Genomic DNA, 72089 nt, shown 5'->3' on the forward strand with positions numbered 1-72089 from the left:
AATCTTTAGAATCTATATATAGTTTATACCAAGTGTAGCAATGTCTACTGAGTTGTTTAGTGAAAGTGATGGAAAATCTAGTGTTAGTCAAGCTCTACAGTGTTAACCATGTTATTTAGTATTAACCATGTTGATCAGTGTCTACCAAGCTCACAATATTAGCGATGTGATCTAGTGTTGACCAAGCCATGGAGTGTCAATTGACTGATTCAGTATATTTCAAGTTTCATAGTGTTCACCGAGTCACACAATGCTGACCGAGTTCAAGCTACTTGGAAGTGGTTAATATGAATTGGGCCTCTTTCTCAACTAAGTGCTAGATGATGCCAAGTGTTGACAGTGGTTTCTAAGTATCAAAGCATCACCAAGTTTTTCTTCAAAACCTAAGTGATAGTAGTTGGGCTAACTTTGTGAGATTTGGTGAAACTTGTATTGTAGCCAACTCTAGTAAGTTGTGATTTGAATTGGTATATATGTAATTCATTGTATCACATCCAAATAAGATATATGAGAAGTATATGACAAGAAGAATGGGAATTAAGAAAGATACAAATATGATAATGGATAGTAAAGATTTATCTATCATAGATCATTTCAATTCAAGGAATCTCAACTAGAAAATCAAAAGTTGCAGATCACATATCAGCCATTGGTTCATCCTAATAGGTGTACTAGTTAAATCCTTTAACAAGGCAGACTTAATAGTCTTATGTATAATATCTTTGTTGAGTGCATACTTCATTGTATGTTTTGTAAATCCTTTCAAAATGTCAACCTCATAGTCCTTATTGCTCCTAATAGGGAAGATCATTAGAAGTGATCAATTGTAAGCCTTAAAAAGTTAACTTTATACTGTAGTACTAAATCTTGTGGGTATCATCCCCACCCAAATTTTAATTTAGATTTGGAAGGTTTCTATGTTGACATATCTTGTGTCAAATTTCTATGAATGTTTAATTTCTTTTATTCTTTGATGTATGCAATCAGATCAAAATATTATATGGATGATTAATTGGTAGTAGAGCATTGTGGTTCTTATAGTATAAGTTTAATAGCTTGAGCAAAGAACAAATGCAATGGTGGTATCTATGTTAGATAAGGTTACTGACCATGATAAGTTGGATCTTGAATTAGATATTGGGCAACTAGAGAAATAAAAGGAGAAACTCTCTCAATCATTAAAAATAAGGAAAGATCTCGTAGTAAAAATGAATGATAATCTCTACAATAAAGAAAGAATTGAAGAAATATATATCCTAAAAGAAATTTAGATGAACTTGATGAAGCAATAAAAGATCTATTAGAAAAGAATTCCAATCTTTAAGAAGAAGTTAGAAAGCTAAAAAGAGAAGTGGAAATTCAATTAGTCAAATTATGTGAAGTCGTGGAGGATAAAGACAAAGCGAAAGAAGAGATAGAAGAAAAGAACAATGAAATTCAACATCTATCCCTTCAACAAGCATTTTTTATTGATCGGCTCACTAGTGTAAATGAAGAACTCATGAATCTAAGATTAGAAAATGAAACACTACAAAATCATCTAAGCATTTAAAAGAAAACCAATGAAAGGATGACAAATTCTAAAGAAAGCATAAATCTGTTGAATGAGAAAAATCAATATAGGCACAAAGGAAAAGTTGGAATAGGATATAGAGAAGAAGGTGAATCATCCAAGTAAAGATCTCAAAAGAATCAGATCCTACTTGTAATCATTGTGATAAGATAGGTCATACATCAAACAAATGTTGGAGTAATGGTAAAGTAAAATTCAATGGGAAATGCTACAACTACAATAATCATGGTCATAGAACTAGTGAATGCAAGGAGAGATCAAAGTTTAAAGGAAAATGCTATAATTTCAAAAAACAAGGACACAAATCTTCTAAATGCAAAACCAAGAAATTTAATATAGTAGAATAAATTGTAAAAGAAATATTCGGATGGGACTACAACACATGGTTTAGATGCCACTACTGTGGTGAATTTGGGCATATTGGAGCAAACTATGTAAAACATCACATGAGGAAAAAAGATACCACTAAAAGATGTTTCATTTGTACAAAACTTGAACATAATGCCAAGAACTATATGAATATAGGAAGAATTGAAGATGAAAAGAAAGCCAAGGATGAAAACATTAGAAAGCAAGTGAAGAAACAATGGATACCAAAATCTCCTAAGAATACAAGCCTAAGTCATGAAGTAGATGTCACTCAAGAGTTTGGTGACTCAAGCATTTCAACTTGAATATCTATAGGAGTAACTAGAACTAAGATTCTAAAGTAGACATCCCTCATTAGTTCTAGCCAACAAGAAGAAGACATCCATATTAGGATTCAAGATGCCCTAGGATAATTGAGTGGTTATGGAAATTCAACACCTTACCAAGCTAGGTCATGTCACAAGACCCTACCAAGGAAGGTCATGATATGGTAAAGTGTTGAGTTTGATAGTACTCAATCTATTTTGGACCATTTAGTAGAATTTTTCCAAAAATTCAATGAAGACCTAAATGGTTAGGATAAGTTGCTACCAAGAGAAGAAAGAAAGTTTGAGAACAAGGTATTGGAACAAGTGGTGCAGAAATTGCAATAAACCAAGTAGAATTGTATAATATTCTTGTTTGATTGGAGACATCTATAAATAATATCACTTCAGTATTTGTTAAGTTATGTAATACATCTACCTTCACAAAAGGAATCAAAGATAAAATATCACAGATAGATGAAGACATGAAGGCAAGTGCACACCAGTTGTCACTTAACCCAAGCTATAGTTCTTCTCATTATTCAAAGATCAAACTTCTAAAAATTGTACAAGCATAATTATTAAGGGAAGAAGCTAGGGTTAGGGCTACACTTACAGAAATCCAAGGAATGATTCTTCCAAACATGGATGCATTATAGACATGCATTGTACATGCTAAGACACTCATCCATGAAAATAACTTCTCCATAGTTGATCACATGATAGAGTTATTAGCAGAAGTTCAAATTGCATTGCATGCAAGTAAGGTGTTATAGGAAAATTGGGACAAGACAATGGAATTAAATTTGAAGGTACACTCTGAATTCTTATCAGATTTTGGTATTAACATATATTATACACCTTTGGCATTTATATCAAAAAGGGGTAGAAGTATAGATGAATGTATATATGTATAAAAGGTAGAATTATATTTAAAGACATGTAAAGAATATATGTATGGGGGAGTATTACTCTAGATATATAAGGTTTATGTATGGAGGAGTACTATAGTATTATACAAATACATGAACAGATAAGTAGAAACCATCTTTTGTAAAAGACATTTTGAAAAATCTAAAAAAATAGAGTATATTACTGAGTTGTAGACATAGAATGGTGATAAAAGAATGTTTTGACTTATACTTTTTAGTATTTAGCTTTTGAGATGATAAGTGTTTTTGCCACTAATGATAAAGTAGGAGATTATTGATATTAAGGACAATTTTTCTATTAGTGAATTGCACTTAGTCAATTGGTTACATTGCTACCAAGCTCTACAGTTGTTACCAAGCTTATGTTTCAGTTTGTAGTGTTAACCAAGTGCTCCAATTTCTCTTGACACAAATAGTCAATATATAGTTGCTACCAAGCTTTGGAACCTATGTATAGTTCATGCCAAGTGTAGTAGTGTCTATTGAGTTGTTTAGTGCAAGTGATGGAAACTATAGTGTTAACTAAGATCCATAGTATTAACCAAGCTATTTACTATTAACCATGTTCTCTAGTGTCTGCTAAGATCACAATGTTAGTGATGTGAATCTAGTGTTGACCAAGCTATGGAGTGTCAACCAAGTGATTTAGTATATTCTAACTTTCATAGTGTTCACCAAGTCACAAAGTATTGACTAAGTTCAAGTTACCTAGAAGTGATCAGTATGAACTGAGCCTCTTCACCAATCAAGTACTAGATGGTGACAAGTGTTGAAAGTGGTTGTCAAGTATCAAAACATCATCAAGTTTTTCAAAGCTCGAGTTATAGTAGTTCGGCCAACTTTGTTGATTTTCATTAAACTTGTATTGTAGCTCACTCTAGTAAGTTATGATTTGGATCAATATATATGTAATGTATTGTATCATATCCAAATAAGATATATGAGAAGTCTATGATGAGTAAAAGTGTGAATTAAGAAGGCTGCAATAAATATACTGGAAAAAAAATATTTATCTATCATAGCAAGGTGATCATTACAATTCAAGGAATGTCAACAAACAAATAAGAAGTTGCAGCTCAAAGATTAGCCACTAGCTCATCCTAATAGGTGTATTAGTTAAATCCTTTAACAAGGTAGACTTAACAGTCTTGTGTAAAATATCTTTACTAAGTGCATACTTCATTGTATGCTTTGTAAATCCTTTCACAAGGTGGATGCCATGGTCCTTATTGCTCCTAATAGGGTAGATCATCAGAAGTGATCAATTGTAAGCCTTAACAGGTTAACTTTATACTACAGTACTAAATCTTATGGATATCATCCCCACCCAAGTTTTACTTTCTATTTGGAAATTTTCTGGGTCATCATATCTTGTGTCAAATTGCTATGAATGTTTATTTGATTTCATTCTTTGATGCATGCAATTATATCAGAATATTATATGGATGATTAATTAGTAGAAGAATAAGAAGAAGATTTTATTGGTTCTTGATTCATCCCTCCCCTCTCAATAACTTGCCTACCTCATATTTCCAACAGGAGTCACTTCCCATTGGTGATGTGAATCCCCATGTGTGACATACTTATAATGTGTTTTTGTTATAGCTAGAATTACCAAGAAGACATACTTTACCATTAGTCTTTGTCAGTGGAAATAGAAATTTGGTCTTGAATTTATTTATATAATTACCAATAGTTTTTGGTGTAGTAGTCATATTGTATCATTTATCTTATTTCTTCATTCTACAAAGGTGTAAAATATTTATCTTTAGATACTTTCCTTTTGCACTTTGATTGTAAAAGACCACCAAGGATGTGTTGACAAAATACTAGGAAATGTTTGAATTTTCTATTGATTGTTTGAATAGAGTCATGAGTCTCACAGAATAGGGAAAAGAAGTGAAACAAGTGCTAGATTTTTTGGGACCCAATAAGGACAAGGAAAACCTAGACTTGGAAAACATAATCACTCCAACACTAAAAATAACTAATTAAGGAGATTTAGATCGCTCAACATGACATCAAGTAGGTCAATGAGAACATTAAATATATTCAATAGGAGTTGAAAGATAAGGTTGAATTTTTGGCCCAATTTGTTTATCTATTGTATTTTTCTTTTATTAGTCTCATATACTCTATTTTTTGTTTTTGTCAGTTTTCTGTTATTACTATTTTTGGTGCAAGCTTTAGCCAAGTTTCGCTAAAAATGGTTGTGGTTTTTCTTCTATTCAAAATATAGATTTTTTTAAGGACTTCATGCTTTCTCTTTCTTTGTAAAATAATTGGAGTTTTGGGTATCCTATGAAAAACTATTTTAGCATTAATAAAAAACGTTTGTAAAACTAAAGATATAATAAGAAAAAAAATTGTTAATCACTCTAAGCTATTATTTTCTACTATTGATTTAAATAAACATTATTGGTTAACCTGCTCTTCTTTTGAAAATATCTTATAAATTTTTTAAATATAATAGTTGTATAATCAATTTTATACATCATTATAAACTTTCTAAATTTAATGTAGTTTGTGTCTTCTTAATTATTTAAAATAAAAAATACAATGGTCAAGATCTAACTCTCTATAAGTAGAGCCCACCAATAACACCTTCATCCTATACCTAAAACACTAGAATCATCTTTGAAAAACACTACTAAAAATTGATAGCATATAGAAAAGACATGAAAAGGTAGAATATGAAACATTATTTCAGGACTGACCTCATTGAAAACTAGAGCATGTTATTCACATTTTCCATGGTTTTCCACCTATAAATACAAAACCCTTTCAAATTTTTTACAAAGAAAATATGCAATTTAATATTCTTCATCATCCAAACTCTCTGCTTTCATTTATGAGGAATTTGATGATATTAAACTACTACTTGTGCTCTATAGTTTTCGTCATTAAGCTCTACCTATTTGGAGATGTTCATATGCTACAATGTATTTTTGGTAAAACGATATGATCCCAAAGATTTCTAGCATTAGGTGAAACACTTTTACAAATCTTTGCACAATGACAGTTGGACTATGGAAAGACCTACAATAGGCAATGTGAGAAAGAAACAAGATTCCATATATTATCAAGAAATTTTCTTTACCCATCTAATGGATAGATCTTATAGGGGGCTTGTTTTATTTAAATATAATATATTTACATTTCTTCATCACCACTTTGTATCCTATGTGTTACAAGGTTGTTATACTTACTTTTTATCCATAAGAATATTCATAATCTCTATATCATTTATGTAATTATGTTTTGATAAAAATTATAACAACTCATTCACCAAAAACTATAATAGTTTAATTATTAACCATTTATAATGTATACTTCACATTCTTGTTATAATATATCTTATAAGATTTTCCTCAATGATCTCCTATTCTCGCATTATTTCACTAATATTGCTTTCCTAATTCATCAAACTACAAAATATTATGTTTGTGTCTAATTTATAGACTAGCTATATTTCATTGAGAGATACATGATAGTACAAAAATTATAATAAATTTTGGGCTGAATAGACATTCCAACTCTCATATTTCCATTACTAGTTTTGTGGGTTAGCATCTTTGTATATCTCGAGATATGTGTCAATATGTTTAAAGAATGCATTATTTTACTATACTCATAATTTTGAATACTTAGAGGGTATAAGTTTGAAGGGATGTTGTAATTGAAATTTCAAACACTTCAAAAATAGAATCACATCAAAAGGTTTCACAGTTTGAAAGTTGAGATAGTTTTAATTTTCTTGAAAAAATCTAAACATGCTTTGGAAACCAATTTAAGACACAAAATTGTCTAGTAGGGACCTCAAAAGTGGGTGCAATTGATTTCACCCAATAGGGCTATAGAGATCTTAGAGAGATTTATGAAAATGTAAAGAGATTGTCAATTAAAGTTTTAGATCAAAAGTTATACCTCCCAAAAATTGGACTATCTATTGTAGAATCCTCTAATTTTGCACCAACTCATAATTTGAATTCTAGACCCTTATATTTTTGAAGTATTTGTCAAAGGGTATGATGTAAAATTAATTCCTAGCCCTAAACCTAAACCATACTACTTAATTTGCATTCTTGAGATGCAAAGGTAGTTTTTAGTGGAGTTTGGGAGAAAATACTATGAGAAGAGTTTTTATTCTCCTAAAATCTAATAGAATTGTAGCTTATAGGTCTTGTAGTTGGATATGTTTTTGCTATATTATCATTTCTAATAATAAAATTCTGATTTCTTATTGTGTTGATTTTTTCTTGAGTTGTGTTATAATCAAATGCAAAAATTTAGAGGAAGTTTCCTCTTATGAAGAGTAATGTAAAGGAGCTTCTCCTCAAGAGAAAATATAGGCTTGAGTCATCTTTTTCTAGTATTTTTATAAAAATAGAAAAATATTTAGTAATGTGAATAGAGTGAGGTTGTGTTTTAGGAGTTTGAGGGTAGGTTAGGCATCTCCTAGAAGGGGAAGAGTGTCTATAGTACTTTTTGGTAGATAAAGGTATGTCAGCCCTTAAAATAAATGAGAGTTTATAAGTGTGTATGGTGGATTTATTTTTCTAAATTATGTAATGAAAATTCCCATGTGGTTATGTGTATAATATTTTTAAGTATTATAATTATATTTATTTAAAGATAATAGAAATAAAGTATTATATTCTTATAATTTTTTTTTATTTATTTATTCTATTATGTGCGTTTTTGTTAGTAATGTCAGTACTTTTCATCACTTCAGATATCATTAAAAGAACCAATATTATATTGCTAAGTTCTATCTACATCACATAATATCTCATCCTGGTATCATCCAAAATTTAATTTTAGTACATGCTATTTGTTTCAATTCCACCACATGCTCATCCTAAATCTAACTTATTTCGTATGGATATTTGTACTTGAGTTTCCTAAATCCCAACTTCTATACCTTTTCCATAAATACAAGGTTATGTATACTTCCACAATCCATTATAACTTTGTAATATTTACTACTAGACTTGCAAGGAATTTGGAATAACTACCTCTTTTATAAAGGATTTATTTACTTCCTTCTTGAAACAAATCTTTCAAATATCGTAGATTACCTAATTTTAGCTACAACTACTTTTTCAACAAGTTAGTCTTTCTCTAATTTTACTTTGCTAGAACCAAATAAATATTGGAAATACTTTATGGCCAATTTTCCCAAATTTTAAATAAGTGTCTTTGAATTATGGATTGTATCATCTTATTCATCCATGAATCCTCTTACCATGCTCCTCTAGAACCACAAGTTTATCTTTTCTCATGTCAACAACTAGTTTACCCCTAAGCTTATGAGTAAATTAATTTATTTTTGACTTATCTCCTACCTTTGGGGCATACTGATAAGCATCCTTAATTTTACTTATCCTTAACATACATAATGCATCTAGACTATTATGTCTCAAATCATTAACATACCTCACCACTTACTCATTTGATGATTCTAAGTGCTTGGATCTAATTGTCATCTTATAATACTCCTCTCTATACTCAATTATTAGATAAGATCCACTTTAGATTTGGTACCCTCTTAAAAAATTTAAATCCATAATCCTCCTAGATGAACATATCCTTGTGTCTAGAAACCATAACCCCCCATTTGGTTATCTTAGGTGGGTATATGTACAAAGATGGTTGATAGAAAAGTGGACACCACACAAAAAAATCTATATTTTTAAGTAACTTTATTGAGTTTGGAAGAACCCAATTGATTTCTATTTAAATACAAATAGTTTTAAGAATTGGTTACCAAGAATAGAATTAATATATAAAATACAAACCCTGATTGGGCTTTAATTCTCTACAAAACCTAACTAGGTTTTGTACAAGTAATGTATTTCGGTTTCTTGTAAATATTTTAAAGAAATTGTTCCCAAGAATATAATAAATATATAAAATACAAAAACCTAATTAGGTTTTAATTCTCTACAAAACCTAGTCAAGTTTTGTAGAAGTTATATATTTTGGTTTCTTGTAGCTTTGGTCATTGTTTAATGCCAGAAACATCAAAGTAGAACCTAAAGAAATTAGAAAAGAGCCATGATAATTTTTCCTCAAATACTTAAAATCTTTAGTATTGAAATTAAATTGAGAAAGTGTTTCCTAATAAAAAAGGTGATTTTTCAATTATATGAATTAGTTTTTCTTACAATTATTATTAAAGTAGGTTTTGTAACTATATTTTCTTTTTTTAAGTTTAAATTAAGATAGTTTAAATAAGCATAGATATTTTTATAGAGATGAAATAATGCCTCCCACATAAACTACTCAATCCAACCACAAAGATACCTTACATGATGAAGCACAAAACCCTTAAGTCGATTGTGTGTAACTACCAAATCTCAACAACCCCAACAACCACTTATACCTTTAAAAATTTAATAACCAATGACACTTGTAAACCCTTTTCATGTCCCATTGGATCATGTAAATACTTCATAAGAGGACCTCATCAACTACCTTATAGAAAATAGCTCATAGATTTCACTATTGGTCAATAGGTTAAGGTTATATATTCTTGATCACCACCCAACTCTTACTAATACACTACAAAAAATATGTCAATAATACAAAAGAGGGGTATTGGGAGATTAAAAAATAGGGTTCGTGGAGGGATGATTAGCATTCATTTTATGTAGATGGTTTATTATATGAACAAGTGAAAGCAAAGGGCATACAAGTAAAGGTGATAAATATGCTCTTTTCATTAATACTACAACTAGAAACTCCTTACAAGAAATTATGAAAACCTTTCCTATTCATTGGTATATTCATAATATTATTAAATCAACCTTTTTGGATAGGTAGTATATCTTATTTTTCCTACCACTTTGTAACAAATATGAGGTTCCTTTATACTTTACAAGAAATCTTTACTACAAGTTCATCCTTGGTGAGAAACCCAATTACTTTGACTTCTACTAGTTCTAACATAGAGGGATGGGCTTTTCACAATCTAGACTTAGGGCTCATAAGGTAGAAAACCCATAAGCTCTAAGAAATGTAGTAAGGAAAATCATATCTTATTTTGTGGTTTAAACACTCTTGAATAATTGTAGGGATAGAGACTCTTTATGTAGTTGCATCATTGATTAGTATCATCATTTAGCACAACAAATAATTAGCTAGAAGAGTATATGCATGAACACATATGAGACATTGACCATCATCCAATGTGTCATTATGGTCATTACATATTTTCATCTTGATCATGATCTCATGCACCATCAGGTTCATCCTTTCCTATGTCACCTACATAGTCATCACATGGATCATTAGACTCATCCTAGTCTATTGAGCATATTTGTCCCAACTTCCAAAGTAAATGTGATGGGGTACATACTAAGGTGAATGATGATGTATTAACATCCCTTCCATGTATGCATTGAAAGAGAAGATTATTTGTATTCATTATTGAGGATGTGGCCCTTGTTCATGATTTGATGGTGCTCATCTTTTCTAGAGAGTAGACAAAATTTTATTTATTTGAGTTTTGATATGATATTAATTAATGATTGGGTAAGTGCACCAAGATGGTGAGAAAAATGGGGTATAAGTGGACACCTTTTTCCTAATTCCAAGTAAAACTAATCTTGGAAGACTTATTTGAGGGCCATGCACTCTAAATGAGAAAATTTTTAAAGCACAAAAATGTAGTACTCTAAATCGAGTTTCTAAACTACTCAAGTTTTTAAAATATTGAGAAGATTAAGAGGGTCAAATCCTGGAAGAATAGAAAATTGTTCCTACTTTTTGCTAAAAAATATAAGAAACTATTGTTGTGCACTCCAAAAACCATATAGTTATATTTAGTCTTTTGAAAAATCATTTGATAGTATTATAGGAAAGAGAGAGATCTATAATTTTTGTAAGTTTTCATAATTTTCTGAAGAGTAGTTCTTTTTCTATTATTTTTTAAAGTGACCCAATACTAGAATTATTGTGGCTCTTCATGTATTGGGCATAACAAGAAGATTTTCTAAGAGGATTTCCAAGACACAAATATGGAAAAATTAACTTCACAATTGTAATATTTTTTTTAAAATGAAATATATATATATATATATATATATATATATATATATATATATATATATATGGTTATAAAGGTAAGAAAATATGGCAAATTATGTAGTAATTTTAGAGATACCCAATTCACCATTTGTTAATTCTATGAAGTAAAAGATGAGAGTTGATCTTAGAAGATTAAAAAAATGTCTAAAGCAATGAAAATAGAGGGAAAACATCAACCCAAGCATTTGGGTAGTTAAGCAGGTCTATTACAATGTGTAAACATAATCACATTTTTTTGTTAATAAAACATGATCATGTTATTCTTTATTTAAGAGTAATTTATAACACAATACAAAACATGACTGCATTATTCATAGTAAAATTGTACTATCAATCATGCAATTACATTATACATAGGCTTCAATTACTTCCTTCTTAACATAAATATTCTGAATATCATAGATTACCCTATCTTAGGTATAACTTCCATCTCAACAAGTTAGTCTTTCAGGACAACTGTCACCTTTACATAGGCTTCACTTCATTCTTAAGATAAATCTTATGAATATCATAGATTACCCTATCCTAGGTATGATTTGTCTTTCAATTAGTTAGTATTTCTTTTCTTGTTCCTCATGTGAAATTGTATTTTTTTTCCTTTGTTATAACCAACTAAACATTCAAAATATCCTATGACCAATATTCCCACATTTGAAATAAGTGTCTTTTATTTTTCCATTATTTCCTCTTCTCCCTCCATGAATCCTCTCATCATGTTCCTCTTCAATCACAAGTTTACCTTTTTCTATATCAATTTGACTAGTTTTTCCCTTACCCTATGGGTACCTTGTTTTCTTTTCAACTTATCTCCTACATTTTAGGCATATTGATAAGGACTCTTAACTATGATATTTCTCAACATCCATAACTCATCTTGAATGTTATGTCTTTAACCATTAACATAACTTAACAACTTATCCTTTAATGAATTTAAGTGGTTGAATCTATTTATCATATTATAAAAATCCTTTGTATACTCCTTAAACATTATATATTTCTAGTTTAGATTCTATAACCTCATAAATATTTAAAGTTCAAAATTCTCCTAGATGAACTTATCCATAAATCTATAAATCATAACCATCTAATTGGTTATCCTAGGTGGTTTTGTATACCAAGATGGTCGATGGAAAAGAGGAGACCATACAAAAAATGGCTAGTTTTTTCAAAAGCATTAATTGAAATATGAATAGCCCAGGAAGGTTCTATTCAAATACAAATAGTTTCGAGGCTTGGTTACAAAGCATAGAATAACTACATAAAAACATAAAACATAATCAAGTTTTTTCCTCTATAAAACCTTATTGGGTTTTGTTATATGGTTTTTGTTTCTTGAAGATTTGGCCATTTCCAAAGCCAAAAACCTCATCAAAGAAACTAGGGAAATTACAAAAAAGCTATAAGGCAATTATTTTTTCCCAAATAGTTGATTTATTAGCATTACAATTTATTTTCCAGAAAGGTGCCTTGTAAATAAGGTAAGTTTTCAAAAAAAAATTTATCATATGTTCTTGCATTTCTTATTAAAGTAGGTTTTGTAATTTATTTTTCTTTTAACATATATAATATGGTTCAAAGAATCATAGCATGTTAGATAAAGATAAAATATTAGCTTCTGATAAACTATTCAATAAAACCCTATAGATAATTTTCACAATCAAGCACAAATCCCCAAAGTTTGTGGTGAAAAACTTCCAAATCCCCAACAACCACAACAACCACTTCCACCTATAAACCCTCAATAACCACTATCAATTTTAAACCATAAATGTGTCTCCGAGGACTTCACCAACTGCCTTAAAAAAAATAGACCACACATTTCAAAATTGTTCAATAGTTTAAGGCCATCTAATTTGAATCACCACCCCACTGTCATTGATACACTAGGAAAAATGGTTAATAATTAAAATGAGATATGTGGGGAGATTACAAAATGGGATTCATTGATGGATATTCGTCATTCATTTTATGTAGATGGGTTATTATATGAATAATTCAAACATAAGGACATATGCAAACGTGATAAATGTGCTCTTTTCATTGATCCTAGTACTAGAAACTCCCTAGAAACAACTATGAAAAACTTTTCTATTCATTGCTATATTTAAAATATAATAAAATAATGTTTTTGGGATAGTGGTGTAGGATATTTTACCTACCACTTTGTAATAGTTATGAGGTTCCTTTATAATATATGAAAACATTATATTGCAAGTCCATCCTTGGTGAGAATTTGAATTACTTTGACATTAGGATTTAAAGTTAAAATTTACTTAGAGTTTATCAATTATGTTTAGTAGTATGGTGTAATATTTAATAGGTTTAAGTTTATTTAGTCTCTAGGGTCATTTTGTTTATGGTAAATCTTTGGGTTAGTAATAAGGTTTAACATTTAATAGGAATAGGAATTAAGAATATGTTTTCTATTTTTTGTTTGGTGTGTCAATTGGAATAGGGAATAGAAATATATATTCCCATTTTGCCTCTAAAATGAGCTTATGTTCATTTTGAAAAATAGCTTTTTTCAAATAGCCATTCTTATTCCCAGTATGCATCCCTATTCTCAATTCCTATGCCTACAACCAAACAGCCCCTAAGAGTTGAGAATTTAGTATTAGAATTTAGCACTAGGAGTATGATTTCATAATCAAGGTTCAAGTTATGTTTCATCATTTAGAATTAAGATTTAGTATTGAAATGATGGTTTTATGTAATGTTAGAGTCAATCTTGATGAATGTTAGGACTAGAATTAAATTAAATTTATTGTTTAGTTATATTTAAGAGTGTAGTTTCTAGTTTGGTTTAGTGCTAGGTTTAAGGTAGATTTTTGTTTATAGTCATCATTAATATTTATTTTGGTTAAATATTTAATTGGATGTCAAAATATGATTAAAATGAGTTGGTTGGCCATTGTTATGGACAAGAACTAAAGCCTATAATATTTTTTATTTCAATCTAATTAAACTAATCATTTTTAGACTCTTGGCCCAATGTAGTGTTTGTATAATGCATTTCTACTTTAAAATCTAACAATATCTTTAATGTGCTTAATATAAATAAGATAATTTTTTTTTTTTAAAAGTAGTACTTTAAATTTCTATCAAGTTATATGATAGTTTCCTCATTTCAATAATTTTATGAATTGAAATGATATTCTCCTCCTCTTTTACTTTAATCAAATAAATACATTCATACACTATTATAACACAATAATGAAAAAAAATACATTTCTTTCAATAATTTTTTTAACAATTAAATTATTCTAATTGTTTAAAAAAATATATTGTTTTTGAAAAGTTAGTTTACTTTCTCTAAATTTTAAAAAAAAATCTTACTAAAGTTAGAAATAAAAATCTTTTTTAATTTTGCAATAAAATAATTTTTATTTTTTAGAATTAGAAACAATTAGAAACAAATATGACAACTATCATATTTGTTTTTGAAATAAAAGTAGTCAAAACAAGGGTGCTAGCCCATTACAAACTAGTTGGATGACTACCAGTAGATAACCATAAAAAAAAAACTAACCCCCAATGCTTTTCAAAACAAAAACATAAGTTTATGCTATAATTATTGCAGTAACTATAGGCTTTAAACAAAATGCATGTTAACAAGAAACAAAAGTTTATACTAAAATTATAAAGATAACTACAAGCTTTAAGCAAAATACCTATTAACTAACGGAAGTCATTTAACAAAAACAAAGGTGTGACAACCCTAAAACTGAAAAATTCTATAAACCAGCAGATTAACAACATGCAAAAAGAAGAAGAAGGGGGAGAGCCCTTAAGAATTCTTGACCTCCTTCTTCCCTAGGAGGACATTCACCTAGTCTTTCACTAGGAAGTCATAAAGCAACTTGGAGTCCTCCCTAGGCAAGTCCCCTTCAGGATCCTTCAATAGGCACAGAGTGGTAGCCACCACATGAGTGACTTTAACCATGAATTTGGTTAATATTCCCATTCTTTCCTCTAGTGCCTGAATTCTCTCCCGCAACTCATTACTAGCCTTATCTAAAACACCCAGATGTCCATCCTTGCCAGCCTGCATATCCTGCACAGTAAGGGGGTTAGTGTCCTTTTTGGAACCTTCTTTAACAAGGGAGGAGATTATAAAGGGGGAAGGCATCCTATCCATCATTTTGAGGAATTGATCTTTAGTTAGGTCCACGCACCAGGGCACAACCATTGCTAAGACATACGACACCTCTTTATTCTCCTTGCCATTACCTAAGATTGACCTGGAGGAATCAAAAATCTTTTCTTCAACCCCCTCTATACCTCCCTTACCAAAGTTAATAGTTTTCTCCTTCCTTTTTCTTTTATGGTAGCTTGAATTCCTCCTCCTACGAGGCTTCCTCCCTTAAATTCCACTTAGCTTGAGACTTAGCCAACCTCCCTAACCTCCTTCTTCCCCCTCTCTCCACATCCTCCTACTCCATTTGCATTTTCTCCTTACCCTTTCCTTTTTTCCCCCTAGGGGAGGGATTAACTAGGGACCCACTAGGAAAGGGCTGAGGGGTGGGAGCTCTAGGACCAGTAATCATAAGGGGGACCATTTGGGGCCTAGGGTTTGGGTGAACAAGAATATCAATTCCACAATCCTAAGGGGGACCAAGGCAAGGTGAAATTGGTATAGCCTAAAAATTAGACCCTAGTGAAGAATAGTAAAATCAACCCCCCTTCTCATTTTATCTTTCACATCCACAATAGAATCTTCAAGATCATGTAGCATAAGGAAGAGAATTAAAAGAAAATCATGGTGTCTAAAATGATTAAGAAGAGGAAAATAGTAGTTGTAGAAAACTCCATACCTTCCTTCTAGGGTAAGATATTTCATCAGAATCAGAAAAACCTCGTTCCACAGGTCAAGCATCTTTTCCCTCATGAAACCCCCTCTATGCCAAACTAGTTACTCACCATCCTCAAAGAAATTTTGCAGACTGGTTAAATTTTTCATTCATGTCACCTTCTGCCATTTTCTTCCCCTCATCGCCATGCCCATCACCATAGCAATCACCTCCTTTGAAACATGAAATGAGATACCATTAATTGTCACCTTGCAATTTTCCCATGAGTTAATAAATTGCATAGAACAATTCTCGTCATGACCATTGAGGGTCTCCCTGAACGGGACAAAACTGCCCTCTCTTAGAATGTACTAGAACAAGGGCTTCCTCACACTATCATCAATCATAGCTGGTTCAAATCACAATAGGTCACCTCCCATCTCTGTAATATTTTCCTCTCCTCTCTCTCTATTCAAAACCTAGTCTCTAAAAAATACTTCACTCTTAGAAAGATAAACCCATAAATGGAGATTATAATTACATTTAATAGTAATAATGGAACCTACCAAATTGGTCAGAAAGATCACGAGTTGGGCACCATGATCTTTCCCCTAATTGTTTCCATCATTCCCAACATGCCACAAATCTATAAAATATAAATCATTTTTCTACACAGCATACAATGATCCATAAAGGGAAATGAATAAAAATTCCCCCATTTCAAACTTCTAATTTTTGGGCCATGAGTTATAATTATTGTCCATACTCAAGACTTTTCTCCTTACCACATAAGCATCAAGTAAATTTTGATCCTGCCAGCTCAATACCATTATACAAAGTAACTAGCTAGGATTCATCATTATTTATTTCCTTATTCACTAACTCCCTCACCAAATTTGGAAAAGTGTTCAAATTCCTCCAACCTCTTAGCCCTTCCAGTTTTAAGCCAACTGCCACCATGCCATCAGCTACGCTATTTCCCTCCCAAAAAATGTGATTCAAATAAAATCTATTGAGGGTGGCTAATAGGTACTTGATATCATTAATAATACTTCTAATAGCCCATCCCTCCCGCATATTTCCTTTAACTATCTCAATAATGACTTTAGAATTTCCTTCAACTTGCACATCCGACCATCCCACACTCAAGACAAACTTTAAACTCCAGTACAAAGTCATCACTTCTGTGGCATTATTTGAAACTTTCCCTAATGGACCAGCATAAACCAACAACATCCTTTCCTTATAGTCCCTAACAATCCCTCCCCCTACCAATCCCTCTTTTTGGTAGCACCATCGAAATTGAGTTTGACCCAGTTAGCTGGTGGGGGTTTCCATCGAGTTCTCTTTCTAGCCATAAGATTAGAGTTGTCAATCTCCATAATCCTATCCTTCAATGACTGGCACTATGTAATTCTTATCTCTAGGGTAGAAGGGGGGAATGCTGGTTTTCTCTAATTGCTACATCTAATGTTATCAACTATCAATTTGGAGAATATATCAACCATGAGACTATATAAACCATGACCTTCCAAATACCCCAACACACTTGGATGGGAATAATCTTCCACAAGTTGATAAGCAAGGGGGGTGGATGAAGGGGCCTTTCCAGTTCACCAAATGCCCCATCTTCACATTGAACACCCAATTCACCTCAAACTTCTGGAGGATTTTCCCCCCCACTTCAGAAGCAAATATGTAGTGTAGGAGTAGGTTGTTGATGCTCTCTTCCTCCCAATTACACATACAAAATCAATTAGGTTATTTGAACCCCCTCTTCCTCAACTTGTTAATAGTGAGAATTTTCCCATGGATAGTGGTCCACTAAAAAATGTTGATTTTTGGGATTAAATGGTTAAAACAAACATTTCCCTAGTCATTAGGTTCAAGATATTTATCAAACATTAGCTTGTAGGTAGATTTAACTAAGAATTCCCGAGCTGAGGTGACCCTCCAAATGAACTCATCAATCCTATCTCTTCTTGGGATCCTATACTCTTCTAGCAAAGAATTTAGCTCATCAGTCAAGGCCCTTCCTATCAAGTCATTATGTTGCAATGTCATCTTCTTCCATTTTCTTCCTGAGCCAATATAATCTGCAACCATTCTACACCCCATGTCTTGGATGTTAAATTGAAGGGATCCAAACTTTGTTCTTGATAAAGGTTTATCTGTAAGCCATGGATCCTCCCAAAAATTGATCTAGTTACCATCCCCCACAAGCCACCTTACACCCTCCCTCAAAAGAGTTTTATTTCTCATGATGTTACCCCAAATATTAGAGCCCATAGGAAGATCATTTCTCCAAGTATAGTGAGAGAATTTAACATTACCAAGGTACTTAGCTCTCATTATATTACATCAATTACAATCTCCCTTCATCAGATTCCACCCCACATTTATGAGAAGCACATCATTCAAATCAGTCATCTTCCTTACTCCCAATCCTCCCCTATGCTTAGGATTATAGATTGTGTCCCAACTGACCAAGTATAATCTTATCTTCTCGCTTCCCCTAGACCAAAGGAAGTTACATTGAATTTTTTTTAGTTTATTGGTGATACATTGAGTAATTTTTAATATGGATAGGAAGTACACTGGTAATCCTTGGAGAGAGGAGATCAGAAGTTGTAGTTTACCTACACTACTTAGAGTTTTTCTTTTCCATCTAGTCAACTTCTTCTCCATCCTTTCCAAAATGCTATTTCAGAAGTTAACACTAACCTCTTTCATAGTTAAAGGAAGACCCAAATAAGTATTTGGTAACTCAACAACATTACAAGCAAGAATATTAACTATCCTTTGTTGAGGATCTAGAGGGGTATTAAAGAAGAACACTTTACTTTTGTCAAAGTTGATCTTGTATCCCACATTCATATCATATATCTCCAACACTGACTTCCAAGCTCTGGATTCACCCACTAAGGAAGGTGTCATCCACAAATTGTTGGATCACTTTTGGAGCTAAAGTGGATGCAGGTTTAATCCCTTTGATTATCCCCCCCTCCCACTTCCTCATGAATGCTCTCCCCAGAACTTCAGCCACCATAATGAATAGGTAGGGAGAGATAGGGTCACCCTGCCTAAGTCCTCTTCCCCCCCCCCCCCCAAAGTTTCCCCACAATGACCCATTAACAATCACATAATAGTTAATAGTTTCCACCATTGATTTTACCATTCTAATAACGTTTTAACTTAGACCAATCCTCTCCATAACTTTATACATAAATATCCAATTGACCCTATCATAAGCTTTAGAGATATCCAATTTCAGGTCCATACAAGGATTACCACTTTTCTCCATAGAGTGCAAAACTTCATGCATTGTTATTGTAGCATCTAGGATTTCTTATCCTGGGATAAACCCATTCTGAGTTTTCCCAATGAACTTATGTAGTAGCAACTTCAATCTATTCACCAAAATTCTAGAGAAAATCTTGTAGGTGGTGCTACAAAGGCTGGTCAGTCTAAAATTAGATAGAACCTTTGGGTATTTCACCTTGGGAATTAGAGCAATGAAATTTTTATTGAGTTGTTTGAGGAGCTTCCAAGTCCTAAAGAAGTCATGGGCTGCCCAAAGGAGATCTAACTAGATTATCTCCCAAAAGTACTGAAAGAACATCGACGAGAAACCATTAGGATCCAAGGATTTATAGGCTTTCATGTAAAACACCACTCTATGGACTTCCTCCTCAGTCACCATCTACACAAGCTCTTCATTCTCTTTTTTCGAGATCATCGATGGCATAGACTCAATTAGCCACTACTGATCCTCCTCCCTGATGTCCCTCTATATTTCCTTAAAGAAATTCTTGAAGTAAGCTATCACCAAGTTCCCTATCTCTTTAGGTTTTTTCAGCTTCACATTATTGTTATCTCTAATTACATCAATAGTATTTCTCCTTCTGTCGATTAAAGCTGATCTATGAAAAACATAGTGTTCCTATCCCCCTCTTTAAGCCATTACTCTCTTGATCTCTATTTCCAGTAAATCTCCTCTCTACTCAAAGTTTCCTTCCAAACTTTCCTATAGTTCCTCTCTTCCCGGATCATGCTATCCATTAGTGTTCCTTCCCCCATAGCTCTTTGGAGTTCCACTAACTTCCCTTCCACCTCCACCTTGGTCTTAAAAATGTCCCCGAAAACCCTCTTTTTCTAGGGTACCACTTTTCTCCTTACATTGTCAAGTTTAATAGAGAGTCAATACATCATTGTCCCTTCTATTCTTATCCTCCACCACTCAGCTACTCTAGAGCTAAAGTTAGGATGGGATTGCCACATAATTTCATATCTAAAAGGTCTTGGGCGCCCCAAGGAATCTTCTTTCCAATTAAAAAGGATTGAGGTGTGATCCAAAACCATCTTGGGTAGTCTCGTAAGAGAGGAAGAAGTTAATCCTTCCCACCCTATTGGGAACAAAGTCTATCTAGTCTGAGTTGGATCAAGTCAACCTCTTTTCTATAATTTGAGCATGTAAACTTCACTCCATGCATCTCCATATCTAAAAGATCATTATCATTTATAAAGTCAACTAGATCCTTCATACTATCAGTAAAATCAATCATATTTCCAATTTTCTTCGAAGGGTACAAAGTGTTAGGATAAACCACATATAGAAATAAAAACTACATGCAAATATAACCAATAATAGAAAATAATAGATCACACAAAAATGAACACAAGGCACCAAGATTTAACGCGGTTCACCCAATCCCTGGGCTACGCCCACCAAACAGCAAGTCCGATCTTATTACAATCCAGTGATTACATCCTGATTACAATCCGTAATTCCTTACAACTCAATACTACTGCAAGAACCAATTTTGCATCACAACATAATGAAAATACCTAACCCTAAAACCTTTTATACAAGCATTTTATCCAATTTAGTGTTACAACATGTCAGCCATATGTCGGCCATAATATGTTGGATACAACATCGGCCATGGCCCAAACCCCACTAATTATGAAGTATGTACAGTACTTTCTTGATCAGTCATCATAATCTAACAATCTCCCACTTTGGGACTGATCAGGCTCCACACTAAACAACAATCTCCCACTTGGAGACTGATCTTGTAGCAATACCACTACCACATGGGGCTCTCACTGGATCAAACCACCCTAGACTCTACTATTCTTTGATTCATGTTCAGTCTAAAAGACCAACCAAACCTGAAGAGGAATTCAACTTCTCCCTTGTGACAACCTTTGTCAACATATCTACTAGACTATCATTTGTACAAATCTTCTCTAGCTTTAACTATCCATCCTCCAAAATTGACCAAATGAAATGGTACCGCAACTGTATGTGTTTGGTCTTAGAATGCATAGCTGAATTCTTTGCAAGATGAATGGCACTCTGAATATCTTTGAACAAATAATTATCCTTCTGAGGATGTTCTAATTCTTCCAAGAAGAACTGAAGCCATATCATCTCCTTGGCTGCCTCTGTAGTAGCAACATACTCTACCTCTATAGTAGATAGAGCATTAATCTTTTGTGACCTAGAAACCCAGCTCATGGTTGCCCCACCAACAGTAAAGACATAACCTATAGTACTCTGCTTGGTATCAATATCCCTTGCCAAATCTAAGTCAACATAGCCCTATAAATTAGTAGTAGAGCCCCCAAAGTATAAACACTTATTGGATGTTTCTCTCAAATATCTGAGAATCCACTTAACAACATTGCAATGCTCAAATCCTGGATGACTCATATACCTGCTAACGACTTCCACTACATGGGCAATATCTGGCCTAGTGCATACCATAGCATACATCAAGCTTCCTACAACTAAAGCATAGGGTACCTTGGACATGTTATCCTCCTCTTCCTATGTCAAATGACCAGGTAAAGGTGTGCTGATAGCTTTAGCATTCTCCATAGAGAAACGTTGCAACACCTTCTCAAAATAATCAGCCTGAGATAGCGTCAATGTTCTGTTCTTCCTATCTTTGCAAATCTTCATACCAAGGATTTGTTTTGTTGCCCTCAAATCCTTCATAGAAAATGCATGTGCTAACTGGCATTTTAGCCCCTTAATATGATCCATGTTAGACCCAACTACAAGCATATCATCAACATATAAACATAAAATAATGTAGCTATCATCATCTAACCTCGTAAAATAAACACAATAATCTGAATGACACCTATTATAGCCATGCTCATGCATAAACCTATCAAATTTTAGATACCATTGCTGAGGTGCTTGCTTCAAGCCATATAAACTTTTCTTCAATTTGCACACTAAGTTCTCCTTACCTTTGACTTCAAATCCCTGTGGCTAAGCCATATAGATTTCTTCATCCAAATCACCATGAAGGAAGGTTGTTTTAACATACAGCTATTCTAAATACAAATCTTCAGTAGCCACAAGACTTAAAATAGTACAGATAGAAGTCATTTTAACAACAGGAGAAAATATCTCATCAAAGTCAATTCCCTTTTTCTGTGCAAATCCTTTTACAAATAACCTGGCCTTAAATCTTTTCTTACCTCCTTCCTCTTCTTTCAACCTGTAAACCCACTTATTCTGAAAAGCCTTTTTACCTATAGGAAACTTGCACAAATCCCATGTCTTATTCTTTAGCAAAGAGTCCATTTCATCTTTCATTGCAGACTCCCACTGAATCTTAGTATCCACCTGCACAGCTTCATCATAACTTTCAGGTTCACTAGCATCAGTAAGTAAAATAGAATACAAAGAGGGAGAAAATCTTTGTCGAGGTCTAATTTTCCTTGTTGACCATCTAACATTCACTAGTGTGAGTGGTATTTTTTGTTGCAGTTGTTGCACATTATGAGGAATGGCTGGAACAACATCTTTTGGAGTATCATCCAACACTACATAATCATCTTCTTTCTTCTCATGTTGCTGCAACAGATCTTTGTACAACACTTTCTCATTGAATATGACATCCCGACTTCTAACAATTTTATGATTTTCAAAATCCCAAAGCCTATAACCAAATTTATTAATGCCATATCCAAAAAAGACACATTTCTTTGATTTTTCTTCTAGCTTGGTTCTATTTTCAGAGTCTATATGAGAAAAAACTTCACAACCGAAGCTCTTGAGAAAAGAATAACTCACCTTCTTACCAGTCCATGCCTCCTCTGGAATACCACAACCCAAAGGAGTAGAGGGACCTCTATTAGTCAAATATATTGTAATATTGATAGCCTCTACCCACATGTGTAAGGGCAACCCAACATGCAACCTTATGCTCCTTGCGCGCTCCATTATAGTCCTGTTCATGCATTTAGCAACTCCATTTTCCTATGAAGTCCTTGGAATAGTTTTCTGTCTATGAATACCATTAGAGGAGCAATAATCTTCAAATTCATGACTACAATACTCACCACCATTATCAGATTTGAGACATTTTAATTTCTTACCAGTCTCATTTTCAACCAAGCATTTCCATTTCTTAAAAGTTTGAAATACATCATATTTATGTCTAAGGAAATAAACCCATACTTTTCTAGTTGAATCATCAATAAATGCAACATAATAATGAGAGCCACCAAGGGAAGATACTTGAGCTGGTCCCCATACATCTGTATGCACAAGCTCTAATTTCTCCTTTTTGTTTTCCTTCCTAGTCTTTACAAAACTCACTCTCTTTTGATTTCCATACACACAACTTTCACAAAAATCCATATTAACACATTTCAGAACTGGTAAAACTTTCTTTGAATGAAGTACTTTCATACCTTTCTCACTCATGTTCCCAAGTCTTTTGTGCCACAGTGCTGTATCATAATCTACAACAACTATTTGTTATCCCTGCTCAATTGCAACAATTGTTCCTGAACATTCATTTTTCTTTGAAACAATCAAAGTAGAAGGAACAATATGACCTGTAAAAAGATATAAGGTGCCTACTTTCACACCTTTTGCTACTACAAAGGAACCTTTTGAAACCTTCTAATTTTTATCATTAAAGGTAACTACACAACCCTCATCACCGAGTTGCCCTGCTGAAATTAAATTCCTACTCAGCCTTGGAACATGTCTTACCTCATGTAGTAGCCAATGATTCCCATTCTGCAACTTAATCTTAATTTTTCCCTTTCCAACAATTTGACAGGGTTCATTATCCCCCAAATAAACGAGCCCAAAATCCCCTTGGACATAATCAATGAAATAACCTCTATGAGGTGTAGCATGAAATGAAGCACCAGAATCTAAAACCCATGAATCATCTACACTTTCTAAAGAAAAAAGCAAAGCATCCTTTTTGGATTTGTTACTTACCACATTTGCCTCCTTGTCTCCATCTAATTTATTTCCTTCATTTTTCTTTCAATTCCAGCAATCTTTCTTTTTGTGCCTAGGTTTCCCATAGTACCAGCAATCGATTGGTCCTCTCGATTGAGACCTCCTCCCCTTTGACTTTCTTCTTAATTTCCCACAATTTCCAAAGTTACTTCCTCTCTCAGTCATTCTACCCCTACTTTGTGCATTCAAAGCACTTCCTAATTTAGACCCACTTGAGGATTTCCTACAAGTTTCCTCACTGAAAACAACACCAATCATATCATCATATTTTAGGGTACTAGATCCAGGAACAGAATTACTCACCACCATTACCAAGCCATTCTAGCTTTCACGCAAAGAACACAAAATCAAGAGAGCCTTAATTTCTTCATCAAAATTGATACCCAAAGAAGATAATTGACTAGTAATAGTATTAAACTCATTTAAATGATCTGCAATAGATCCACCTTCTACCATTTTTATATTAAATAAACACTTCATGAGAAATACCTTGTTTGAAGCGGAGGGCTTTCCATACAGTATCGCTAGGGTTTTTATCAAATCTATTGTCATCCTTGCTTTTCAAATATTAAATGCCACTAATGGTGCCAAGCATAACTGAATGCTTCTGAGTGCCTTTCTATGCAAAAGATCCCATTCATTCTCTAACATAGTTTCCTAATTCTTGGCTTTTCCTTCCAATGGCTTCCATAAATCCTTCTGATATAGATAGTATTCCATTTGCATCTTCCATAACTGGAAGTTATGCCCATTAAACCTATCAACCCTCAGCTTACCCTCATCTACCATTGCTCCCACTCAACCATGAGACTCCCACTCAACTGTGAAACTTTCCTGCAGAGGATAACTGAAAAAAAACTAGGCTCTGATACCACTTGTTAGGATAAATCACGGACAGAAATAAAAACTACATGCAAATATAACCAATAATAGAAAATAATAGATCACACAGAAATGAACACAAGGCACCAAGATTTAACATGGTTCACCTAATCCATGGGGTACATCCACCAAATAGCAAGTCTGATCTTATTACAATCTAGTGATTACAACCTAATTACAATCTGTAATTCCTTACAGCTCAATACTGCCACAAGAACCAATTTCGCATCACAACATAATGAAAATACCTAACCCTAAGTCCTTTTATACAAGTATTTTATCTATTTTAGGGTTACAACATGTCGGCCATATGTCATCCATAATATGTCGGCTACAATGTCGGCCATGGCCCAAATCCCACTAATTATGAAGTATGTACAGTACTTTCCTGATCAGCCACCATAATCTAACACAAAGGCAAGTTGAAATCTCCCATACAAAAGGTATTCTCTTTTTGAGAAATAAAAATTGATAGCTCCTCCCATAAGCTATATCTACCATTTTTCATGTTAGGGGCATAAACATTAATAATATTCTATTTCCTATCACATATCCTATACTCAATTTTAAGATAGAACTTTGAGCTATAGATAAGACTACCATTACAAGCATCTAGATTCCAAAAGGTTGGCACCCCTCCTAAAGCACCTTCTGCTTCACTATAGCAAAATTTCACCCCAAGCCAAAAAAAACTTGCCATATTGACCAAGTTAACCATAGACATTTTAACCTCATGGACAAGTAGGAAATCAATTTTCTTGTTTGCCAACTGCTATTTGAGCATAAACTACTTATGAGGGTTGTTCAACCCCCTCATATTCCAAGAAATAAAGATCATTTCCTACCTTTTTTTAAGGATTCCAAAGTGGCCTGCCTACTACTTTCCACTTTCCTAGCCATCTACTTAGCTTTCTTAGTTTTTTTTACCTGACTTCCCTACATCCAAACTCAACTATATGATCACTTCTAGTTTCCTTGAAACTATTGTCTATCTTCTTTGTGTTTTCCAGTTCTCTTCTTTATCATCTAGCTAGGCCAGTTCCACCATCTTAATTGGCAACTATTCCTCATTCTAGCAAAGCACATTGGTAGGCTCTCTTTCAACCCCACCATTCACCTCTCCCTTCTCCACAACCTTGTCAGTGCCCCTTCAAAAGACCTCCTCCATCACCAGGTTCCTCAAAGGGGTTCTAAGAAGTCCTCAATACCTTGTAAAAAGGGGAAAGAATCAATTTCTCCTTCCTCCAAACCCTCGGTCTCCCCTTCCTATGTGTAGAATAACTCTGACCTCTGGACTGAGCTAGGCCTCCCCTCCAGCTTGTCCATTCTTACCCTCCCTAACCCAACATTAGGGTTATCACTCCACACCCTCCCAAGGAGGGGAGTCAGTTCCTTACCCTTACCCTTTTGAGGATTCTTTTCTTCAAGTTCCCTCCCTAGAGAGAGAATCACCTCCTTACTTCCCTCAAGAGGTTCTTCCTCAGCCATTCTATCTAACTTCGTATAGTTGACAAAAAAATGCCCAAAAGAAGAGAATTTTTGACAAAACACACCCGCATTCTCATAAAAAATGGGTTGAATCTTCTTACCCATTTTGAGCTCAGGATGATAGACTTAGGTAACAAAGTACCCACTACCACATTAACACTAAACCTCACAAAGACAAGTTAGGATCTTTGCAAAGTGACTAGATCTACCACCATGTAGTGTTCAAAGGAATCCCTAATAGATTTTAAGATCCTTTCATCCCAAAACTCAAGAGGAAGGCCTGGTAACCTAGCCTAGCCTAGAGCCATCTTATTTAGATCTTTCACTAGATCCAATGCCAGATGCCATTTAGCCACCACCAAGCTATGCTTTCGATATGACCAGGAGCCTACCATCACCATTGTTATATCCTCCACTACCTTAAACTTAAACTAGAATAGGCATCTCGACATAGAAAATACCATAACACTTCCCTTCAACTTCCATTTTTGACTCACCCACTTCCTGACCATCTCAATCGATGGACAAAAGGAAAAAAAAATTATGCCAATGAGGTAGAGTTATAGATTGCCAGAAACATTATTAACCAAGCTGTCTGGAACCATAATTTCCACTCCCTCATCACTGCTAATCACTTTGGGAGCTTCCATTGGGATGAGAGCCTACTTCTCACCAAGGACCACTTCCTTCCAACCTAGAGCCTTTTTGTGGCTCGTTTGAATCTCCTGGTCCACCAATTAAGCCCTAGAAAGGCTTGTATGAATCTCTTGGCCCACTGGAAAAGCTATTGGCTCCACCAGTATCCCCTAAATAGGACAAACAACATCAAAATTCCCTTGGGTAACCCCAGTCACAATCAAAATGAGGAGCAGGTCCAGGTAGGGTTCTGAGGTTAGGCCTGGCCCCTCGAGAGCATCCACACTTATCCAAAATTCAAAAAAACTCATGAGTGGGAAAAACAGGAAAAATGTTCTGGAGTGGAGAAATATCTTATTTGTTGAAGAGGAAAATAACTATGATATTTTTTTTAATAAAAAAAATAGATTTTTTTTAACATTTAGAAATAATTACAAACAACTGTCACATAATAAACTTTATAAGCATATTCTAATTGTAATTTGAAAGCTAAAACTTATATACTATTTAAAAGTAAAATATTTTACATATTTCTTTTAAGGTACTAATTATTTTGAAATAGAGAAATTTAATGTTTCTTTTTAAAAATTTAGAAACATCAATGACTTCTAAAAAAAGAAACTTCAAAAATGTAATCAACATGGTTCGCCAACTATAAATACAAAGCCCATCCAACAAGTATACAAACACAATATGCAAATTGCAATCTTATTTTCTTCATCATCTAAAATCTTTGTTTTCATCTAAGAGGAATTTGATGATATTTGCACTATTACTTGTGCTCTATTTTGGGCGATGTTCATACTACAGTGGCTTTTTGGGAGATGTTTCAAATGAAGCACATTTTCAAATTTATGAATGGTGGCAGTCAGAGAATGGGAAGGCCTACATATTCAATGGTCTAGTAGAGAAAGAAACCATATTCCACATATTCAAAGACAATTTTCTTTACATTGACATGTAGAATTGAAAAACCAATTCATTTTTTATCAGCCTCAACCAATTTGCTAACCTAACTCTTGATGAGTTTAAAGGCATGTATTTGGGTACTGTATTTTGTTCCTCAAGATACCATTTGAAAATCTCTTGAATCATTCGATATCAGTACAAAAAGGGTGATTAATTACCTAAATTAGTAGACTAGAGGAATAATGGTGCTGTAACCAATGTTAAAATCTAGGGAAATTATGGTAAACTTGGTTTTATATTATTTAAGTAAATCCTTTATCAATTTCATGTTTTTATTTGAGGGTTTATAGTTGTGAAAATAAAAATCACAATACTAAAAATAAAATTGCACAGTAAGAATCAATGTGAGTGATAGTTTTGCTTGGCACCAATGTATGCTAAGAACTGAGTGAACTTAGTACTCAAGGCAACTTGGCAATAGTGTATGTCAAGTGAGCTCAGCAACAAAGGATGAGAGTGAGCTTGGTAACCACTACAAAGTGGTGCTCAGTAGAAGAGGATGTCGAGTGAGCTTAGTAATAATTGTAGAGAGAACTCGATGAAAGAAAATAAAAAAGGACTTGGTAAAGAGAAAACTGAGTGGGCTATGTTGGCCTACTTGCTTGCTTGCTTTCTATTCAAATATTCAACTTCGATCAGAAAACCCTAAAATTCCCCTAAAATTTTCAAACTGATAAAACCTAAAACTTTAAACTTGCAGCTCTAATGGCTACATACAAAAATGCTTCACAAGACAAATCCCAAAAAAAAATGAACTTACAGAATTATTAAAGTGATCAGATTTCCACAATCCATAATAGTTATGATACTTAGTTTCTAGATTAGATTGTGTAAAGATTTTTTCCATCAACATTTCAAATAACACTATGTGATCCATTATCAAGATTAGAGAGCAAGAGATGTAAAATAATGTAGTGTGATTTGAAATGTAATGTGATTTGAAACATTGATGGAAAAAATCTTTACGCAATCTAATCCAAAAACTAAGTATCAGAACTTACAGAATGACAAGAGGAAACATGTGCAACTGCAAACATGAGAACAAACTTCCTTCTATCTTTTGACCTCTGAATTCTCCTTAACTCCTTGATCTAATTGAATGAATCTGAAATATTCCATCTTGTCTCTCTTCAAAGTGTTTTCCCCCTCTTTCAAATTCAAAGTCACCTATCATGCATTCAAATTTTCTGACATTGTCAGCATCGTAGGTGGATGTTTGGCTCTAAGGGAAAACAACCTGCTACATTAAATATTTCTACAATAGTATATACTAATGACTTACATTTTTCTATGTTTTATATTAAGTAGTTGGACTTTCTCCACAATTGCAGCTATTAAAGGAGTTAATCAGATTGCCACAGGGAATTTAATATCTTTATCTGAACAAGAGCTTGTAGATTGTGATATCAGGGCCAACCATGGGTGTAATGGTGGATTCATGGATTTTGCATTTCAATTTATTCTTACAAGGCTCTAGATGGTGGTATTGATAGTGAGGTAGATTATCCTTACAAGGATTTAGATGGTGCCTATAGCATGCTATGGGTACACTTATTCACTATTCCCTTTTAATACATAATGTTTTAGTTGGAGATTTTGTTTTCTTCAACTTAATGTTCATTTTCCATAGTTTGAGATTTTCTTAACTCAGAACAAATTATCCATTTGGAAATCATTCCCTGAATTGTTATTGTTTTCTTCACAAGTCAAAAAGCTAAAAGGAACCCTTTAGAACCAAAAACAAGCCTTTTGGCCAATGTCATAACCATTAATTGCTAAGTTTTGTTTAAAGTTTGTGTTAAGCATTGAGGCAAATTCTATACAAGCCATCTAGAGTTATTAATAGAAACAAAACAATATGCTTCTTCCATGAAAATTGATGTAAGAGACTTCTTATTTTAATTAAGTTTTACTTTTATAGATCAAAAGGATGCAAATTATGTTCAATGGGATCTAAAGATTCAATACTTCTATGTTATTTCTATCCTCCAAATTATAGATTCTCACCGTATGCCTCATGCCTTCTTTTCACTTGTTCTTCCATAATTAGGAGACCCATCAACCTCTTATCACTTTTGTTAAGTAGCCATCATATCTAAACTCAAAGATATGTTTGGCTTTGAATTTTGCTCAATTATGGTAGTCTCTTTATAATACTTTTCCAATGTCATATTTGAACCATTTCTCTATTTTGGAAAGGTTTGGAGTTATTGTGGCTATCATGTTAGTGTCTTAGAAATAACCAATGAGTTTCCACAAACATCTCAATTTTGAGAATTATGTTTACTAAATAAATGCTTTCAATTTGTATGGTATGAGTTGTAGAAGAAATTTCACTTGTGGTAACAATCGATGCCTATGAAGATGTACCTAGACATGATGAAAAGTCATTACACACTAGGCTGGTCTCACAATTAAGTATGGAGTTTCTATAGACCTCTATAGTTTGAGTACCATCTTTACTAAATATAAACATTAAATGTGTGCAATATGAGTTGCAAGAAAAATCCAATGTAGTGGCAATCAATGGCTATAAAGATGTACCTACACTTGATGAGAAGTCATTATAGAAGACTGCGGCACACCAATTGATCACTATGGCTATTGAAGTTGTTGGGAGGGACTTCCAATTTTACAAATATATATGTTTTATTTTGCTTCAATTCAAAGCAATGTTGGTTGTAATTAAATTTTATATGTTCTTATGTTGAATTAATTTTTGGACAATTATTTAGCCAATTTTTATTGACACAGGGTGTGTTCAATGACAATTGTGGAAAAAATTTGGATCATGGTGTCACATTAGTGAGTTATGGGTTAGTTGATAAGGACTACTAGATTATAAAGAATTCATGGGATCTAGGATGCGGTGAAAATGGATATATTAGGATTGAAAGAAATATACAATATTCATATGAAAAATGTCATATTTATATACAACCATTATATCCAATAAAAAATGCTCTTCTGCAACTCTCTCATCTAATCGAATTAATCTGAAACATTCCTTTTTGTCTCTCTTCAAAATGCTTTCCCCATCTTTTAAAATTCAATCTCACCTACCATGCATTCAAAGTTTCTGACATTGTCAGGGTGGTAGGTGGACATTCAGCTCAAGGGGCAAACAACCTGGTATATCAATTATTTCTACACTCCTCCTTTGTCCTAAGCTAAACCAAAAAAGGATCACTCCTAATCCAAATCAACTACATCAATAATCTCTCTTAGGTGCACAAATGTTCCAAGGCTTAGTAAAAATGTCTGCCAGTTGCTGCTCAGACTTGCAACATTTTATTTTGATATCCCCATTCTCCACCAACTCTTTGATGAAGTGATATCTAATATCTATGTGCTTGCTTCTCCCATAGAAGAATGGATTCTTGGATAATGCAATTGAAGAGATGTCACAATAAATTGTGGTTCCATCCTCCTACCTTTCATTCAAATCTATCAAGATCCTCCTTAACCAAATAGCTTGACATGTTGTTGCATTCACTACTATGTATTCAGCCACTACTGTTGATTAAGAAACAATAGGTTGCTTCTTGGATGCCCATGAAATGGCACCCAATCCCATATTGAATATGTATCTAGAAGTGTTCTTCCTATTGTCTAGACTTCCAGCCCAATCACTAGTTGTGTAACCAAGCAACTTGAAATCATTTACTATAGTATAAAAAATCTCAAATCCCTTGGTACTATTCACATACCTTAGGACCCTCTTTTCTGCTTGCCAATGGGAATCCTTTGGTGTTTCCATAAATCTAGAAATCAAACTTACTACATGCATTATCTCTAGCTGAGTTATAGCCAAAGATATCATACTTCCAACCATGTTCTTGTCTAGTGTTGGATTCACACTTTTGCTGCAATCTTCTTTGCTCAACTTTAGACCTACTGCTATTTGTGTTGGGGCTGCTTTACTATTTTTCATTTTGAATCTCTCTAAGATATGTCTTGCATATTTTTCTTGAAAGATGAAGATGCCATCATGCATTTGTTTTACTTCTATGCCTAGAAAGTACTTCAAGAGACCTAGGTTTGTCATTTCAAATACATTTTTTTCACAGCCTCTTTGAACTCACCAATTAGAAAATTGTCATTTCTAGTGAAGATTGAGTCATCTACATACAAGAAAACAATCAACACATTACCATTTTCTGCCTTGATGTAAAGTGTGGGCCCACCATTTCTTTTGCTAAAGCTATTTCTCATCAAATATGAGTCAATCATGTTGTTCCATGCTCATGGAGCTTGCTTGAGCCCATATAGAGCTCTCTTCAATCTATACACTTTATGTTCTTCACCTGCAACTTCATAACTAGGTGGCTGCTCCACATAAACTTCTTCTTTCAATACACCATTTAAGAAGGCAAACTTCACATCCATTTGATATACCTTCCATTTATGTTGGGCTGCAATTGCTATGACAGCACACATGGTTTCCATTCTTGCAACTGGGGCATATGTCTCATCATAATTTTTGTCATATTGTTGCTTGTACCCCTTGACCACTAAACGTGCCTTAAGCCTATCTATTTTTTCTTTAGCATTGCACTTGGTCTTGTAAACCCATTTCACTCCAATTACTTGTTTCTTGGCAGGCACAGTAATTAACTCCCATGTCTCATTTCTTTCAATAGCATCTATCCCCTCATCCATAGCATTACACCATTTCTCTTCATTTACAACTTCTTCAAAATAAATTGGATCACTATGAAAAAATAATGCAAAATTTACACTCTCATCTTAATATTCATCATACCTTTCTTCTTGGTATACCTCCCTTAGACTCTTAGTATTTCTTGGCAATAGGGATGCAAGAGTGGGATTTGAATTTTTAGCATTGCTACTGCTATTGTTTTGCATACTAGCTCAGCATTGTCTTGATGTGCATGAAGCTATTTCTCAACATGTTAAGGGCTACTTCCCTTTTTGCCTTTGTTTGCAATCCATGTTTGTTGTTCCATCTTCTTGTTGATCACCAATTTCATCTTCTTCCTCTTCAATAGTAGGCACTTTACTCGAAGTTCTTGAGGATTCATCTACTGAGCCATCCTATGATTGATTCTCAAGAAACTCCATGTCTTTTGAAATGATTATCTTCTTATTGTTAGGATAAACCATGGACAGAAATAAAACTACATGCAAATATAACCAATAACAGAAAATAATAGATCACACAGAAATGAACACAAGGCACTAAGATTTAACATGGTTCACCCAATTCCTGGGCTACGTCCACCAAAACAACAAGTCCAATCTTATTACAATCCAGTGATTACAACCTGATTACAATCTGTAATCCCTTATAGCTCAAAATCACCACAAGAAGCGATTTTGCATCACAACATAATGAAAAATACCCAACCCTAAACCCTTTTATCCAAGTATTAAACCACTTTAGGGTTATAACATGTCGGCCATATGTCGGCCATAATATGTCGGCTACCATGTCAGTATTTATGAAGTATGTAGAGTACTTTCCTGATCAGTCACCACAATCTAACAATCTCCCACTTGGGGACTGATCAGGTTCCACACTAAACAACACTTATCAATTGGATCATATAGTCTATAGGCTTTTTGTTTTGAGTTGTACCCTATGAAGATGCACTTCACACCTTTGTTATCTATCTTTTTTCTTTGTTCCTTAGGAACATGTGCATATGCTACACATCCAAACACTCTCAAATGTTCAACTATTCATCTATTTCTTGACCAAGCCTCAAGAGGTATCTTGTCACAAATTGATTTTGTAGGGTACCTATTGATCAAATATATTGTTGTTGCTATAGCTTCTCTCCAATATTCAGTTGGGAGTCTTTTTTCTTTCATCATGCTTCTTGTCATTTCAATAATGGTCTTATTTTTCCTCTCAACCACTCCATTTTGTTGTGGATTATAACTGGTTGTATGCTCTTTTCTTATACCATACTCCCCTCCTCTATCTGATCCAAGGACCCTAACATAGTGTCCACATTCTTGTTCAATCAGGGCTTTAAATTCAACAAATTTATCAAATTTTTTAGATTTTTTCTTCAAAAAATACATTCATGTCCTATGACTAAAATCATCTATGAATGTCATAAAATAAGTACTCCCCCCAATAGAAGTAGTTTGCATAGCACCTACCAAATCAAAATGCACCAATTCTAATGGTGCTCTAGCCCTTCTAGAATTTCCACAAATAAAGGAAAGCCTATGTTGCTTACCCAAAATGCAAGGTTCATGTCATATGAATCTACTATGCTTGGCAAACCATCTACCATTCTTTTCTTCGACAACAAAGTTAAACCAGCAAATCCAAGATGTCCATACTTGAGATGCCAAATCTTGGAGGGGTCTTCTATCATGCTCCTAAGAGCTGATTGCTAATGTACTATTCTACATGCATGTTTGAAAGGTGTAGCACTCACTTGAGAAGAGAAACATGTCTCTATCCTTAATGAGAACATCTGGTTCTTTGTGATTTGGACTACTGCAAGTAATCTATTACTCCCATCCTTCTCATGAATGTCACACTTGTCATTTTCAATCAACACCTTGCGTCCATTTTGAATGAGGAGGAAAAATAAACATTCTATATCACCTCCTTCTCACCTTTCTTGGTGTAGACCATGATAGATCCTTTACCTTCTATGGGAATGGTTCCATTATTTCCCATCTTAATTTTAGACTTAAAAGTTTTATCAATGAAAGAGAATAAATTTCCATTACCACTCATGTGCTTGCTACAACCGTTGTCTAGGTACCATACCTCAAGGTTGTCTTCTTCACCAATGTTACACATGATGAAGGTTGTGTGATTATTTTCATTTCCCATATTCACATCAGCCACATTAGCATTCTACATTGAATCATAACCCTATTTATTCTAGCATTCATTTGCATAATGCCCATACTTATGATAGTAGTAACATTCATCATTGCTCTTGTTGGATTTGTAATTCTTTTTACCTCCTCTAGAATTGTTTTGAGAGGTGTTTGCTTCCTTTTGGTTGTTTGTTCTTCCTGATCTTTTTGCACTAGCATTCCTTTGACTATTCCTTCCATGACGTCTACTTCTTGAGCCTCTACCAGAGAAATTTATTTCTCTCCCCCTACCTCTTGAATTTTCTTGAGACTTGAAAGACTGTTATTGGGAATTTGTTGCTAATCTATTTATCTGGTGCTCATGAGTTTGAAGAGTTCTTGTTAACTCATCCATGGTCAATGTGGTGAGGTCCTTTTCTTAATCTATAGTCATCACAATGTTGTCATATTTCTAAGGTAAATTCCTCAATATCTTCTCTACTATTCTCTACTCATCATCATCTTCTCCATTTGATTTGAGCTAGTTTATCAAAGTGGAAATTCATTAGTTGAACTCTGCAATAGGTTCATTGTCCCTCATCTAAAGGTTCTCAAACTCTCTTCTAATCATCCGTAGCTTTACTACTCTAACCTTATTAGTCTCCTTGAAGTTCATCTCAAGAATATCCCATGTTTTCTTTGCACAATTTACTATTGCAATCTTGGGAAAGACTGTCTCTGTCATTGTTGTATCAATTAGACTTAATGCCTTTATACCCTTTCTCCTTGACTCCTTCAACTGAGTCTTTTGATTGTGGGTAAGGGTAGCATACTGAGTTGGGTCTGTCACATCATTGAACCCATTAATCACAAACTCCCACAAATTATTTGAAACCATTATGGTTTTCATTTTCTTTGCCCATGTATCATAATTTTTTCTATTAAAGGATGGTGGTTGCTGCCATATCTTTCCTACATCTCTTACCATGTCAAATATCTTAGAAAAACAAATATCTTTCCTAACCCACTATGGATGTGGGGCCACAAAGCTTTGATACTATGTGAAAATTAAAATCACAACCCTGAAAAAAATTTGCTTGATAAGAATCAATGTCGACTGATAGTTTTTCCTAGCACCAATGGATGTCGAGTGACAGGTAGTGGGTGCCAAGTAAGCTTGACACAAGAGGAAACTGAGTGAACTTAGTACTCAAGGCAACTCAGTAATAGTGTATGTCAAGTGAGCTCAGTAGCCACAACAAAGTGGTGCTCGGAAAAAGAGGATGTCAAGTGAACTAGGTGATAACTACATAGAGAACTCAGTGAAAGAAAACAAAAAGGGACTTGGTAAAAACCAAACAGAGTGGATTGTAAACTAAACTTACAACCTAAAATTTTCCACCATTAAAACTAGAGAGCTGAAGTATGAAGCTTTCAAATATAAACTTTACAAACACAAAAATAACATCCAATGATGAATAGAAGAAGAGTGACAAAAACAAGATATGTTTGTTTGTTTGCTTGCTTGCTTGTTATTCAAATATGATAAAACTATTACAAAATCTAGGAGCATTCGACTTCAACTAGAAAATCCTAAAATCTTCAAAATAATAAAACCTAAAACTTTAAACTTGCAGCTCTAATGGTTGCATACAACAATGCCTGAAGCAATTACTACTTCATAGGAAAAATCCAAAAAGAAACAACGAACTTACAAAATAACAAGAGGAAACATGTACAAGTGCAGACACGAGAACAAACTTCCGTCTATCTTCTAACCTCTGACTTGATCTGTTGATCAACTTCCTTCATTGCTCTTCTCTTCTACAACTCTTTGATCTAATTGAATGAATCTAAAACATTCCCTTTCGTCTCTCTTCAAAATGTTTTCCCCCTCTTTTCAAATTCAAACTCACCTACCATGCATTCAAACTTTCTAACATCTTTGGGGTGGTAGGTGGACATTTGGCTCCAGGCACAAACAACCTACTGCATTAAATATTTCTACAATAGTATATACTGATGACCTACATTTTTCTATGTTTTATAGTAAATTGTTGGGCTTTCTCTAGAGTTGCAGTTGTTGAAAGAGTTAATTAGATTGCGACGGTGAATTTAATATATTTTTCTGAACAAGAGGTTGTAGACTATCATATTAGGGCCAACCATGGGTGCAATGGTGGATTCATGGATTCTGCATTTCAATTTATCCTTACAAGGCTCTAGATGGTGCTTATAGCATGCAACGGGTACACATATTCACTACTCCCTTTTAATACATAACGTTTCAGTTGGAGATTTCATTTTCTTCAACTTAATGTTCATTTTTCCTGTAGCATGCAATAGGTACACTTATTCACTACTCCCTTTTAATACATGATGTTTCAGTTGGAGATTTCATTTTCTTCAACTTAATGTTCATTTTCCATAGTTTGAGATTTTCTTAACTCAGAACAAATTACCCATTTGGAAATCAATCCCTGAATTGTTATTGTTTTCTTCATAAGTCAAAAAGTTAAAAGGAACCCTTTAGAACCAAAAGCAAGCCTTTTGGCCAAAATCATAACCATTAATTGCTAAGTTTTGTTTAAATTTTGGGTTAAGCATCGGGCAAATGCTATACAAGTCATCTAGAGTTGTCAATAGAAACAAAATAATATGCTTCTTCCACAAAAATTGATGCAAGAGACTTCTTATTTTAATTGAGTTTTACTTTTATAGATCAAAAGGATGCAAATTTGTGAGAAATATTAAAAATTTCAATCACAAAAACAACCCTAAACCTAAAAATCTGCTTGGCAACAACTATTACCGAGTGCCAAAAATTTGCTCGGTAACTTAAGAAACTGAGTGATAGGAGAGTTTACTAAGTGAGCTCAGTAAATGAAGGGCAAACAACCTGGTAGCCAAAGGATACCAAGTGAGCTCGGTAGTGTGATTACCGAGTGAACTCGGTAACCATAGAAAGGTGGAGCTCGGTAGAAGAAAGCACCTAGTGATGTCGGTAGCCACTGCTGGGAGGATCTCGGTAGAAGATGTTACCGAGTGAGATTGGTTTGAACTGCAAGTGACTTCTATCAAAGACAATACTGAGTGCAAACTTATGATGTGAATATGTTCACCATAAAAACCAGAGACCCAAAGCTTGAAATATTCAACAATAAACTTCACAAATACAATGAACAAGAAGCAATGGAATCACGTATGTCTACTTGCTTACTATTCAACTTAGACTCAAACTATTAAAAAATCTGGGAGCATTCGGCTTTAACCAAAAAACCCTAAACTGGTAAAACTTGAACAACTTCAATACTTAGAAACTTTAAACTTGCAGGTCTAATGGCTGCATAAAATAATGCCTGGAGCAATCACTGCTTCAACAGGACGAATGAAACAATAAAACATTCAACTTATAGAATGATTAGAGAAGAAACACGTGCATCTATAGGCATGAAATGAACTTCCTCTGTTCCTACAAAAAATTGGATATGTTGATCACTTTCTCTACTCTTTGCTCTACAACTTTTGAGCTCTTGAACTTCTTCTCCTTCTGCTTGGTCGAATGAATCTAATCATTCCTTTTGTTATACTTGCAAAACGTTTTCCCCCTCATTTTTGAATTAAAAAATTTCACCTACCACATTTAATAAATTTATTTGATCATTCTGCAAGCTGTCAGGGAGGTAGGTGGGTGTTTGGCTCCAGGGAGAAACAACCCAACCACAATTAATATTCTAACACTCCCCCTTTATCCTGAGCCAAACAAACAAGGATCATTTCTGATACAAATCAACTACACCAAGACACTCTCTTAGGTGTACAAAAGTTCCAATGCCTAATGGCTTGGTAAAAATGTCTACTAGCTACTGCTCAGACTTACAAAATTCCATTTTGATATCGTCATTCTCCACCAACTCTCTGATGAAGTGATATATGATCTCTATGTGTTTGCTTCTCCCATGGAAGACTAGATTCTTGGACAATGCAATAGATGAGATGTTGTCACAATAAATTGTGGTTCCATCCTCTTGTCTTTCATTCAAATCTTTCAAGATCCTCCTTAACCAAATAGCCTGACATGCTATTGCATTTTCTGCTATATATTCAGCCTCTAATGTAGATTGAGCAACAATAGGTTGCTTCTTGGATGCCCATGAAATTGCACCCAATCCCATATGAAAAATGTATCCGAAAGTGCTCTTCCTATCATCTAAACTTCCAGCCCAATCACTATTTGTGTATCCCACCAACTTGAAATCAACATTTGCAATATACAAAATCCCAAATCCCTTGGTACCTTTCACATACCTTAGGATCCTCTTTCCCGCTTACCAATGGGAATCCTTCGGTGTTTCCATAAATTTGGAAATCAGACTTACTGCATGCATTAGGTCTAGCCGAGTTGCAGTCAAATACATTAAACTTCCAACCATACTCTTGTATAGTGTTGGATCCACTCTCTTGCTAGAGTCTTCCTTGCTCAACTTCAGACCTATTGATGTTGGTGTGGGGGCTGCTTTACTATTCTCCATTTTGAATCTCTCCAAGATCTGCCTTGTATATTTTTCTTGAGAGATGAAGATGCCATCATGCATTTGTTTTACTTCTATGCCTAGAAAGTATTTCAAGAGACCTAAATCTATCATTTCAAATTCACTTTTCATGGCCTCTTTGAATTCACTAATTAGAGCCTTGTCATTTTCAGTGAAAATTAAATCATCTACATACAAGACAAAAATCAATACATTTCCATTTGATGCCTTGATGTAGAGAGTAGGCTCACCATTGCTCATCAAATATGAGTCAATCCTACTGTACCATGCCCTTGGAGCTTGTTTGAGCCCATAAAGAGCTCTCTTCAATCTATATACTTTGTTCTCTTCACCTATAATTTCATAACTAGGTGCTTGCTACACATATACTTCTTCTTTCAATACACCATTTAGGAAGGCAGACTTCACATCCATTTGAAATACCTTCCACTTGTGCTGAGCTACAATTTCTATGACAACATGCACAGTTTCCATTCTTGCAACAGGGGCATATGTCTCATTATAATCTCTTCCATACTGCTATTTGTAGCCCTTGACTACTAGCCTTGCCTTATGCCTATCAATCTTGCCTTCATCATTACATTTGGTCTTATAGACCCATTTCACTCCAATCACTTGCTTCTTGGGAGGCAAATCAGTTAACTCCCATTGTCTCATTCCTTTCTATAGCATCTATTTCCTCATCCATGGCCTTACACCATTTCTTCTCCTTAATAGCTTCTTCAAAATATATTGGATCACTATTAGAAAATAATGCAAAATTAACACTCTCATCATAATCTTCATACCTTTCATCTTGGTATATCTCCCTAAGACTCTTGGTCTTTCTTGGTAATAGGGAGGAGAGTGTGGGATTAGAATCTTCACTACTGCTTCTTGGCATTGACCCTCGGTCATGCCTAGAGGAGCTTGGTAATAACTGAGGCTACTTGCCTTTTCTTCTATCTGTTCCTTCTTGCTGTTCATTAGCATCCTCTTCACTTATAATTGGCACTTTACTTGAACTGCCTGGTGACTCATCAATTGAACCATACCCAGAATCATTTTTAAAAAATTCCACATCTCTTGAAAGCATCATCTTGTTGTTCAATGGGTCATACAATCTATATGCCTTTGATTCTGGGCTGTACCCTATGAAAATGCATTTCACACCTTTGTCATCCAATTTTTTCCTTTGCTCTGTAGGCACATGTGCATATGCAACACATCCAAACACCCTTAAGTGTTCAACTGTCCATCTTCTTCATGACCATGCTTCCATTGGAATTCTATCATGGATTGTCTTTTTAGGAAACCTATTGATTAGGTAAACTATTGTTGCCACAACCTCTTCCCAAAATTCAGTTGGGAGACCTTTCTCTTTCATCATGCTCCTTGCCATTTGAACAATGGTCCTATTCTTTCTTTCAGCCACTCCATTTTGCTATGGTGTATAGCTGGCTGTGAGCTCTTTCTTTATGCCATATTTCCTACAAAAATTTACAAAAGAATTGGAGGTATACTCCCCTCCTCTATCTGATCTTAGGACCTTGATATAGTGTCCACATTCTCTTTCAGCCTGGGCTTTAAATTCTACAAATTTTTCAAATGCTTTAGATTTATTCTTTAAGAAATACTCTCATGTCCTATGACTGAAATCATCAATGAATGTCATGAAATAAGTACTCCCCCCAATGGAAGTAACTTGCATAGGATTGACTAGGTCAGTATGCACTAACTTTAATGGATATCTAGCCCTCCTAGAATTTCCCAAATTAAAGGGAAGCCTATGTTGCTTACCCAAAATACAAGCCTCACACTTGTCACATGAATTTCCTATACGTGGCAAACCTTCTACCATTCTTTTATTTGATAACAAATTTAAATCAGCATAGCCAAGATGAACATACCTGAGGTGCCATAGTCGTGAGGGGTCTTCAATCACAATCCTTAGAGCTGATTGTGTGGGAGGTGCAACACCAACTTGAGATGAGAAACATGTCTCTATCCTCAAGGGAAACATTCTGTTCTTTGTCATTTGAACTTCTGCAAGTAAGTTCTTGCTCCCATCCTTTTCTTGAATAATACACCTGTCATTCTCCATCAGCACTTTGTATTCATTTTGAATGAGCTAACCAATGCTCATCAAATTTTGCTTCATACCAGGGGTGAAATACACATTAAATTGTATTTCCCTTTTCTCACCTTTCTTGGTGTGGACCATAATAGATCCTTTGCCCACTACTGGTAGGGTTCCATTGTTACCCATCTTAATTTTTGATTTGAAACTCTTGTCAATGAATGAAAACAAAGGTTTCATTACCACTCATGTGGTTGCTACATCCATTGTCAAGGTACCAAACCTCAGGGCTTCCTTCTTCACCAACATTACACATGATGAAGGCAGTGGTATTGGTTCCACTTGCCACATTCACATCAGCCACATTTGGTTGTCCTGATTGATCATTCTGCTTCTTCCAGCATTCACTTGCATAATGCCCATATTTATGACAGTAGTAGCATTCTACATTACTCTTATTTGAGTTGTATTTTTTCTTACCTCCTCTTAAAGTATTTTGTGAGCTACTTGCTCCATCTACTCTTCCTGAGTTTTCTACTGCAGTATTCCTTTGTCCTCCATTACCTCGGCCTCTACCTCTAGAGTTTCTGCCTGAGCCATTTCTTCCTCTCCCCCTTCCTCTTGGATTTGATTTAGCCTTGAATGCTTGCTCTTGGGAAGATGAAGAAGTAGATCTATTGATCCTATGCTCATGGGTTTGAAGTGTACCCATCAACTCATTCATTGTCAAAATAGTGAGGTCTTTTGCCTCTTCTATGGTCATGACCAAATTATCATATTTATGAGGTAAACTCAATATATTTTCCACTATCCTCTACTCTTGATAGTCTTCTCCATTTGACTTCAGTTGGTTAATCACATTGGAGGTCCTTGAACTGAAGTTTGTAACTAATTCATTTTCCTTCATCTAAAGGTTCTCAAACTCCCTCCTTATATTCTGTAGCTTTACTATACAGACTTTATCAGTCCCCTTGAAGTTCATCTCAAGGATATCCCAAGCTTCCTTTGCATAATTTGCTACTGCAATCTTTGGGAATATAATCTCTATCATTGCTACTTCAATAAGACTTAATGCCTTAGAATCCTTCTTTCTTGACTCTTTCAAATGATTCTTCTGTACATTTGTGAGGGTAGCATCCTAAGTTGGGTCTATTACATCATTGAACCCATTTGTCACAAACTCTCACAAATCATTTGCAACCATAATAGTTTTCATTTTCTTTGCCCATGTATCATAATTCTATCTATTAAATGATAATGGCTGCTGCCATATCTTTCTTGCATCTCCTGCCATGATAAATATCCCAGAAAAAAAATGCCCTAACTCACTTTGGATGTGGGGCCTCAAATCTCTGATACAATGTGAGAAATATTAAAAATTTCAATCACAAAAACAACCCTAAATCTAAAAATCTACTCGGCAACAACTATTACCGAGTGCCAAAATTTTTCTCAGTAAATTAAAAAATTGAGTGGCAAGAGAGTTTACCGAGTGTGCTCAGTAAATCAAGGACAAACAACTCGGTAGCTAAAGGATACCGAGTGAGCTTGGTAGTGTGATTACCGAGTGAACTCGCTAACCATAGGAAGGTGGAGCTCGGTAGAAGAAAGCACCGAGTGAGGTCAGTAGCCACTGCTGGGAGGAGCTCGGTAGAAGATGTTACTGAGTGAGATCGGTTTGAACTGCAACTTCTACCAAAGACAATACTGAGTGCAAACTTATGATGTGAATATGTTCACCATTAAAACCAAAGACCCAAAGCTTGAAATATTCAACAATAAACTTCACAGATACAATGAACAAGAAGCAATAGAATCATGTATGCCTGCTTGCTTACTATTCAACTTAGATTCAAACTATTACAAAATCTGGGAGCATTTGGCTTCAACTAGAAAACCCTAAACTGGTAAAACTTGAACTACTTCAATACTTAAAAACTTTAAACTTACAGCTCTAATGGCTGCATACAATAATGCCTAGAGCAATCACTGCTTCAACAGGACGAATGAGACAATAAAATATTCAACTTACAAAATGATCATAGAAGAAACACGTGCATCTATAGGCATGAAATGAACTTCCTCTGTCCTTGCAACAAACTGGATCTGCTGATCACTTTCTTTGCTCTCTACTTTGCAACTTCTGAGCTCTTGAACTTCTCCTCCTTCTGCTTGGTCAAATGAATCCAATCATTCCTTTTGTTATACTTGCAAAATATTTTCCCCCTCATTTCTAAATTCAAAAATTTCACCTACCGCATTCAATAAATTCATTTGATCGTTCTGCAAGCCGTCAAGGAGGTAGGTGGGCGTTTGGCTCCAAGGAGAAATGACCAACCACAATTAATATTCCAACAAAATTGTATTCAATGGGATCTAAAGATTCAATACTTCTATTCTATTTCTGTCATCCAAATTGCAGATTCTTACCAGATGCCACATGCCTTCTTTTCACATGTTCTTCCATAATTAGGAGACTCATCAACCTCTTATCACTTTTGTTAAGTAGCCGTCATATCTAAACTCAAAGATACATTTGGGTCTGAAATTTGCTCAATTTTGGTAGTGTCGTCTTTATAATGTTCTTCCAATATCATATTTGAACCATTTCTCTATTTTGGAGAGGTCTAGAGTTATTGTGGCTATCATGTCAGTGTCTTAGAACTAACCAATGAGTTTCCACAGACATGTAAGTTTTGAGAATTATGTTTACTAAATATATGCTTTCAATTTGTATGGTATGAGTTGCAGAAGAAATTTCCCTTGTGGCAACAATCGATGCCTATGAAGATGTACCTAGACATGATGAAAAGTCATTACACACCAAGCTGGTCTCATAATTAAGTATGGAGTTTCTATAGACCTCTATATTTTGAATATGATCTTTACTAAATATAAACATTCAATGTGTGTGATATGAGTTGCACGAAAAATCCAATGTAGTGACAATCGATGGCTATGAAGATATACCTACACTTGATGAGAAGTCATTACAGAAGACTGTAGCACACCAACCGATCACTGTGGCTATTGAAGCTGTTGGGAGGGACTTCCAATTTTACAAATCTGTATGTTTTCTTTCGCATCGATTTGAAGCAATGTTGGCTATCATTAAATTTTATATGTTCTTATGTTGAATTGATTTTAGACAATTACTTAACCAATTTTTATTGACACGGGGTGTGTTCGATTGTAATTGTGGAACAAATCTGGATCATGGTGTCACATTAGTGGGTTATGGGTCAGTTGATAAGGACTACTGGATTATAAAGAATTCATGGGGTCCAAGATGGGGTGAAAATGGATATATCAGGATTGAAAGAAATATATAATAGTGGGATTTATATACAACCATTATATCCAATAAAAAATGGACTGATTCCTCCTTAACCCAACCCTTACCCTCCATCTCCAATTCAATCTACAACAAAGTTTAATTCTTATTATTCATGTCCAGCTGGTAGCACATACTGTTGTGCTCATAGATTTTATAGATTATGCATTCAGTGGGCTTGTTGTCCTTAAGAATTTCAAATCTGTATTTTGAATACAAGGAACTCTCTTAAGGTTAGACATCCTTTAACTGTTCCTTGAATGGTCTCCCATATTTTTTTTTGACATTTATTTGATTACACACTTTTTAACGATAATTTTAGGATTTGTTTTTTTCAAGTCTTTGTAAATTCTCTTAAATGATCTAATAGTTATTCATTTACGTTTGCAGAGTTGGAATGATCGATTTGGAGAAAGAATAATCAATTGCACTCAAGCGAAGTCCCATTCATTTTAGAACATTTTACTCTAGCAAGCTCTTTACCTCAACCTCAAACACAATCTTACTAATCATCAAATATATCTTTACTCTGAAAAATCAATGATATTTAATAAAGAGAATGCCATTTCTAATGGCACGGCAATTTTGGGATGGCTTTGAAGGTGCCAAATGGTTTTATCTAAATGATTAACTTTTTACTTCAAAAGGCTTTTGAATTCAGCTTAAATAAGTACGCTAACATTTTCTAATTCATCTTACATAAGTACACTAATGTTTTGAGAGTCCTAAATACTTCATTATTATTACTTTTGTTTAGAGTCATAAATAGTTCATTATTATTATTTTTGTTGTTTGCAAAGGTGCTATTTTTCTTATATAATTTCCAAATTTAAATGAATGTTGGTATTCTCTTTTTAAAAGGGTAAAATATGTTCAATAGATCTTTGTTCCTACCCTTTTAAAATAAAATAACTAGTCTAAATGATAGATTTATTACATTTACATTTCTTCATCACCGGTTTGTGAACTATACATTAGATAATTGTTATACTTAATTTCTATCCATAAGAAAAATCATAATATCTATATCCTTTATACATGACCTATGTATCAAATAGTCATTATGAACATCATGCACTAATACCACCTAACATAGGAAGGTTACAAATTAGGGCCAAAGGAACACCTAACCATCTTAACACCTTCCAAAGTAAACATACTGGAAGCAATCAACAAACAACAAGGCCAAGCAGAGAGGAAAACAACACTATCTCTATTGATTCATCAAATTATCACATCAAGATTCATAATCAACCAATACAAGAATGATTAGAACATCAAGATTCATGATCTCTACAAATTCTAATGCTAAACATGCTCCTCTATGATCATCTACTCCAAACTATCTAAGCATTACCTAATGTAAGCATAGACATCTCTGAAGAAAAACTGAATCATAACACAACAGAATACTCAAGGAAATGAGTGTTGATATCCTAGCCTTAGCCATTCTATTTCTAGCTGAATTAGTAATAAATGTACAAACCATTTTAGAGAAAAGTTTGGTTGTGTATTAATTATCATAGTTGGTATTTTGACTAGAACATGGAAAATGACTATTTCTGGATTCTTCTTGGTTGATGCTGACCAAACTACAGTTTAATTAATTTACATTGAGATGCCCCCTAAATTAATTAAAATGAATATGCTAAATATCTATACAAACTATCTAAATATCCCCCCATAATCTACATATGATGGGTCTCAGCCTAAAGCCTTGTTAGGTACCCATTTACAATAAGTTATATTTTAAATACAATGGTTGGAATTCACAAGAATCCCCCCTGAATGATAACCATGAGATAGTTATGTCACTAATCTTAAGCCCAAAATATGTCAAAGAGATACAAACTTGGATTCACTTAAGGCCTCAGTGAATAAATAAACAATCTAGTCTACTGACTTGCAATGTTGAAGATGAATCACCTGCTTGTTGCCCCACTTTTTGTTCCCAAACTAATTGGAAAATGTTGTGTATTACTGAAAGGAGTGTAGTTTCAATCTTGTTTGAGTCTAAGTCTACGCCTATTTAGGTTACGTGAATCTCAATCAGACTTTCCCTTTTCTCCCTCTCCTCATTTTTAGCAAAGCAGTTTTTCATTTTGTCAAGTGATCTTACAAGTAGGTTAGTGCATAGTCCGATGGAGATTCATTTTACTCATTCAAAGATCAACTACATGCTATATCTATTTATGACTTATTACTATTTGAAACACCGATGCTAGTAGAAATTTGAAAATTGTCTTCTCCTCGGTGGGTTTCCTACCCATGAGGACAATTTCCCACGAAGGGCACTAAATGATGTGCATGCATTGAAAACATGCAAGTAACAAGCCATCATGTAGAAAAATAATGTTTTCATTTATTATTATGACTCCCAAGTATGGTATAGATTTTTTTTGGCCTTAATAATTTTCCTCAACAAAAAACTCAAATCTAACTTCTCCTAGGTAGGTTTTCAACCCATGAAGTCAATTTTTCAAAAATGCAATTTGGAATGAAAGGGAATGTTAATTGGTCCTCAAGAAAGTCACTGCCCCTCATTTAGACTTGTCTGATTTTAAGAGGGGTGATTGTCAAAAATCTAACTAAAAAGGAAACATTACCAGATAAATGAAAACTATATTCTCCTCGCCAAGTTTTCAACCCATGAGGATAGTTTCCCAAATTTCAAAGAAAAATCAAGTTAATGATTAGGATGAATCTACATGTTCTATTTAGAATATCTTAGAATGATACTAAAGCAAATAAAACTATTATACAAAAGAAATGATAGTCAGAATCTCAATTGGCAGACAATCTCCCATGGAGTACCCTAATGGTAACTTTCTAAAACTTAAAGGAAAACATGAAATTAAGTAATGAAGATATAGAAAGTTACCATTGAGTTCAAAAAAATTGTGAAAAGACCTCTAGTTGTCCATCAAACTCTTGCATTTACTATCAAATGGGTATCTTCTTAAATTCATTCATGTGGTGTCAACTCTAAAGATCAATGGATGAATCAAGGCTCTCATATATAGAAACATAAAAAATTGAATGAGCTACAACTTTTTCTTTAAAATATTATTCTATTAACATGCATAGCTTTTTGAAAAGCTAGTGATTGTTGCATTAGTCATTCCTTTCATTAGTCCTATTCAAATCTTGTTCTTAAAACATGGTACCCAAGTTTGCAAGTTTTGATGGATTGACTAGAATCAAATTTTATTTGCAAAATTTAATAGACATTTCTCTTCTCTCCTATGACATAGAGGATTTCCAAAACAGGGTAAAGTCTAATTGGATTCACCCCATCACTAACAAACTCCAAGGATGTGAGTTAGTTGAAGTTGTTGGCTTCCTAGTTATAGTCCAAGCCCTAGAGCTAATCTATGAGTGCATACATCATTAAAACTTGGAGACAAGGAAAATTGTGCTACATGATGATATAGTGTTAATTTTGATTGATAGGCAAATTGTGGTGAATTGCCTCTGTGTTCTAGAATAGGATGAATTCTCGGACTTGACCTTCGATAGAGCCATTTCTAACTTCTTTGCAAAGAAGATGATCTAGAGGAAAGAAATCATGTAGACATGGTTCCATAAATGGAGTTCTAAGAGTAAAGTTCCTAAAACCTTGTTTGGGACCATCTGCAAACTAGAGATTATTGATATTATGGTTTTCCTACATAGGTTGAAAAGTGACGTAGAAGCCTTGAATTTTGTTGAGCAGTATCTCTTTTTAATGCAAGTCATTTTCTCTGACACTCAAAATATTGATTGGGCTAAAGAGTTAAGAAAAAATATGTCCAATGCTCTCTAAGTAGCCAAATTTTATAATATGTTATATATGTCCTCTTTCCTAATTTATATGTTGGCCTACTGCAACTATGGATAGGCCTCCCAAGAATAGAGAATTTTCCCAATGATGTGCAATCTTATGAGCTTTATCCATGCTTACAATTATAGAATAGTTATGAAGATTATGTGAAAATAAATGATGCATTTACTATGAGGATCTATAGGGAGCTACAAGGATGCCCAGAGAGGAGATTCAATCTTGAAGCCATTGTCACTATCATCTAATTTGGGAATTAATTCATTCAATTCTCATTTTTCTCTTATTTGTGTCTTACAACCTTCGATGGATTCCCCTTGAAGCTACCAAGGTATCCCAATGACATGCTCGTGTTGATTGAGATTGTGTGGTAAGCCCTTCAAGTGAACAGACTGAGCGAGAGCTTGAAAAAGAAAGGATACAAATTCCCCATGAAGGTGGGGACTTTTACTTGCAATACCCACTCCAATGCCAAGAACATGTTGAGGGTATTTGAGAAGAAGTATAAGCTGGAAATGTACGAAGTCCTAAGGCCCATGTTTGACCTAAATGGGTATGCCAGGGATGTTTTGCAAATAGGAAGTTTGATAGAACATATGACCCCCATTGAAGATTACTGAGCGACTGCAAGGATGATTTTGAGAGTCGTGATCAAACCTTTTCTGGATTAACAATTCATCAGGTGAAGATTTACAAAGTTAACATTGATGTAGAAGAGTTGGAGGATGATAGCCAAAACATGTATAACAACACTTACATGACCAAGCTCAAAAGAACTCCAATAATCTTGGAGCCTTAAAAAGACACTAGGGAAGAGCTAGATATAATGATGGATCAAATCTATAGGAGGACTAGAAAATGGGTTGAATGGAACACAACTCAAAGAATTTAGAGCAAAGACACATATGCTCAGGTTTGCCCAAAAGCAACAGTGACTTCCTCTTCTTAAGGTGGTGCATCAAGTACACCCTTATCTATTACTCAAGGGCCCACACAACCATCAGGTAGAGGTGACCAAGCTCCTGACAAGAACATTCCTCTTGCAAAAACTTTCCAATATGGTTCTCTACCATTAAACTAGTAATTAGAACAATTACAAAAGCTAAGAAGAAGAAGGCAAAGGAATTGAAAGATAGCACAATCATAGTGGCTCTTTCTACCTATAATAGTTTGATCCCATATGTGAGTGTTGCACTACTCCTATCAAGTAATACCCAAGTACAAGTGATGGATCTTGGAGATGGTGGAAGCAGTGAGGGTGAGTCTACTAAGTCTAATGAAGCTGCAAGGAAGACTATAGAAGCAAAGAAAAGTCTAAAATCATCAAAGCTCATTTCACAAGTCTTGAAGAATCCTTTATCTTCAACTATGAATACATTGACCCCATTCAAAATAAAAATGTTTAGTATAGACACAATCAAGACTACACCAAGGTGATTGGTATAAAATTGTGGCTAGAGGACACCTTGGATAGAGAAAGGAAGAGGAAAAAAGAGGGAGTTTCCAATAAATAGGCTTATCTCTGGCTATCCACTCTAGATCAACATTAAGTAAAGTAAAGAAGCAGAAGACCCTATCAATTCTTGGACAAGATCTTGACACGAGGTATCTTACTATGGAGATTTCCAAGCCCACTAAAGAAGTGAGGATTGAGGACATGTCTACTTATGATTTTGCCTTTCATTCTGTGGATCTCAAAGAAGTTAGACATGACACCAAGGTGGGCCTATTAAATTCAAAAAATGATGTGATAGAGGGACAAGTCAAAAGCCTTAAGCTAGCTAAAGTTAGAATGAAGGTGGAGATTCATGAACTTAATTGCTTCATCAAGAAATTAGTCACCCTGTTGGCAAGCATCTTAGGAATGTCAACCACCAGTGATCCTATAGCTACTAACATTCGTGCTATAATCTACCAGTTATAGGAAGACAAGAACTTTGGAAAAATTGGTAGGGAGTGGAGTGGAAAAATAAAGTCTAAGGGACTTGCAATCATAGAGAAAATTTACAATGCAGTAGGGTATGTGTAGGATCATGGTGTGCCAAAAAGTGGTGATCTAGAAAATATGTAGTTTTGAAATGCTTCAAACCATTTCAAAATCTATTCCAACTTTTTTCCCACCCACCCTAATACTAAATGAAAATAATTAATATCTTTATAAGGTCTACTCCATCTTTTGATACCAACCCTATATGGTCAACTTTAAAAACATCCTAAAAATGTGTTTTTTGCCTATTTTTATGTGATTTTTACCTCAAATATGTAGCTGACAACTTTTTCTTCACCAAAATTTGATGAAATGAAAAAAGTTTCTTAAGAATGTTCTTATCTTTCCACAAATGTAAGGTTTGTCAAATTATGAGTTTAGTAAGTAATTATTACTTATTTTCTAATGGAGTTACATATAAAGTGTTGACTAACAGACTACTTGAAAAAAAACTATAACTTTCAAATGGTACAACATTTTTTAAATCCAAAAGATGCATCACATTCTATGTTTCTTCCACTATAAGGAAAAAAAATGAGAAATTAAACTTTGCCAAATTTTGAATTAGTTAAGGTGGTCAGACACGAGTTTTTTAATTCTAAAAAATACTAAAATAAAAAATTAGTTATTCATTATTTATTTAGAATAAAAATACCCAAAAATATGTGTCACATATATGCATGAGCCTACTACTTATATCTAGAATATTATCATTTGATTTTTGTAATATTGCATTAAAATTTAAAATTTTGACCAATCAAATTTTATTTTTTTGAGATAAGTCCTAGTAGTTTAGAAACTAGACTCAATTTCCTAGAGATTCTTTTGTCTCAACTTTTTAATATAAATTTAATAACAAGTAGAAAATTGCACATCAAGTTGACATAACCCTATTTTTTTGAGTATTTATTATCACTTAAGAGCATAGTTTGGTTGACCATGATCATACACATATCTAGTACTGAGGTTTCAAACAAAGAAGGATAATATCTCAGCTAATCGAGCTACCCTAGCAATAGAGAAAGTCAAGAGTGAAGATTATATTTCCTTACTAAAGATGATCATACACATGAAGGCTAAGGAAGTTATGGAGGCAAATATTCTACCTAAGGGAGTTGAGCCCTTATTTTAATGGCTATAGAGCATGCAATTCAAATCTGAAATGATCCTAGTAGTAGAAGAAAGATTGAAGGAAATGGAAGCTAAAGTTAAAAAGGATCAAGATAGAGACAATGAATTATTAAGAGTTCTACATATAGATTCCCATGTTAGTGGACAAGGAAAAGGGAGAATTGGAGTGGATGTCAAGCAAAAGAGTTTCTTCGATTATCTAGATAGCTTAACAAAGATATCTTCTAATCACTAGAACAGAGTGTCTGAGCTCCAAAAACTTGGTAGATGTATACACATGGCTATGGAGTAAATATAGGAGTAGTTGAATGCCATCAAAGATCTAGATAGAGAGCATTCCAAGTGGCTCTTAAGATACACTAGCATTCATGCTCATAGACATGAGGAGTTAATTCTAATCATTATCACTGCCAAAACCTATAGGGTGAAGTCAAAAAAAGGAAAGAAGGTGAAGTGATTCTTATCCCTCCCTTTCATATTTTGATGTAATGATTGTGACTAACAATTGGCTCCTTTCCATTTCTCAATTTTGAGGAGATGAACCAATTTAAATCACATTTTGTAACAGTTATCTCAGGATCCTATATGTATCTAATTGAAAGATTAATAGAAGGTCAACTAATTTTTGGTGTGAAGTATTTAATGTTGCAGACACAAGTTGATGGAATTTTCTATCAATCATTTTCTATTCCATTGGTTCCCATTTTAATTCTATGTTTCTCTTTTGGTCTTAATTGAATCAAGAAATGAACAAATTTTTTCCCCTATTTTGAAATAGCAAGCTAAAGATAATAATATTTTTATTAGAAGTTCAAGAGAGATTCACTTCCATACTTTTCTTTCAAGCTAGTCTTTTCTATTCCTAGAACTAGAGTCTTGTTGATATCAGTTTATTTGTAGATAGTATTCATTTTGGAATTGTTAAACTTTACAAGTTTATAAGATGTGTGAATTCACAAATTTGACTAATCCTAAAATTCAATCCCTTGCCTAAGTTAGTTCCTATTTAGGCCTAACTTGGGTTGCATTTCCTATTCTTTGGTTAACAACATACCCCATTTTAGAGTTAGGAATAAACATTATTCATTGCAAATTACAAATATGAAAGGGAGATATACCTAAGAATTCAGAGGGAAGTTAGTCACTTAGTAACAACTTTCCAACTATTGTAATCAGTTGTTGTTCACAAATATTGGGTAACCAAAGAGTAAAAGGAAAGAACAATTTGTTTACAAACACTACTATTGGATGAGATGCTTGATATAATAATGATAGACCTTGATATGTTTGATGGGAGCATAAAATACTAGATTCTTTGACAATGAGATGGCACTTTGATTGTCACAATGAAGTAAAGCAGGCCCTACATAATTTTGCTTGAGGACTAACAGGATAGCTTATAGCCAAGTGATTACTTTCATTGCTTCATTTTCTATAGTATATTCAGCTCCTGTAGTGGATAGAGCAATGGTAGACTACTTTTTACTACACCAAGAAATTGGACCTACACCAAGCAACACAACATAACATGTAGTGGACTTATGATCATCTGTACATCCTTCCCAATCAGAATTTGAATAGCCAATAAGGGGAATATATCCATGAAATGAATAATAGATGCCTATTGTTAAAGTCCCTCTCACATATCTTAGTATTCTTTTAGCTTCTATCCAATATGGGACCTTAGGAGAACTTAGAAATCTAGAAACCACACTAACTAGAAAAGAAATTTCTAGCTAAGTGTATGTCAAATATATGAGACTTCCAACCAATTGGCTATATAAGGTAGGATCAACATCTTCACCTTCCATGTCCTTTCTTAATTTTAATCTTGAGAAACTAGAGTAGAAACACTCTTACAATCTTCCACTATAAACGTCTTCAACAAATCTAGAACATACTTTGTTTGAGAAAGATAAATACCATCATCCTTTTTCCATACTTGTATGCCAAAAAAATAATGTAGAAAACCAAGATCTTTCATCTCAAATGTATTTTTCTAGACTAACTTTATGTTGCTAATTTGATCCATGTTATCTCATGTGATAATGAGATCATCAACATAAAGCACAATTATTATGATACCACCACCATCAAATTCCTTCACATTCAAATTTGGATCATCAGGACTATTATGGAAGTGTTGAATTTGAAAATATTCAACAATTTTGGCATACCAAGCCCTTGGAGCTTGTTTGAGAGAATATAAAGACTTCCTTAATTTACAAACCAAATGTTCTTTCCCTTGAATTTCAAATCTTTGTGGCTAAGTCATATAAATCTCTTCATCAATTTCACCATTCAAAAATGCATTTTTACATCCATTTGGTGTAGTGGCCACTTAAAATGAGTTACTAATGTAATAATGGTCTTGATAGTACTAATCTTTGCTACTGGGTCAAATGTTTCTGTGTAATCAATTCCCTCTTTTGTGAATACCCTTTGGCCAATAGTCTTGCCTTATTTTTTTTCAATACTCCCATCTAACTTGAACTTTTTCTTATAGACCCACTTATTGTTAACCACATTTTTACCTTTTGACAACTCTACAAATTCCCAAGTGTTATTATTTATCAAGGAATCATACTCATTTTACATAGCTTCTTCCTATTCATTTTTTACTTTAGCATCTTCATACGGTTGAGAATCATTGGTCTTCATTATTATGGTCATTAAAGCATAGTTAATCTTTTGAGTCCTTTGATAAATATCTTGAATACTCTTGGTCTTTGGAGGAGGACTAGATTCTTCATCCATGTCAAAGGGTTCCTTAAAAATTTTACCAATTTCAAAATCATTTGGAGATTCATGATTCTCTATAGCCACTTGTGGAATAGGAGAAAATTTTGGCACATCATAAAACCCCTCATTAAACTTGACATCCCTACTTGTAAACACATCTTCAACACTAGGATCATACAATTGATATCCTTCCTTTGGTCATCATACCGCACAAAGATGCACTTAATGCTTTTCTTATCAAATTTCTTTTCTCTAATATCATCTGGTATATGAGCATAGGCTTCATATCCAAAAATTTAAAAATACTTAGCATTGGGTTTCCTCCCACTCCAAGCTTCTTTAGGAACAATGTTTTGCAAAACACTTGTGGGAGATCTATTCAAAACATGAGATGTGGCATTAACAACTTTAGCCTATAGAAACAAAGGAAGATTCTTAGATTGTAGCATACAATACACCATTTCTACTAAAGTCCTATTCTTCCTTTTAGCAATACCATTTTGTGGAGGATTATATCTAATAGTCATATCTGTTCTGATCCCATGATGCTCACAAAATTATTTGAACCTATTGTTTACATATTCTCAGTTCTAATTCTCTTGATCTTATTTCAACTTTCATTTTCCACAAGAGCTTTAAACATTTCAAATCTGGTAAACAGTTCATCCTTTTGTTTCAAGAAATAAACCCAAAGTTTCCTTGAAAAATCATCAATAAATGTTAAGATATACCTAGCACCTCCCTTTGATGTTGGATTCATTGGACAACACAAATCACTATGGATAAGTTCTAGACTTTTATTTTCTCTCGATGTAGACCTCTCAATAGTGTCTCTATGTTGTTTACCAACCATGCAATCTTCACACACATTTTTATTTAATTTTATCCAAGGTATTCAATCAACCATATTCATGTTTCAAAGCATAGACAAACTTTGATAATATAAATGACCATATCTTTTACACCATAACTCACTTATAGATTATCTTGTAGTAACATAAGCCTTCTTACCAACACTTGCTATAAATTTTTATATTCCATCATTATCAACTCATCTTGCCACTATTTTGTGTCGAAAATGATTGAAAAGATCATGAATGAAGAGAAATGGAACTGAAAAAGAATATTTCAATCATTGTTTTTCATTGATGTCAAACTTGCTATTTGCAGGAATGAAAATTTCTTAAGTGATCCAAATACTATCAATTGGTTGATTGACAAGGAGGTGGCAATCAATAAGATGTAACTAGAGCACCTAGAGAAAGGTTGAAGTTATGATGATATAATGAAGTATAAAGATTAGCTAAGTCATTGATGAAATAGTGCATTGATGACATACTCTCAGACATAGATGATGGACACACTGAGACACATGATGTAAGGATTAACTATGTTCTAGTTAGTGCCAAATATATTCTCAGTTGAAATTGAGCAAGTTCAACTTTAGTGTGTGCCAAGTGAAGATCAAGTGCCAAGCAGCCTTCAGGTGCTAAGTGAAGATCAACTACCGAGAAGCCTTTAGGTGCCAAGTGAAGATCCAATATCGAGAAAGATATAGGTGCCAAGAACTAGTAAATAATATTAAGAAGTTGAGTAATGCAAAAGGTGTTGAGCATCAGTAAACCAATGATGTCAAGTTGATGCATTATTTTGAAAAGTCAAAGATTCGCCAGATCTAAGTTGACATGGTAGTTATCTAGAATTTTGTGAACCAGATATAAGATGAGAATGATGAGCTGGTGGCACAAAACACTATGTAAAATGTTTTTGGCGAATGCTAATGGATTTATCATGAAGTTTCTAGATAGAAACAAGATATGGGATAGATACATTGTATCCTACCTAATCCATTGAAACCCTAAAGTTGGAGAGGGAGATTTGAGAAGGAAATCAAGAACATAACTTCTTTATAAGAAGTTATAGGTAATAGATCAAATGCGCATGCGATAGAGGGAATTGGTCATAAGTGTGATCCTATGAAGAAGCCTAGAGGAGTAAGAACAGAGCATCAAGGCTCTGAGTTGATTAAGTGACCAAAGATTGCATTGGCATAATGAGTGGAAGAACTCAAGGAGACAAATCTTGAAGTGTGAACAAGTTGTTAGCACTGCAAGGGAGAGAAGCCAAGCAAAGAAAGGGATTAAAGAGTGATCTAAAATTTGCACAGTTAGGGTTGCAATCTGTATTAGGTCAAAACCCCTCTAATAATTTCTTACCATTGTATTAGATATTGAAATCCTATATTTCTAGGTTATCTTAACAACTAGGTGGATAAGCCTCAAGAAAAGGATAGAAGATTCCTAGGAGAAGGATAAAGAGATCCTCAAGAGAATGATAAAAGAGATCCTTAGGAGGAGGATAGGAGATCCTTAGAGAGGGATGAAAGATTCTTTTGAGTAGGTGACTGTAAATCCCATGGACTTGGGTGAGCCTAACAAATCTATGTAAATCCTTTAACAGGGTGACATTCCAAGTTGAATGTTCTTAAATCCTCTAATAAGGTCATAGGTGTTGTATCCTTTAATAGGGAAGACCATCAAAAGTGGTTGAAATCAATTGTGCAGTTATTTTGTGGGTATCATCCCCACTCTAGTTTTACCTTCTTATTCCTAGAGGGTTTTTGGGTCATCAAATTCTTAGTGTTATAGTGTGATGTATATTTACTTTTCATGATTATTTAATGTTCAATTGTATGCATGATAATTTCAGTTAAGTGCCATTAAGGATTTGTAGAAAATGTTGTATTGGACATCATTGGACCTTGGATAACTAATTCACCCCCTCCCCCTCTTAGTTATTCTAAAGAATTCTAACAATTGGTATCAGAGCTCATTGCTGATTTGTTTCAAGGTACTAGCAGCAGGAAGATCAAGATGTCCAAGAGAGAATTTCCCAAGTTAAACAAAGCTAACTTTTTTCCATGGCAAAGTCTGATGAAGCTACACCTCAGATCAATAGGTGACTATGCACAGACCTCAATCACAATTGACCATGTAGACCCTGTAGGACCCCTCATTGTAGATGACATGAGCAAGAAGAAGGAGCACAATCAAGAAATGTTAGATGTTTCTTCAGCACTAAGATATGCTGAGTATGATGACATCAAAGGATGTGATACTTCACATCAAATATGGGAAACATTATCAAGAATCTATGGAGGAGATGATAATGTCAAGAGAGCCAAAAGAGAAAGCCTAAGAGGAAAATTTGATGACATGAAGATGGAAGAAGGAGAGAATGTTGCTTAATATGGTGCAAGAATGAAGGAAGTAGTCAGTGCCATAAGAAGCCTAGGAGTACAGTTAGTAGAAGAAATAGTATGTAGCAAATACTTGAGAACCTTGCTTCCCATCTATGCTATAAGAGTATCGGCCATCCAAGAGCTAAGGTGTGTACCAGGCAACATAGTGACATTTGAAGGAATAATTGGAAGACTCACTACCTTTGAGCTATCCAACTTTGACAATTACAAACTAGAAAATTTTGAATCTGCATTTAAAGCTAAGATAACAATGAAAGACAACGAGGAGGTGCAAACAAAGAAAAAGAATGGAAAATGAAAGTATGTATCCAGTGATAGCAGCACCGATGAAGATGATGTGGACCAATTGGAGGCATTACTAGCGAGAAGATTTCATAGAGGAAGAGGAAAATTCAAAGGTAAGCTACCAATCTTTTGTTTTAATTATAATGAAGTTGGTCACATTGAAGCTAGATGCACACAAAAGAAAAATTACAAGGATGGAGGCAACTTTAAGAACAAGAAAGAGGAAAACAAGGACTACAAAGGAAAAGGAAAAAGATGCTATATTGTTGAATAAGACTTTGATGAGAATGATGATTAAGTAGTCTATGTGTCTATGAAAGATGAATTAGATGAGGATGAAGCAACTACTCTGGTAACTTGCATGAACAAAAATGATAGATGGATCATAGATAGCGGATGCTTTCATCACCTGACTGGAGATAAAAGTAAGTTCATTACCTTTATTCAATATGAAAGAAATAGTGTTAGATTTGGTAACAATGCACCATGTCAGATCAAAGGGAAAGGTAGTATCAAGTTTACTGAAAAGATATCATGTGATAATGCATACTTGTTAAGTGTCTCACAGTTAGGCAACATAGGGTGTAAGGTTGAATTTGAAAAAGGAGTTGCCAAGATTTATGATTCTCAAGGAAGTCTATTAGGAAAAGGTGATCAGACTAAGAGTAATTTGTTTTACATTGATATGGAAGATGCTTCTTGTCTTATTGTTCAAATTAATGATGTATGGTTATGGCACAAGAGGCTATGTCATGTAAATTTTGACAATCTGATATGCATCAGCAAAATGAGAAATTTCAGAGGTCTACCAAAGTTGAAGAAGCTTGATAACATCATGTGCAAATAATGCCAACTAGGAAAGATGACCAAGTCAACTTTCAAAAGCAAGACTTATACTTCAAAAGAGGTATTAGAGCTAGTTCATACTGACTTGTGTGGTCCAATTGAAGTACAAATCTACAAAGGTGAGAGATACATAATTCTATTTGTAGATGACTATTCAAGAATGATGACAGCCATGTTCCTAAAACAAAATTTAGATGCATTCCAAATGTTCAAATGGTACTTGGCTAGAGTTGAGAAAGAAACTAGAAAGAGCCTAAAATGTCTCAGATCTGATAGAGGAGGTGAATTCACATCAAGAGAATTTGAAGAGTTTTGCAATGAAAGAGGAATTAAAAAGCAGACATCAGCACCCAAAACTCCACCTCAAAATGGTATAGTAGAGAGAAGGAATAGATCAGTTATTGATTATGCCAGGACCTTAATGATGGAGAAAAATGTTGCACTCAAGTACTGGAGAGAAGCTGTAAGTATTGCAGTCTACACACTCAACAGAGTTCAAGTCAAGAAAGGTACAAATGCAACACCTTTTGAATTATGGTATGGGCATTCTCCTAAAGTAAAAAATTTCAAAATATTTGGATCCAAATGCTTTATATATAAAGAGTCTAGGAATGGAAATTTTGATGCAAAGAGTGAGGAAGGCACATTTCTTGGTTATTCTACTAGAAGCAAAGCTTATAAGTGCTTGAATGGTAACACTAACAAAGTAGTAGAAAGCACAAATGTGAAATTTGATGATCTTGCAAAAGTTAAAAGTGGTGAGAACACCAAGAAAGTAGAAGAATACAAGACCTTTGTATACTTTTATAAAGGTATACCTAACAATGGTGAAGTTGCAACTCAGAATGACAATCAGCAACATAATCTAGTATCTGTTGAGTCACAAACAATGAATGTCGAACAACAGACACATTCAAAAGCTGAGCTGTAGAATATAGAAAATATTCATTCAAATTTTGAGAACAACCAACAAGAAGAAAGTGAACAAATACCTAGTGAAAATATGCATGAGGATACATATTCTAAAAGAGACAACATGCAAACAAGGAAAGAACCTGTATTGGCAAAGTATGTGAAAAGACATCATCTTGCAGATCAAATTATTGGAAACAAAGAGGCAAGACCAATGACAAGGAATAGACTCAGAAATGAAACATGTCTGCTCAGCAAAATGGAACCAAAAATAGTAAGTGAAGCCATAATAGATGATGACTAGTATAATGCTATGAAAGAAGAAATAGAACAAATTGAGAAGAACAAGACATGGACCTTAGTCTCAAGACCAGTTGATAAGAATGTGATTGGAACCAAGTGGGTGTTCAAAATGGTGAAATCACAAGGAACAAAGCAAGATTAGTCTGCAAAGGATATGCACAAGAAGAATGATTAGATTATGGAGAAAATTTTGCTCCAATTGCCAGAATGGAAGGAGTAAGGACCTTACTGGCATATGCAGCCTTCAAAGGATTTAAAGTCTATCAGATGGATGTAAAGTCCACATTTTTGAATTGTATACTTGAAGAGGAAGTCTACATAGAGCAACCAGAAGGTTTTGTTGATGAAAAGAACAAAAATAAGGTATGTAAACTGCATAAGGCTCTTTATTGATTGAAGCAATCCCCTAGAGCTTGGTATGAGAGACTTCACAAGTATTTGGTGCAAATAGGATTTGAAAGAACTGATTATTAAAACAACATGTACATCAAATCAAAAAAAGGTAAGGATATTCTTGTATCTAAAATATTTGTGGATGATATAGTTTTTGGAGGAAATGAAGTACTATGTAAAAGTTTTGCTGACAAAATGAAACATGAGTTTGAGATGTCTATGTTTGGAGAAATCAAGTTCTTTATAGGATTGCAAGTACATCAACTAAAACATGGTATATTTGTGACACAATCAAAATACATCAAGGAGATACTCAAGAAGTTTGGATTGGAAGACTCCAAACCTGTCAACACACCAATGGCTAAAGGACATAAGCTATCTAAAAATGATGAATCAGCTAAAGTCAATCAAACAATGTATAGATCCATGATTGGAAAACTACAATATGTTGTACATAGCATACCAGACATAGCACTAGCAGTTGGAATAGTGGCCAGATTCTCTGCCAATCCTAGAGAAAATCATCTCATGACAGTAAAAAGGATAATGAGGTATCTCAAAGGAACTGATGATTTTGGCCTATATTACAAAAAGAATGAGAAGTTTGAGCTCAATTCATACAAATATGTAGACTGGGGAGGAAACATTGATGACAGGAAAAGCACAAGTGGAGGAGCATTATTCTTAGGTAAAAGGCTAGTTACTTGGATTAGCAAGAAACAAACATGCACATCTCAGTCCACTGCAGAAGTAGATAATGTGGCAGTAGCAGTCAATTACACAAACATTGTGTGGCTTAAACATCTATTGAAAGGAATGAAAGAAGAGGTAACCAAACCTATGATACTATATTGTGATAATACAAGTGCTATAAACATATCCAAGAATCTAGTAATGCATGCCAAAATCAAGCATATTGCAATCAAGTATCACTATGTCAGAGAATTGGTGGAAGACAAACAAGTGAAGATGGAATACATTCACACAAAGGAACAAATTGTAGATATATTCACCAAACCATTGCCCAAGGATGCTTATGAATATCTTAGAGGTAAGTTGGGGGTAATGCCCCTAACTCAAGCAGTCTAAAGGAACAAAGAAGTTTCCCTGCATCAACAGGAGTATATCATTGAAATATTAGAAGAGTTATGCCGAGGATGACAATAGGAGTAGAAACTCTAGATCAATCACAAGCATGGTGACAGAGGGAGAAAACACAAGATGCAAAGTTTATATTTAGCATGTTAGAGATGCTACATCTTTGAAATTTATGTCAAAGAGGGAGATATAGGAGAAATTGATCAATAAAAAGTAAGAGGGAGATATATAAGGAGATATATATGAAGGATCAGGAATATAGAATAAGGATGCAGTAGTCTAGACGAAGAAGCAAAATAAAGGATTTAGATTTTGGTGGTAACTAAGTTGATTAGCTTAATCATTTGATCAATTTCATTTACCATCAATGCCAAAGAGGGAGATTGTTGGAAATGATTGAAAAGATCATGAATGAAGAGAAATGGAATTGGTAAAGAATGTTTCAATCATTGTTTTTTCATTGATGTCAAACTTTCTATTTGCAGGAATGACAATTTATTAAGTGATCCAAATACTATCAATTGGTTGATTGACAAGGAGGTGGCAATCAATAAGATATAACTAGAGTACCTAGAGAAAGGTTGAAGTTATGATGATATAATGAAGTATAAGGATCAACTAAGCCATTGATGAAATAGTGCATTGATGACATACTCTAAGACAGAGATGATGGACACACTAAGACACATGATGTAAGGATTAACTAAGTTCTAGTTAGTGCCGAACAGATTCTTAGTTGAAGCCAAGCAAGTTCAACTTTAGTGTGTGTCGAGTGAAGATCAAGTGCCGAGCAAGATACAGGTACTAAGCACCAGTAAATAATATTAAGAAGCCGAGTAACATAGAAGGTGTCAAGCATTAGTAAACCAATGATGCCGAGTTGCTGCATTATTTTGAAAAGTCAAAGATTCACTAGATCTAAGCCAACATGGTAGTTATCTAGAATTTTGTGAACCAGATAGAAGATGAGAATGATGAGCTGGTGGCACAGAACACTTTGTAAAATGTTTTTGGCAAATGCTAATGGATTTATCATGAAGTTTCTAGATAGAAACAAGATATGGCATAGATACATTGTATCCTACCTAATCCATTGAAACCCTCAAGTTGGAGAGGGATATTTGAGTGGGAAATCAAGAACAAAATTTCTTTATAAGGAGTTATAGGTAAGAGATCAAACGCACATGCAAGAGAGGGAATTGGTCATAAGTGTGATCATGCGAAGAAGCCTAGAGGAGTAAGAACAGAGCATCAAGACTCTAAGTTGATTAAGTGACCAGAGATTGCATTAGCATAATGAGTGGAAGAACTCAAGGAGATAGATCTTGAAGGTTGAACAAGCTGTCAGCACTGCAAGGGAGAGAAGCCAAGCAAAGAAAGGGACTGAAGAGTGATCTAAAATCTGCATAGTTAGGGTTGCAATCTGTATCAGGTCAAAACCCCTCTAATACTTTCTTACCATTGTATTAGATATTGAAATCCTACATTGCTAGGTTAGCTTAATAGCTAGGTGGATAAGCCTTAGGAAAAGGATAGAAGATCCCTAGGAGAAGGATAAAGAGATCCTCATAAGTAGGATAAAATAGATCCTTAAGAGGAGGATAGGAGACCCTTAGAGAGGGATGAAAGATTCTTTTAAGTAGGTGACTGTAAATCCCATGGACTAGGGTGAGCCTAATAGCTCTATGTAAATCCTTTAACAAGGTGACATTCCAAGTTTAATTTTCTTAAATCCTTTAACAAGGTCACATTTAACAATGTGTTGTAGCCTTTAATAGGGTAGACCATCAGAAGTGGTTGAAATCAATTGCGCAGTTGTTTTGTGGGTATCATCCCCACTCTAGTTTTACCTTCTTATTCTTGGAGGGTTTCTGGGTCATCAAATTCATAGTGTTATGGTGTGATGTATATTTACTTTTCATGATTATTTAATGTTCAATTGTATGCATGATAATTTTTGTTAAGTGCCATTAAGGATTTGTAGAAAAAGTTGTATTGGACATCATTGGACCTTGGATAACTAATTCACCCCCTCCCCCTCTCAGTTATTCTAAAGAATTCTAACATTTTGTATCTATCATTAATATCCTTGATTAAACACTTATCTGAATAAAACTCCACCTTATAACTATCTTGTGTTATTTGACTCACTGAAAGAAGATTTTTGGCCAACCTAGGTACAAAACTCACATTATTTATTTCCAAATTCTTACCATCATTACCTTTCATTAAAATTGTACCTTTTCCTTCTATGTCATCTGAATTATCATCACCAAGAAATAATTTTTCACCTCTTGTTGCTTCTAAAGAGCTAAAGATATTTTTGTTGTGAGTCATATGTTGGCTAGCTTCTGAATCAATATACCATGCATTACTTGAATCACCTTGAAAAGCCAAAGAAGCTATCATCATATGATGATCACCCTGTTCTTGAATAAATTTTTATTACCTTCTTTGGTTAAATCTCCTTTGCCATTTCTTAAAAAATTGATCACTTTTATCCCCTTCTTTTCTACACTTAAAATAGTTAATAGGACTTTCTCCCTTAAGATTATTATTGTAATTTCTCCATTCATTTTGTGGCCTTTGATAATTTTTCCTATTTTGGTTATCTTTATGTTGAGTCCATTGCCTTTGATTATTTCTATATTTATTCCCTTGATTAGTTCTCTAGTTTTGATATGATGATCATTGATTGTAAATCTTGTATTTTCCTCTAGCTACAAAAGATTGACTATTGTTAGATTCATTTGTAATTTTTTTAAGCCTTTCTTCTTCATTTAACAAAGCACCATGCACTTCTTTAATTTTTATATTCTCAAATTTTTCAGTTAATTGCAAAGAATGGATAAAATTATTATATTCTTCTAGAAGCATTTCAATTAAAAATTCTATGATTTCATCATCTTTGTACTCAACTATCATCATTGCAAGCTGATTTCTTTAATTTTTTAATTTATCAATATGATCATTCATGCTATCTCCTACTTTCATTTTCAAATGATTTAATTGCCTTTTAATTTCCATTGCTTGTAGCTTACTAGTTCTTTCATACCTTGTTTTTAGAGTTTCCCATATTTTCTTTGTTGTTTCTTTAACCTTGAACATGAGGCTTAATCCCTAGACTAATTTTCCATAGAAGTGTAGCATGTGCATTCATATCCTTTTTGTTCCATTTATTAAGTTTATTTTGATCTGTAGATTCTTCTTCTATGACTACTTCCCATAAATCTTTCATTTGTAAAATTAACTCCATTTCACATTTCCAATTATCATATTTGAACCATCCAATTTTTCACTAACCACAAGACTAGACATCTCACTAGCCATAGTCAAATCTCAAACACACAATCACATAATTACACAAACATCAAGGATCTTGGTAATATCATGCCTTGATTTTGACATTCTTATGAACCAAACAAACAAAGACTTCAAAAAAACTTTATCAAACTTTTAGTTTCCTCACAAAGTTATGGCTTTCTATTTTTGTCAATCACTTCATAATATATCTTCAATAACACTTCTTAATCTCATAAAATATCTCAACACACCTTGAGACACACACAATTGATATCTTCCAAAGATACTCTCACTTCTCAATCATATAAAATGATAAGATATTTCAAAACTCACCATAACTTATGTCAATATAAAAGCAATCTATCCACACATTGACTTGCCCCTTAAAATTTCATATTTCAAAGATTTTTTTATCTATATTCAGAATTTGTATACAAATCATTTCATAAATGAGAATAAGAATTCTTTAGTTGCACCTCTACATATATATTCTATTCCTTCACCACAGTCAAAATGAAGAAAACTTACCATTTAATGTTGTAGTAGCTGGCAGATGTCTAACATCAACTACTTGGGACAGCTATCACACTTCCTTGCTCTATTCAAACTGGCATTAACCTCCAATCCACATTGTAAAGGGGACAAGCTTCACAACAATAATCTTCATCAAACCTTCAATAGATGTCTTCTCCAACATGGGGTTGCTCATCTATCAATAGTTTCATTCTATTAGCCATCTCCTCTCAATTCACATAGCAAAACAAAACATTCACCAATCCTCAGTAATGGATCTAATACCATGAACAAAAACTCAATCATAACACAATAGAATACTCAATAAAATGAGTGTTGATGTCCCACCCTTAGCCATTCTATTTATAATTGAATTAATAATAAATGTACAAGCATTCTAGAGAAAAATTTGGTTGTGTATTAATTATTATAGTTGGTATTTTGAGTGGATGCAGTTGCACATGCAAAATGACTATTTCTAGAGTCTTCTTGGTTAGTGTTCACCATACTGGAGTGTAATTAATTTATGTTGACAATCTCTACTTACACTTACCAAAATGACTTATAGAGGATTCTAGATCTTTACATAAGAGAAGGTTGACTTCATAATAGTTTTCATGGAGCCCAATGTGCAAACCTTACATTTAATTCATGATTCTAACTAAATGATCAAGTCATATCACACTAGGATCCAATCACAAATAACCTCTACCAAAGAAGGAACCAAGCATCTACAAATTAGCAAGCTCACTCGACAGTTCAAGAACTTGGTAACCATAGAGCTTGGCCAAAAAATGAACTTTTCCAAAATTATAGGAACTCTTCCAACACAAGGAAACAAGCCAATATTGTAGGAACTTAGCAACAAATAAAACTCAAAAATAATTGATAGAATGCACAAGGATGAACAGGATAGAAAAGGAACCCAACATGATCCTACATCAAGAAACCAAGAAGTAGTTATATTGGTAGACTATGATGAGTTGATAGACCATGATGTGTATATTTCCATAACTAATGTTAAGAGGAAGGGTACTCAATGTTAGTATAAGTGAAGGGATAAATCTTTCTATGAAGAGAAAGAACAGAAGATGGAGAGAATCCCTATGGTGAATGTTGTTGATGAAGATGAGTTTAATGAAAAAATTACTGAAGATGGCATTAGATGCCTAGCTATTGACCCTCCCCATGGGGTGTTGAAATTTTTTAAAGCTATATCCCTGTATTCCCTAAGGCTGGATAAATAGACCTTTCCATTGATGTGCTAGTTCAATTAGGATAAATATATCATTACCAATAAATCTATCTATATTTATATTTAAAACATTTCAATATATATACATATACATGAGTCACCAAAAGCTATATGAAATATTTTATAATCATAACAAATGGAGCTTGGTTGAACAAAAGCACTTGGTTGAAAAATAAATAAGTGACTCCTTAACTGAAAGTTTGGTTGATGCTATATAAATTAAGTCATGTTTGTTTATTAAATGGACTAAGAGTCACATTCACAATGGGACATGACTCTCTACCTTTGTATTTATAAGTCATTTTCCTTGCAGTTAATACTATCAAGAACATATACTTTACCAATGGTAGTTAATTAAATTTCCATTAGTCTTCTTCAATGAAAATTGTAGTTTGGTCTTCAATTCATTTATATCATAGTAGATAATTTGTGTTGCAATGATCATTGTGTATCATTTAGTTTATTTCTTCATTCCATAAAGGTGTAGAAACAATTTTCTTTAGAGACTTATCTTTTGCACGTTGGTTGTAAAGTATTTATATATCTCATGATGTGTTTGTGTGTGTGTGTGTGTGTGTGTAAATATAATAACAAGTGAAGAAATTGAATCAAGGAAGACAAAACACACAATAACAAAGATTTATCATGGTTTGGAGAAACTTTCTTGCATCCACAATCCAATAGGGAATTACTTGTATTAATTAGCTGATATAATATCAGGATGCACAATACATAACTACACAATTCATTTATAGAAATCTCAAGGAATACAAAGAGACAAGAGGGACAAGGAACAGTCACATGACTGTTTGACTTCATATCCCAACAATCTCCCCCATGATGTCCACTTGACATAGCCATGCATCATGTCATCCTCTACTTCCTATACTACATCTTAGAGAACAATAAGACCTTGAAATGATCTCAAGGTTGCTAGACTTTGGTCCAATACACTTTGAATGAACCTTCTCCAAATTAGATCAATATTGTAGATATCTTCCGTCATCACAAATTCACATGCTCCTACATCCCCCTTATCTGAAATCATTAGCAGATTATCTGAAAGCTCAATTCTCTTAGTCATTGCAAATATAGCTTTGAATTTTACATTATACAACAATCATAGGAATTCATGAAGAGAAGATGGTATCCCATTCAACCAAAAACTCCCAAGAGACTTATTGTCCCTTGCAGATGCACATTCTACTTGCAAAGTGTTCATTTCAACACTTGTTTAGCTATCGATACAATAAAACACAATGTTTGAAGTGGGTAGGGAGGTATTTCATGAAATGGTTTTTGGATTTATAAAAACACCCAGACACTAGCAATCATTTCTACTATTACGACTAGTTCCCTCCAATAGATAAATTCATGGCATAATTTCTCTAAGGTAAGACCTTCATCTTTGACAAAAATAAATGGTTGGTGAGTCCTTACCAACATTCTCATTGGCAAGAAGCATTATCTTTGTTGTATCTACAGAAGTTTCCACTGCCTCTACATTGTTTTAATCTACTAGAAAATGCATGGGTTTCCTTTGCCAATTGCTAAAAACCCCAAATCGCTCTTCTCTATCTAGCAACAAGGGTCCTTATACAATCATATATACATACACATTAATCTCATCATTCTATCATAGGATGAATCATTCCTTTCTATACTTTTTTGTCTTAGGGATACTACTTTCTACTAGCAAATGTGGCTTCCAATTTTCTATAGCCCTTGAAATTGGGATGTATGTCCCTTTACAAAATTATCTTGCCCTTCCTCTATACTTTCACCTTCTTCCAGAGGGAACTTATTATTTCAACTTTTATCTTCTTCTACAATGAATCTCTCTCGTGCCCATTTCTCTATATACTTCTCATGACTTACCATTTCATATTCTTCCACAAAAAACTTTTTGTTTGTTCTTTTGTCTTCTTCCACAATAGACTTCCCACATCCTTTCATCTTCATCTACAAAGGGGCTCTTTTCTACCTCTTCATCCACTTCTATAGAAAACTTTTGGTTTTCTCCTTTGTCTTCATCTACTAGAAACTTCCCATGTTCCTCAAAGTATTCTAGTTGCAACATCCTATAAACTTTGGATGCAAAATTATTTGTGTCTTTGAGGTCTGAACCAGAGATAAGAGAAGTCATTTTATAATATGCCAATACCATGCATTTTATAGACTTGTCAATCTTATCTTTTCTTGTTCACTTCTACAATTCTTTCATGACAACTTTCTCATTTTATGCATCACCATTACTTGTGCACTCAAGAATTGCATTAAGCTCATATTTAAGAGCCTTAGAATATTCTTCTACTTTTGTTTCTGGCTTATCTTCCTAGCCATCCCACCAATGCACATAGAGGATTCTTCTTCTTTTAGCAAGCATAACTATTGGAAATACAATAGGAAAAGTAAACTCTAAGAGGAGTGGTGAATTAGCACTTAAAACGTTAACCTTAAAAACATTCTCCAGACATCCACCTCACTATATATATATATATATATATATTGAAATACCAGATTAACCATATACATCTATAACATGAAAATAAAAACATTAAACACATGTGTGACACAAGATATTTGTTTACCCCAAAACCCTCCAAGGAGATGGTAAAACTAGGGTGGGGATGACACCCACAAGTCTCCATTATTGTAGTAATAAAGTGTATCCAATGAAGGTTACAATATTTTGATCATGAAACGTGATCTACCTTGTGAAAGGTCTACCTTGTTAAAGGCTTACAAGATTGCTAGATCTTACCCTATTAAAGGATTTTAACACCCTCTTAGAAGTGTTTCTAATTAAAGAACATCCACTCACAATGAAGTAAGGACACTATTAAAGGATTTACAATAGCTCGTTAAAACTACTATGTTAAGAGATTTAATTGATTCACATGTTAGAATGTCTTAACAATGATCCTTTGGTTAGCACTCTATTGCTTGATGATAGATCACCTCTTTTCTAATGTGTACTTAATCCATTTTTTGATCAGACGTATCTTTGTTGTCTTCTGATTCCTTTCATTTGTTCTCCTCTAACTGATTCTTTCAATCCATCTCAATTCACAAGTCATTAGTCACCATGAATGCTCTTTTTGGGCATGCAAACTTCTCTCTTTTCTCATTCTACACACATAAAAAATTTAGGATTTGTCCTCCTTAAGAAGACCTACGTGACTTAAGGTTAGGTATGAATCAATAATTGTGATTCACCCATATTGTTTCTTAATCCTTCCCTTTTTCTAATTGGATTTATGTACTGCATAGGGATCACCAATTAAGATTCAACCTTATCATCTAAGATCACAAAACAATCCTTAAGTTGGCTCAAAAATGGTTTACACAGTAGTTTGTGCCATTACAAACAACTATGTCAAAACTATATAACTCATTAGATGAAGTCCCTAATGCTTAGCATCAACTGCAATTTCAATGTTCTAACTTGGCCTCTAAATGATCGGCATCCATTGATCACTAAACATCTATATAACTTGGCATATACTATCTACTCGGCACTTGAGTGACTCAGCACTTACTAGTTACTCGGCTCATACTAAATATCTCTCACTCGACATATACTATCTAAGAAGTTATGCTTGACATGTATTACTTGTTTGGCATGAACTAAGTAAATGAATAAATTATATTTTCACTCATATGTCAAAACCAATCTAAGATTAACAATCTCCCCATTTGACATGAGTGGAAAAAATACTTGGTCATGCATGAATAACCATATCCTTTCAAGCATAACTCAGAGAATATCCACTTACATACAAAATTTCAAAACTTTAAAATCTTGAAAAACCTTATGACTCATCAATCATACCTCAAAATTTAATAACTCCCCCTAAGTTAATTGTGTTGTTTTGTATCTGATATGAAATCATTTTTCCTACTCAGTATATTTGCATAAGCTGATCTCTGTACTCTATTTTTGTTATTGACTCCACCTTTGTCAAAAATAGTAGCTCCCACAAAAATATTTATCCCATACTTTTTTTCTTATTTCTCCGTTTTTGACACTTATGTCAAAGGGTTATAGGCTTATAGTGTGTTTGTCCAAAAATGGTTTATGGACATCAAGCATAATTTTCAAAGCAGCATCTCAATTATCACAAGCTACCTCTAATGACTTGATTTGGATGGCCAGCTCAACAAAAAGGTGTACTAAGTCTCCATGAGTAGAAAAATGTGGATCTTTCTTCATGAGTGTTTTAGCAAAGGCTAGTTCCTTGTGCAATTTTTCCATATGTGGAGTCAACAAACAGTAGATGCTGATTAGTTTAGCCTTTATGTTTGTCCCATCTACATGTAGCACAACTAATTAACTCTGGGAGTTTAGGAGATACCTAAAATGTTTCTCACTCTAGGATGGAGACCTTGGAAGTGTTATGACAAATGTATGCATATGACTCTCCAAACGCAATATGCGGCTCATGATTTTCTGTATGAAGAGTGTTGGATTGCACATTTTGATTTGTAAAAAGAAAATGTTCTCTGGTACCTTCTTCACATTGTCAATTTTGGTTGCTAACTCAACTTGTGATAGTGAAATAGAACTTGATATCATTTCATTAACCTTATCTTGAAATTTTCTTTCCAACCATTCAAGTAATTTTACATTTGAATCTAGGTATCTATCATTAATCTTATCAACTAAGCTGGTTAACTACTCTATGATAGGCTTTGTTTCTTGTAGTACTGGTAGGATAAATACATCAAGAAATTTTTTCTTTATATTTAGCAAAGCTTTCTTCTAGCTATGCTCTCTTCTAAGTAGTTCTTGGTTTTTCTTCTTTGTAAGAGCATCCTATAGTATGCTCATTTGTTCAATAGTGATGGTTGTAAGATCAAACTTTGGCAACTCAATCACTTCATGCATGTTCACATCACCAAATTATGTAACTTCATCTACCTTGGATGTGCTTGGGCTCGGCCTTGATGATTGTAAAGGTATAGCTTCTATACTCAGCCTATGAAGAGCTCGAATTGGAGGAATAGCAATTTCTTGAAAAGTTGCCAATGTTTTTATTGCTAATTGCTCCTTTGGTTTTGTAGTCAAACTTAGCTCTCTAATCCTATTCTTTTCTTGTTCTACATTCTTAGTTGCACCTTGATCTTGTGTTATAGGTGCAGGAGTAACATCCTATCTTTTTTGTGC

At 34.0% G+C, this 72089-nt stretch overlaps 1 pseudogene; it reads left to right on the forward strand.

The window, feature by feature from the left end:
- Positions 1-29601: 29601 nt before the first annotated feature.
- LOC149561245 (cysteine proteinase RD21A-like) lies at positions 29602-45067 on the forward strand (annotated as a pseudogene).
- Positions 45068-72089: the final 27022 nt, after the last annotated feature.

Source organism: Cupressus sempervirens, chromosome 4, assembly GCF_028749045.1.
Source record: "Cupressus sempervirens isolate cs-2001-9-10 chromosome 4, ASM2874904v1, whole genome shotgun sequence".
Lineage (NCBI taxonomy): Eukaryota > Viridiplantae > Streptophyta > Pinopsida > Cupressales > Cupressaceae > Cupressus > Cupressus sempervirens.